We start from the raw sequence: 72,089 nt of genomic DNA on the forward strand, positions 1-72,089 counted from the left end.
AGTACAACCCATAGAAAGAAAAATAATAATATGCTAAGGAAACAACACTCAAAGACAAGTACAAAGAATGGGGAAATGTCAACAAGATTCACTACCGAGTTACCGTCTCGTAGTCTCAAATCATAAAAAAATAATAAGTCGTAATCTTTCCTTATATCACCGCGGGAGCCTTTACATTTAGTTTTAAAAATCATTTTCCAGAAATAGCATCCCATGTTTCAGCCCACCTTATCACACCGCATGGCTTCTAGTAGTTTCCCTACTAGCCACGCGTATCAAGACCACCTTATCTCACCGCATGTGTTTCAACACCTAGACCTTATACCACTGCATGCGTATCAATATCACAATGTGTCACAAATCACACCTCATGTTCCTAATATCACAATTTGCTAGATAAACCAAACAATAATAGAATTTCACAACAAGGAGCCCCACGACTCAACTACAATGTATATAAAGTTTCAACAATAAAAAAACAGGAAGAATAACTCAATAGAATGATATTTCACAACTTAACACTTTGCCTCAATAGGAATCACGACCTTTGCAACTCAATAACAATTTCAACAACAAGATATTCCAAGGAGTAGCAATTTCAAGTAAGAATTCAAAAGTTAAATAGTGAATACAGAATAAGGAAACAAGAATTTCAACTAAACAAGTAGAGAAATTAGCAAGTAAGAGATAGGACTAGTAGACATGCGAAATTAGACTAAATATGATGACTATAACATGTTAAAGTAACTCAATTAAAGCATGAAAAGAATCTAAATAGCTAAAAATCAGAAATTTCAACATTTAGCCCGTGTACACACTCGTCACCTTGCGTACACAGCTTTCACATATCACAATTATCACAACAATACCAAATCCTAAGGGATAATTCCCCCACACAATGTTAGACAAGTCACTTACTTCAAACCACACTAAATCAATCAATTAGAAGGGATTTTCCTCGATTTTCCAACTCCGAACGACTCAAATATAGCCAAAACAATCATATACGGTAAATATAACTATAGGAAACTAATTTGAACAATGAAATTACAATCTTTGCAAAGAATCGAAAAATCGGCCAAAAAACTAAACTTGCGCCAGTGTCTCGGAACTCGGCCAAAATTATAAAATTCAATCACCCATTCGATATCAAGTCCAACCTTACAATAATTACTCAAATCTAACCATAATTTGCCTTTCAAAACTCGAAAATTTAGCCTAAGGAGTTTCTACCATTTCCCCCCAATTTGCAACTCCAAAGAACTAATTAAATGAAAGAATTATCAATATATTCATGTAAATTAATCAAAACTGAGTTAGAATATCTAACCCAAAGTTCTCTATGAAAGTCCCTCGAAATTTCGCCTCAAACCGAGCTCTCTAAGTTCCAAAATGAATTATGCATCAAAACCCTCGAATCTCATATTTCTGCTCAGTGATACACACATCTGCGGCCTTTGTGCCGCTTCTGCGACACCGCACCCGCGGAAAGACCCTCACATGTGCGGATTTCACTTATGTCCAAGGAATTCGCTTATGCGGAAAAAGACTCGTAAGTGCGCATGCGCACATGCGACCATTATCGCTCCTGCGCTCATCTCCATCGCAGTAGCAAAGTCGCTTCTGCGGAACATTTCCCGCTCCTACTACCCCACCTGGCATGACCAGCTCCGTGTCTGCGACCAAATGATCTCTTTTGCGAGTCTTCACCTGCGGCCAATCCCTCCGCAGGTGCGGGGACACCAGAACAACCCAACTTCACCAGTCTCAAAAATCCAAACTTGTTTCGGATTCGATCCGAATCACACCCGAGGCCCCAGGGACCCCGCCTGAATATATCAACAAGTTTAAAAATACGTAACGGACCTACTCGAGGCCTAAAATCACATCAAAAAATGTAAATTCTATGAATCGCAACCCAAATTCAGGCCTATGAACTATGAACTCGTAAATTCTGAATCTGATGTCGATTCATACCAAGTCAACTTCGATTGACTTCAAAATTTGCACACAAGTCATAAATGATATTATGTACCTATTCCAACATCCGAAATTGGGATCTGACCCAGATATCAAGAAAGTCAACTCCCGGTCAAACTTTTCAAAATCTTCCAACTTTCTAACTTTCGCCAAATCACGCCGAAATGACTTACGAACCTTCAAATCTACATCCAGATATGCTACTAAGACCAAAATCACCATACAGAGCTATCAGAACCATCATAACTCTATTCCGGAGTCATCGTCACACAAGTCAAACTACGGTCAACTCTTACAACTTAAATCTCCAACTTACGGTTTATGTGTCTCATTTTACTATGAAACTCACCCGAAACCAAAACTAAACACCCCGACAAGTTATATAACCATAACATAACATAGAGGAAGCATAAATTAGATGATCAGGGCTAAAATACGCGAAACGACCGGTCGAGTCTTTACACTTTCTCACATTCATTACCTACACAATGACGATCATTTATCTCCCATACTAGTTAATATGATCTAGATAGGGTCATGTAAAATAGAATGGGGACGTATAGAAAATATTCACATAGAATAAACTTATTCACTTTCTCTACTGTCGAACTTCTTTAATATCATAATTTCTTTCAAGCATAAATTTTAATTTATCTTAGTATTAAGGTAAAATAATTCTTTCGTATTACTTGTAACTTATTCCCATGTCCTCTGATTAGCTTGGAAACTTATCAACGATAATCTCTACACTTTATGTCAATATTTATGTTTATTTCATTGTTTGTCTCACTCAAATTTTAACAAATAGTGCTATGGTATACTTTTTTATTCGCATATATATAATAAATTTAACCACAAAGTGATAATAAATTTCCAGCTAAATCGATACAAAAATAATTCAGTAAGTTTTAAAATTCTCAATACAACATCTGTGATTTTCAAAGACAGTATTCTGACTCAAATTCGGAGCAAGTTAATCCCTATGCAAGAAAAAAAGATAAAAATATATTCTAGCTAAATTCGCAATAAAAACAATCCTCAGCTAATTACACAAGAAATTAAATCCTCGGGTATTTCGCCATAGAAAAATTTAGGTGAAACCGCTTGTAACACCCCAGAAAATTTCGAAGTACTTAAGTGCTATTAAGAAAGTTGATGTATGCTAATTATATGTGTGTAAAGACGAGGACTATTACTACAATGGATATCAATTGGATATGATAATAAGTGTATGAGGCATATTATAAGTGATGTGGGGTCTAAGGAGAGCCTTAAGTCCAAGTCAAGTTGGAAATTTCATGATAGACTAATGTTTCAAATGGGTACGCACAAGACCAAATGTTTGGATGCTAATATATACAAATATATAAATAGTTATGTGATTAACAACCTATAAAATGAAAAATCTTCGAGTCTAGTTGCTAGCGCTTCAAACCGTTCGTCATTTGGATACTCCTACAAGAAGTTATGACCAAATTACCAAATGCGGTCCATTGTGCAACCCACATATTCATTCTTCTATCCATTGTGCGATCGCATACTTGAGTTCAGAGGATCCATTTTTCTATTTTCATAACCCGATCCCATTTTGATAAATAGGATTTGGGGCTTATTTTGGGGTAATTATCTGATGATTTTAGAGAGAAGTGAGAGTGTTCTGGAGAGAGAAAAAGGCTCAAGTCTTTTGTTCATCAAGATCTTGCCCAGGCTTTGAAATTCAACAAGGAAATATCACAAGTTCTTCATCCAAGAGATAAGGTTCCATACCCTAGTTTTCAATTTCAAATTTGGATAGAAGATGGTTGATTAGGAGTATGATTATTGGGTATGAGAGTATTATTTATACATGCATGCACCAATAAGGTTTGTGGGAAGATTGTTGAGCTTAAATAAGTAAAGATTGGGTTGTAGAATGAAGAAAATCTTGTAGAAGAACCTTGTATCTACATTTGCACACCTAGTGTTTGTTAAAATACTCGAATGAGCTGAAACCATGAGTACCTTACTAATTTGTGTTCAATTTTGTTATGTCTCAAAATAGATTGGGATTTCTAGAATTTCCGGAACATTGTAGTAATTAAAGAAACGCTAAAAGTGAGGTATGTTGGCTAAACTACTCTCTTAGAATTGAATTCCACGATGTTCCCTTAAGTTTCATGTATGGTTATCTCGCGTTCCTTATTCTATATTCCGAGATGTTCCCAATAAATTCGATTGTCCCGAATAAGCAAAGTATCGAGAATTATGTATTTAAAACGTGTTACGAATATTATTATCACATTATTTTATTCTTTGGGAATGTGTTCAAGAATGATATGTGTATTAATATGCTATGTCTTAGAGTCATGTTTCAAATGAAGGGTATGATGTCAAATTGTATGAGAAAATCTCAATATACTTAAGACTCTTAATTGCTCATATGTGTACCTAGAGTCTTGATTGGAAATGTCTTATTGTTGATAATCTATAAAGATGGTTAGATGTGAAATAAGTTAACTGGGAGTATAAAGTGTGACCAACGTGCCAAGAGTGAAAGTTATACTTGTGGATAATGGTTGTAATGACTCGGCCGGTCGTTTTGACTATTGCTATCCCGTTCCCCCATTTAGTACTCAAATTGTGAATTACAGTTGTTATTTGGCTTGCCGGGATAATTAGTTTGGGTTCGGTGAGGCTTTGAAATGATTTGGAGCCTTAGTACCAAGGTTTAGAATTTAAGTTGAAAAGGTTGACAGGATGTTAACTTATGAGTAACGACCCCAGAGAAATTTTGCTAAAGAAATTAAGGTGTGGTGGTGCTGAGGTGGATCGATTAGTACAAAGATTATAGTATGAAGACGAGGACTATTAATACAATGGATATGAATTGGATATGATAAAAAGTGTGATGTGGGGTCTAAGGAGTGCCTTAAGTCCAAGTCAAGCTAGAGATTTCATGATAGACTAATATTTCACATGGGTACGCACAAGACCAAATGTTTGGACGCGAATATCTACACATATATAAATAGTTATGTGATTAACAACCTATAAAATGAAAAATCTTTGAGTCTAGTTGCTAGCGCTTCAAACCGTTCGTCATTTGGACACTCCTAAGTGAAGTTATGACCAAATTACCAAAGGCGGTCCATTGCGCGACCGCATATCCATTTTGATGTCCATTGTGCGACCGCATACCTGAGTTCGGAGGGTCCATTTTTCTATTTTCATAATCCGATCCCATTTTGATAAATAGGATTTGGGGCTTATTTTGGGGCAATTATCTGATGATTTTAGAGAGAAGTGAGAGTGTTCTGGAGAGAGAAAGAGGCTCAAGTCTTTTGTTCACCAAGATCTTGCCCAAGCTTGAAATTCAACAAGGAAATCTCACAAGCTCTTCATCCAAGAGATAAAGTTCCATACCCTAGTTTTCAATTTCAAATTTGGATAGAAGAAGGTTGATTAGGAGTATGATTATTGGGTATGAGATTATTATTTATACATGCATGCACCAATAAGGTTTGTGGGAAGATTGTTGAGCTTAAATAAGTAAAGATTGGGTTGTAGAATGAAGAAAATCTTGTAGAAGAACCTTGTATCTAAATTTGCACACCTAGTGTTTGTTAAAATACTCGAATGAGCTGAAACCATGAGTACCTTACTAATTTGTGTTCAATTTTGTTATGTCTCAAAATAGATTGGGATTTCTAGAATTTCCGGAACATTGTAGTAATTAAAGGAACGCTAAAAGTGAGGTATGTTGGCTAAACTACTCTCTTAGAATTGAATTCCACGATGTTCCCTTAAGTTTCATGTATGGTTATCTCGCGTTCCTTATTCTATATTCCGAGATGTTCCCAATAAATTCGATTGTCCTGAATAAGCAAAGTATCGAGAATTATGTATTTAAAACGTGTTACGGATATTATTATCACATTATTTTATTCGTTGGGAATGTGTTCAAGAATGATATGTGTATTAATATGCTATGTCTTAGAGTCATGTTTCAAATGAAGGGTATGATGTCAAATTATGTGAGAAAATCTCAATATACTTAAGACTCTTAATTGCTCATATGTGTACCTAGAGTCTTGATTGGAAATGTCTTATTGTTGATAATCTATAAAGATGGTTAGAGGTGAAATAAGTTAACTGGGGGTATAAAGTGTGGCCAACGTGCCAAGAGTGAAAGTTATACTTGTGGCCAATGGTTGTAATGACTCGGCCGTTCGTTTGACTATTGTTATCCCGTTCCCCAATTTTCTGCTCAAATTGTTAATTACAGTTGTTATTTGGCTTGCCGGGGTAATTGGTTTGGGTTCGGTGAGGCTTTGAAATGATTTGGAGCCTTAGTTCCAAGGTTTAGAATTTAAGTTGAAAAGGTTAACCGGATGCTAACTTATGAGTAACGACCTCAGAGAAATTTTGCTAAAGAAATTAAGGTTTGGTGGTGCCGAGGTGGATCGATTAGTACAAAGTTTATAGTGTGAAGACGAGGACTATTAATATAATGGATATCAATTGGATATGATAATAAGTGTATGAGGCATATTATAAGTGATGTGGGGTCAAAGGAGAGCCTTAAGTCCAAGTCAAGTTGGAAATTTCATGATAGACTAATGTTTCAAATGGGTACGCACAAGACCAAATGTTTGGATGCTAATATATACATATATATAAATAGTTATGTGATTAACAACCTATAAAATGAAAAATCTTCGAGTCTAGTTTCTAGCGCTTCAAGCCGTTTGTCATTTGGACACTCCTACAAGACGTTATGATCAAATTACCAAAGGCGGTCCATTGTGCGGCCGCATATCCATTCTACTGTCCATTGTGCGACCGCATACCTGAGTTCGGAGGGTCCATTTTTCTATTTTCATAACCCGATCCCATTTTGATAAATAGGCTTTGGGGCTTATTTTGGGGCAATTATCTAATGATTTTATAGAGAAGTGAGAGTGTTCTAGAGAGAGATAGAAGCTCAAGTCTTTTGTTCATCAACATCTTGCCTAAGCTTTGAAATCCAACAAGGAAATCTCACAAGTTCTTTATCTAAGAGATAAGGTTCCATACCCTAGTTTTCAGTTTCAAATTTGGATAGAAGATGTTTGATTAGGAGTATGATTAATGGGTATGAGAGTATTATTTATACATGTATGCACCAATAAGGTTTGTGGAAAGATTGTTGAGCTTAAATAAGTAAAGATTGGGTTGTAGAATGAAGAAAATCTTGTAGAAGAACCTTGTATCTAAATTTGCACACCTAGTGTTTGTTAAAATACTCGAATGAGCTGAAACCATGAGTACCTTACTAATTTGTGTTCAATTTTGTTATGTCTCAAAATAGATTGGGATTTCTAGAATTTCCGGAACATTGTAGTAATTAAAGGAACGCTAAAAGTGAGGTATGTTGGCTAAACTACTCTCTTAGAATTGAATTCCACGATGTTCCCTTAAGTTTCATGTATGGTTATCTCGCGTTCCTTATTCTATATTCCGAGATGTTCCCAATAAATTCGATTGTCCTGAATAAGCAAAGTATCGAGAATTATGTATTTAAAACGTGTTACGGATATTATTATCACATTATTTTATTCGTTGGGAATGTGTTCAAGAATGATATGTGTATTAATATGCTATGTCTTAGAGTCATGTTTCAAATGAAGGGTATGATGTCAAATTATGTGAGAAAATCTCAATATACTTAAGACTCTTATTTGCTCATATGTGTAGCTAAAGTCTTGATTGGAAATATCTTATTGTTGATAATCTATAAAGATGATTAGAAGTGAAATAAGTGAACTGGGGGTATAAAGTGTGGCCAACGTGCCAAGAGTGAAAGTTATACTTGTGGCCAATGGTTGTAACAACCCAGCCGGTCGTTTTGACTATTGCAATCCCGTTCCCCCATTTACTCAAATTGTGAATTACAGTTGTTATTTGGCTTGCCGGGATAATTGGTTTGGGTTCGGTGAGGTTTTGAAATGATTTGGAGCCTTAGTTCTAAGGTTTAGATTTTAAGTTGAAAAGGTTGACCGGATGTTAACTTATGAGTAACGACCCCAGAGAAATTTTGCTAAAGAAATTAAGGTTTGGTGGTGCCGAGGTGGATCGATTAGTACAAAGATTGTGTTGAACAATGCACCGAAGTTTAAAGGAAACATTTGTCGGAAAATGGTCATTTCTGCGACCACTATGCAGTCGCATAATCACTATGCGGACCGCATAATGGTCGCAAAGTGGATCAGTATAGGGCATGATTTGAGAGAAATCTGCGGTGCACTATGCGACCACAGACCTGTTTTGCGGTGCATTATGCGATCACAGAATAAGTATGCAGACTGCATAATGACCGCAGAACAGGTCAGTAACGCCCAGCTTTGGAGGCCAAATTATGCGGCCGGTATGCGGACCGCATACCTGTTATGCAATCGTGAATGCGATCGCATAACTGCGTCGAAGCTTCTTTTCTTTCTAATTTTTGACCCAATCCAAGTTCGATTTATAGCCCTTGAAGCTTATTTTTGAGCCAAAATCTGATATTTTAGAGAGAGGTGAGAGCATTTTAGAGAGAGAAAGTGAAGACTTGGTCATTTATCCATCAATTCTTGTTTAAGGTTTGAAGATTTTACAAGGATCTTGCTAAGGCTTCAAAGAGGTAAGAATTTCTTTCCTCAATCCTTCAATTTCGGGTTCGGAATAAGAATGGGTGATTTATAGTATAATTCTTGGGTGTAAGAGTATCATGTATACATGCCAATAAGGTTGTGGAAGGATTGTTAAGTTCAAATGGGTAAGGATTGGGTTGAAAATGGTAGAAATCTTCATAGACATTAATTGAAGATTTGAGGGTCGAGTTTGTGTCGGATTTTGGTGAAATTTATATGGTTGGACTCGTGGTTGGATGGGCGTTAATATTTTGTAACTTTTGTCAGGTTCCAAGTCGTGGGCCCTACGGGTAATTTTTGAGTTAATTTAGGATTTTATTGGAAAACATTAGTATTTTCCTTATGGAATTAATTACAATAATTTGTAATGACCTAATCGAATTATTTGTGGCTAGATACGAGGCTTTCGGAGACCAATTCTCATGGAAAGGGCATAGCGGAATAAATAAATACACGGGTTGAGGTAAGTAACAGTTTTAAATCTGGTCCTGAGGGTATTAAGCCCCGGATTTTGGTATCATGTGATTATTTTTGAGGTGACGCACATGCTAGGTGATGAGTGTGTGGGCGTGCACCGAGGGGATTGTGACTTGGTCAGTCCCAGAAAACTGTGAAGTTGAATAATTTGTTGTTAGCTATATGCCCTCTGTGTTGATAAAATTTGACTGTAAATCATGTTAGAAATCATACTTAGGCTATGTGATAGTACTGTTGGGACCCACAGAGGTCGTGTACTGGTTGTATTTCCTGCTAAATGCTATATTTACTCAGTCTCAGTTTTTACTTGCATATTTTATCTCAGCCTCTGTTATTCATTCATGATTATTGAGAGCCCGAGAGACTAGAGAGATTTATGACTGAGGGAGGAATATGGCCTGATTGTGAGGATATTTTATGGATCGGGGCTGCCCGCCTGCAACAGACCTTATTGGCTTATTATTGCACGTGAGTTGGCCGTGCGGATCCAGATATTTACATTATGGCATGTGAGTTGTCCGTGCTTATAGAGCTTGGGCTGTAGGAGCCCCTCATGTGTCTGTACACCCCTAATGAGCGCGAGTACCCATTGAGTAAGGGCTGGGAGCCCAGGGAGTGATGAGAGCTGGGAGCCCAGTAAGCGATTGATGTCGTGAGAGGTTGTACTTGATTCTCACTTGTTGTTGCATTTAGTTGCTATCTGTCATTGTCGTGAAATATCTGAAACATTGTTGATATACGGATTACATGAACAAGAACTGTATACAAATTGATTTGACATTAAATTACTAGATTTGATAGCATGTCTATTCTTTGTTGGAATTACTGGAAATGAACCATAACCGTGTAGCTCATTACTATCTTCAGTTCCTTATTTATTATTTTTACTTGCTGAATTAGTTGTACTCATACTACACCCTGCACTTCGTGTGAAGATCCAGGTGTTCCCGGACATAGCGGGCGTTGATCATTTTGTGCAGTTGATTTTCATGAGATTTTGAGGTAGTTGTCATATTCCACATACCTTGTCTCTCCTTCTCTATATCTTTGTATATTGTATCTGGTCTCAAACTATTATAGACCGTATTTTCCAAACTTGTACTCATATTAGATGCTCATGTACTCAGTGACACCCGGTTTTGGGAGTGTTGTATCAGATTTTTGCTAGACTTTGGTATTGTATTAAACGTTACATTTATAAATTGAAAGGATATTATTGGTTATTGATGTTGTCGGCTTGCCTAGTATCGAGATAGGCGCCATCATGACAAGTTGGGTATCAGAGCCTAGGTTACATAGGTCTCATGAGTTATGAGCAAGTTTAGTAGAGTCTTGCGGATCAGTACAGAGACGTCTGTACTTATCTTCGAGAGGTTGCAGAACCCTTAGAAAAATTTCACTTTCTTGTATTCCGCCGTGCGAATCTGTTGATTATGGAAACTAAATTCCTACTATTCTATTCTCTCAGTGATGGTGAGGACACATACTACCGGATCGGACGGTCAGCCACCAGTTAGGGCTATGAGAGGTCGGGGCCGTGGTAGAGGCTGGGGTCGAGGTAGAGGTTGAGGTGTATCTCGTACCATAGATGGACCATCACCTGTAGTACCACCAGTTATTCCAGCTCAGGGGAAGATTCCAAATATAGTTGAGCCGACAGGATCAGCTCAGGCACCAGCTATTCTCATTGAGATTGCAGGCATTCATGAGACTTTGGCCTAGATATTGGCAGCCTGCACTGGTTTTGCTCAGGTGGTTTCGGCTCAGGACGCACCTGCCACTTCTCAGGCCGGGGGAGGTACTCACACCCCTATTGCCCGTACTCCAGACCAGGTAGTACAGGGACTTCAGATACTGGGGGCACTACCAGCCCAGCCGGTTGCAGCTGCTCAGGCCCCGATAGTTCTTGTTATGGCAGATGATGAGCAGAGGAGGCTTGAGAGATTTGAGAGGCTTCGACCTCCACCATTTAGCGGTACTAAGTTAGAGGATGCTTAGGATTTTCTGGATAGGTGTCAGCGGATGCTTCAGACAACGGGTATTCTGGAGACTAGTGGGGTCTCATTCACTACTTTTCAGTTTTCTGGGTCTGCACTCAGATGGTGGGAGACTTATGAGATACGTAGGCCTATTGGCGCAGCACACCTTACTTGGCATCAGTTCTCCATGGTCTTTTTGGAGAAGTTTATACCTCAGTCCCGCAGAGAAGAGCTGCCCAGACAGTTTGAGCAGCTTCGCCAGGGTGATATGTCCATGATGCGATACGAGATGAGATTTTCTGAGTTGACTCGTCACTTAGTATGGTTGGTTCCAACTGATAGGAAGAAGATTATGAGGTTCATTGATGGCCTCACATATCACCTGCGATTACTTATGACGAGGGAGAGTATTTGGTGCTACTTTTGATGAGGTAGTGGACATTGCTTGGCAGATAGAGATGGTTCGTAGCCAGGAACGTGGAGAGAGGGAGGTTAAGAGGGCTTGTGGTCCAGGTGATTATAACGGTGTTCCTTCAGGGGGTCAGTTTTACCGTGGTAGAGGTCGTTCTTACGGACACGCTCATACGGGTCGTCCAGTTCATCGTGGTGCATCAGCTAGCCACAGTTCTTAGAGTACTCACTCATGCCAGTCTTCATTCAGTGCACTACCAGCACAGAGTTCTCATCATGCCTCGTCCGCACAGGCTTTTGCAGGTTATTCCTCGGATTATCAGGAGCAGCAATTCTGTCAGAGGAGGGGTTGTTTCGAGTGCGGAGAATTTGGTCAGTTCAAGAGAGAGTGTCCTAGGCTATTGAGCGGGGCTCCATAACAGGGTAATTGCTTATTTGAAGTCCCAACTTATGGTTGGAAATGGGTGTTTGTCATACTTGGCTTTTGTGAGAGATGTTGATGCAGATACTCCTACTATTGATTCAGTACCGGTAGTGAGAGACTTCCCTGATGTATTTCCTATAGACCTGCCGGGTATGCCGCCCGATAGGGATATTGATTTCGGTATTGACTTGGTGTAGGGAAACCCATTTCTATTCCTCTGTATCTTATGACACCAGCTGAGTTAAGAGAATTGAAAGAGAAACTTCAGGAACTCCTTTAAAAGGGGTTTATTAGGCCTAGTGTGTCACCTTGGGGTGCACCAGTTCTCTTTGTGAAAAGGAAAGATGGTACTCTGAGGATGTGCAATTATTATAGGCAGTTGAACAAAGTGACAATCAAGAATAAATATCTTTTGCCGTGTATTGATGACTTATTTGACCAGCTTCAAGGAGCGAGGGTGTTCTCCAAAATTGATTTGAGATCTGGGTATCACCAGTTGAAAATTCATGATTCGGATATACTGAAGACGACATTCAGAACTCGTTATGGCCACTATTAATTTCTTGTGATGTCTAACCAATTCCCCAGCAATATTTATGCATTTGATGAATAGTGTATTTCAGCCATATCTTGACTCATTTATCGTGGTATTTATTGATGATATCCTGGTATACTCACGTAGCCAGGAGGAGCATGCACAACACTTGGGTATTGTATTACAGAGGTTGAGAGAGGAGAAACTTTATGCCAAATTCTCTAAGTGTGAGTTCTGGCTTAGTTCAGTGGCATTCTTGGGACATATAGTGTCCTGTGAAGGAATTAAGGTGGATTCGAAGAAAATAGAGGCAGTTCAGAGTTGGCCAAGGCCATCTTTAGTTACTGAGATTCGGAGTTTTCTCGGCTTGGCCGGTTATTATCGTCGCTTTATGGAAGGATTCTCGTCTATTGCATCGCCTATGACTAAATTGACCCAGAAAGGTGCTCCGTTCAGGTGGTCGGATGAGTGTGAAGAGAGCTTTCAGAAGCTCAAGACAGCTTTGACTACAGCCCTAGTGTTGGTGTTGCCTACAGGTTCAGGGTTGTATACTGTATACTGTGACGCATCACATATTGGTCTCAGTGCAGTACTTATGCAAGACTGTAGGGTGATTGCCTATGCGTCCAGACAGTTAAAGGTACATGAGAAGAATTATCCAGTCCACGATCTTGAGTTAGCAGCTATTGTTCATGCCTTAAAAATTTGGCGGCGTTACTTGTACGGTGTCCAGTGTGAGGTGTATACTAATCATCGGAGTCAACAACATTTGTTTAAACAGAAGGATCTTAACTTGCGGCAGCGAAGGTGGTTGGAGTTGCTAAAGGATTATGATATCACCATTCTCTATGATCCCAGAAAGGCCAATGTGGTGGCCGATGCCTTGAGTTGTAAAGCGGAGAGTTTGGGCAGCTTAGCATACTTACCGGTAGCAGAGAGGCCTTTAGCTTTGGATGTTCAGGCCTTGGCTAATCAGTTTGTTAGATTGGATGTTTCCGAGCCGAATCGAGTTTTGGCCTGTGTAGTTTCTCAGTCTTCTTTATATGATCGCATCAGAGAGCGCCAGTATGATTATCCACGTCTGCTTGTCCTTAAGGATACGGTCCAGCACGGTAATGCCAAGGAAGTCACTATTAGAGATGACGGTGTATTACTGATGCAGGGCAGGCAATGTGTGCCTAATGTAAATGGTTTGTGTGAGCTGATTCTCCAGGAAGCTCACAGTTCGCGGTACTCTATTCATCCAGGCACCGCGAAGATGTATAAGGATTTGAGACAAAACTATTGGTGGAGGCAGATAAAGAAAGATATAGTTGGGTTTGTATCTCAGTGTTTAAATTGTCAATAGGTAAAGTATGAGCACCAGAGACCGGGCAGATTGCTACAGAGACTTGAAATTTCAGAGTGGAAATGGGAGCGTATTACCATGGACTTCGTAGTTGGTCTCCCATGGACCTTGAGAAGGCTTGATGTTGTTTGGGTGATTGTAGATTGGCTAACCAAATTTGGGCATTTTATTCCAGTTGGTACTAATTATTCTTAGGAGCGGTTGGCTGGAATTTATATTCGCGAGATTGTTCACCTACAAACAATCGACCTCGAATACTGGGGGGGAATTAGCCCTTAAATATATCAAGTTCTGATGCAAGAAAGTTATTTCGCAACAACGGGGTTCCAATAGAAAGAAAGTTATAAGAGCCAAATGGTCAAAACGAACCATTCTCATGTAGTTGACCCGAACCTAGGCGTGAAACATGAACACATGTATAGTGACTTGAAAAGAAAGTTCTCCTCTTTACCAACATCTTATATCCAAGAAATATTCCTCTATTTGGAGATTTATTACGCAAACAGAATTAAGATAAATTAGACCATTACGCCTACGGGCTACATTATTTCGAGCTCGAATCATTCACTCGACTACTAAGCCTAGGGCTACTTTTATTTTGAGTTCGAGCAAGCACTCACTCGACCATTACGCCTACGACCTACATTATTTCAAGTTGCCGGTGTCCATTATTTCAGATCGGAGTACGCAGTTTACCTCACAGTTTTGGAGGACAATGCAGCAAAAATTGGGCACACAGGTTCAATTGAGTACATCATTTAACCTCAGACGGACAGATAATCTGAGGGAACTATTAAGATATTGGAGGATATGCTACGCGTTTGTGTCATTGATTTTGGGGGTTCTTGGGATCAATTTCTTCCACTCGCGGAGTTTGCTTACAATAATAGTTACCAGTCAACCATTCAGATGGCTCCGTATGAAGCTTTATATGGGAGACGGTGTCGGTCTCCGGTGGGTTAGTTTGAGCCTGGTGAGGTTAGACTATTGGGTACTGACTTGGTTCAGGATGCTTTGGAAAATGTCAAAGTAATTCAGAAACGGCTTCGCACGGCACAGTCTAGACAGAAGAGTTATGCCGACAGGATGGTTCGTGATGTTGTTCACATGGTTGGAGAGAAGGTTCTGCTCAAGATTTTACCCATGAAGAGTGTGTTGAGGTTCGGAAAAAGGGCAAGTTGAGCCCTCGGTATATAGGGCCTTTTGAGATACTTAAGAAAATTAGAGAAATGGCTTATGAACTTGCCTTGCCGCCCAGTCTATCAGGTGTTTATCAGTGTTCCATGTATCCATGCTCTGAAAGTATGTCGGGGATCCGTCTCATATTTTGGATTTTAGTACAGTGCAGCTGGACAGTAGTTTGACTTATGATGTGGAGCCGGTGGCCATTTTAGACCCGCAATCAAAGAATATAGCATTAGTGAAAGTGCAGTAGAGAGTTGGCCATGCGGATCCAGACATTTATATTATGGCACGTGAGTTGTCCGTGCTTATAGAGCTTGGGCTGTAGGAGCCCCTCATGTGTCTGTACACCCCTAATGAGCGCGAGTACCCATTGAGTGAGGGCTGGGAGCCCAGGAAGTGATGAGAGCTGGGAGCCCAGTAAGCGATTGATGTCGTGAGAGGTTGTACTTGATTCTCACTTGTTGTTGCATTTAGTTGCTATCTGTCATTGTCGTGAAATATCTGAAACATTGTTGATATACGGATTACATGAACAAGAACTGTATACAAATTGATTTGACATTAAATTACTAGATTTGATAGCATGTCTATTCTTTATTGGAATTACTGGAAATGAACCATAACCGTGTAGCTCATTACTATCTTCAGTTCCTTATTTATTATTTTTACTTGCTGAGTTAGTTGTACTCATACTACACCCTGCACTTCGTGTGAAGATCCAGGTGTTCCCGGACATAGCGGGCGTTGATCATTTCGTGCAGTTGATTTTCATGAGATTTTGAGGTAGTTGTCGTATTCCACATACCTTGTCTCTCCTTCTCTATATCTTTGTATATTGTATCTGGTCTCAAACTATTATAGACCGTATTTTCCAGACTTGTACTCATATTAGATTCTCATGTACTCAGTGACACCCGGTTTTGGGAGTGTTGTATCGGATTTTTGCTAGACTTTGATATTGTATTAAACGTTATGTTTTTAAATTGAAAGGAAATCGTGGGTTATTGATGTTGTCGGCTTGCCTAGTATCGATATATTCATCATCACGATAAGTTAGGATTTTGGGTCGTGACAATGGTGCCAATGAAATAAGATGATATGTGAAAAATTATGAAATGAGCTTTGATTCAACTATTCCGAATTGACTTCGAAAATAGATTTGCCTAAACGCTTATGTAATCAAGTCATGCCCAAATGTGACATTCTAACTCATGCTATGCTTTGTGAGTATTTTCAATGTGTTTTGCGTTCTTACATATTTGTGAGTGAAAATTGTGTATTGCCCTTTTTGTTTGGGGAAAAGTATATCAAGAATAAATGGTGTGCTACTTGTTTATGATTTTAACTTGCGCATCGATTGCCAATCATTTTACTCCATTCTTGGAAAGAAATCTATTGTGCTTAAATTCTTCATTTCTAATGAACTTAAAGTTATGATTTCTGGAATATTATATATGTTTATATTTGTGATGTTGATCCATGAAAGGAAAGAATCAAAGTGTGAAATCTGAAATACGACCATTGTGCCATGAATGAAGAATCATATTTATGGCCAAGAGAGCCAATGAAATAATGATGTTGAAAGTTGTTGAAAGTGCCAATAAGGTGATATACGGTATGAAAGGTTATGAGGTAAATGCATTTGTATTGTTGTTTTCTTTGTAGGCAAATCAATAATATTTTTGGGAGTATCGATAGTCACCAAGGAAGGGTAGGTTGAAAGAACCTGACCCCAAAACTACACATGCCGGTGTAGGAGTGGATTGTGATTATTTTCCTTATTTGGGATGGGATTTATGTGATAAAATTATTCCCCTTAATTGGGATGAGATGATTGATAGAAAATGATGATGTCGATCCACACGACATTGCGGTGAGATGGCCTAGCCGATCGGGTCGTGATCGGACACCGTGCCGCACACATGGTGGTGATTGTGCTGGAAATTGTAATTGTAATTATAATTGAAGTTGTGATTGTGGTTGATGTCTCGGATGAGACGTCCTAGCCGATCGGGTCGTGATCGGACTCCGTGCTAAAAGTACGGTGATATTGGTATTGCAAACAGTGGTATTGTGAAAAGTGTTATATCGGTGCTAAAGATCTCCCAACCAAAAATAATATTATTATCATATTTTGATTATCATTTCAAAGTGTTATCTTCATAATTTGGGAATTATTATGTTTTAACTTGGCAATTGAATATCATTGATTGTTGATTGTTATTTTTTCATGGTTTTCCATTTCTTACATTGGCATTCTATTTTGAAAGAGGACAATTAGCTTTACATACTAGTACTATTCCATATGTACTAACGTCCATTTGTCGGGGGCGCTGCATTTTTAATGGATGCACGTGATTCATCAGCATGCAGCTTTGGACTTCGTTAGCAGTCACTCTCTATTCAGCAGATTTTGGTGAGCCTTACTCAATTCCGGGCCTGATGTCATTTGAGTCGTACATTGTGTTTTGAGGTATAACCGAGGCCTTATTGTCGGCACTTCCTTACTACTCTTATGTTGTACTTAGAGGCTCCGTAGACAGGTTGTGGGGGGTAGTCGAATATTGGGAATTGAACTAGAAATATTGGTATTTGGCAAACATGTTTTTCATTATATTTATGAACTTGTAATATTTTGTAAATTATGAATAAAACTGCTAATGGAAATGAAATGGAGTTGTTAATGAAATCTTTTCAATGTTTGATTAATGGAGTACATCTCTCTTTATTCATGGATGAGTTTGGGTAGAAGAAAATCTAATAGGCTTGCTCGGTCGGGTTCACTCGGTTGAGCGTCGGTCGCACTCCCTGATTTTGGGGCGTGACATCGCTTCAAGATATTTCCAGGTAAATAAACACACATTTAAATCCCCAGGAATTTTTCCTAGGCAAATAAATCAATGGGTAAATCCCTATATAAGATTTTTCAAGTAATACCGCAATAGATAATCCCCAGGTAATTTTCCCGAGTTTATAAGTCCCCACATAAATCACCATAAAAATATTTGCATGTGAAACCCAAACAATAAATCCCCAAGTATTTTCCTAGGTATATAAATCCCCAGGTAATTCCTAGGAAATATTTCCCTAGTAAAACCGTAGATAAATAACCCCAGGTAATTCCCACAGAAAATTAAATCCCCACGTACATCCCCATGAAATAATCTGCAGCAAACTCCACACTAGGAAATTTTCTACTCACTCAGAAACGGAAAAATATATTTTTTTTACCTACGAATTCACCTACGGATAGAGGACTTGCCGATTATTTCCCCATGTAATTCTCCAGGTAATATGTCTGCGCCTAATGGGGCCAAAACTACTTGCGGATTTATCGGGGGAAATAAATTTTGCATGTCTAATATTTTACAATTTAAGAATTTTAAAGTTCGACAAGAATATCCGCAGGTAAATGTGAGAATTTTATCCCCCAGGTAATCCGCCAGTTTCTAGTAGTGCAGATTTCCTGATAAGGTATTATTTGTAAATTCAATGACTTCGATTCCAGAAATGTTGAAAATCGATAATGGTTTAGAACCTGTAAGTTGATTAGATTCTATTGCCAAAATATTTAGGTTTTGAAGTTTTCCAATCTCTTATGGGATGATTCCTTCAAGGAAATTGTGAGAAAGATCTAAAGTTATCAACATTGAGGCATTCGAGAAAAATGGAGGGATAGAACCAATAAGCTTGTTTCCACCTAAACTTAAAAACCTTAGATTTTCAATATTTCCAATCTCTTTTGGATCTGGCCGTTTAACAGATTGTATGTCAAATCCAAAGTTTTAAGCGTGGAAATATTAAAAAATAAAGAGGGGATGGAACCATCGAAACTATTATTCATTAGAGTTAGAACTTGAAGTTAGTGTAACACCCCGAGCCAAGAAGGAACCACCCCGCTGAAGTTGTTAAAATTAAGTTCAACAAATCTTAACCAACGCAAATGTGCCATTTCTTGAGGCAAATTGCCATATAAATTGTTGCTATGCAATTCAATAGAAACAAGAAATGTGAGATTTCCGAAATCAGGGGAATTCTACCTGTAAGAGTGATCACACCTAACTATGCCTCCTAAGAGGTCTAGCGGTCGTTGCAAATATAATTCGGTTTACAAGTCCGGAGTCAAATCCCATAGGGAAATAACGTACTAATTACAACCAATAGTTTTGCACGAATTCAAGTAATCAACCTTCAGAAATACTATATAACGATTGAGAGTTTACTAACTAAGACCAAAGTAATTAAAAATGTAGTAAACTATAACTAACAAAGCAAATGTTGTAGACAAGTTTTGAAAAAGTCTAAGGTTATGATTTTTCCTATTGTCGGAATCTTTCCCGCTATGTTTTTTTATAAATTCGACTAAATATTCTCTATCGATTGTGAGTACTTTGAGTGTCGTAGCTCTCTCTCGAGCAACTACTACGCTAGCTGGCACTAAATCACCGCTCACAATGATCGCACCAAGATTTTGTTATCTCTAATCTCACCTTTAAACTCTCTGTATTGATCTCTCAATTACGTTAGGAGTGGTGTTGTTCAACAACTACTAAAATGTGTACTCTCTCTCGAGCAATATACACACTAAATAGGTACAGTTAATTGTGAGCTCTTCGATTAACAATAATGAAAATGTAGTTGAACAAGTAGAGAAAAATCAAAGGCAAATCTATATTAAATGTAGCATAAAATCATCCTCTAATAGGTTCCATCAAATCTTAGATAAGAGAGTTTAGATACTCATAAATACAACAACAATCAACATAATGTTCTAAAATATTAAACTATAAAGTAAAGAGATAAAGGAAGGAAAACTCATTTGATTCTTGCTCCACAGTGCTTGGAAACCTTTTTATTCTCCAAAATCATTCCCAACCCTAGAATAACTCATTTGGGGAGTATTTATGTCAATCCCCTATCTAAATACGGATTTGGGTCTTTTAACCCGCAATTTTTAATTACCGTGCTATAGACCTCGCGAAGCCTGGTCTGTAGTATGGTCGACCTTGCTATAAACCTCGCGAAGCCTGGTCTGTAGTATGGTAGACCAGGCTATAGACTTCGCGAAGCCTGGTCTATAGCGCGGTCAACCTAGCTATAGACCTCGCGAAGCCTGGTCTGTAGCGCGGTCGACCTAGCTATAGACCTTGCGAAACCTGGTCTATAACACAATCAACCTGGCTATAGATCTCGCAAAGCCTGGTCTGTAGCACAGTTTGGGTACTTGATTCTTTTGGCTCTTTTCTTGCATTTTTTGTCCACGTTTTGTGCAACTTTCATTCTATGATTCATTCCGATGTTCTTACACATAAAACAACACAATTTAGCTCAATTATCGTACAATAACTCACTAAACAAACAAAATATAGGGCGAGTAATGTGCTAAAAGTATAGAATTTTGGCGTAACATCACCGCCCTGCACTTAAACGTTGCTCGTCCCCGAGTCAACTACTAATTCTTAGAGCACTTTTATTCCTTTCTTTAGCACATCTGAAGCACGCCATACCTATGACTATGGTCGATAGCAACAATTAAACTTTAGCATATGCCTTCAAATTTCCCTTTACTTTATGCCATACTTCATAAATTTATTCAACAAAGAGACAACATGTTTATAAAAATCCTAACCTCACAAACCGACTCAATATCACAATGTATTCATGGCTCAAACACTAATCATCATAGAGAAATCCAATAACGTCACCTATCCCTTGGGAAATCATGTGCCCTCACAACAAGAACAAGATAGTAAGTTGAATCCACACATTTCGAATCAAATACTCAAACAATGCCCTCACTCTCACAAAGAAGTCACATGCATGCATAAAGTACCATAGGCTTGCCCATTATGTAAACCTCTACTAATGAAGGCTTGATCGATCTAAAATTACTTAGGACTTTTTATGGTATTAATGTTGGCTTAAGGACGGGTAGGATAAATTTAGAATAGTAACTAACCCTCTTAAACACTTTAACACGTCACATAATAAACTTGAAGCACATTTTTTTGCTTTTCAACCCACCTGTATTTTCACAAACAATATCATCTCCAAAGTATTTCCTCTTTCTTTAAGTACTACTTTAATTCATACCCACTAGCAAGAATAAGATTACAATTTATTTTCTTTAAGTTTCCGCTAGTGGTGTATTAATTTACAAAACAAGTGCACCCTTCTTTATTTCATTGGTTCCACTTGAAAGCCACCCCGCACTTAGTCCTTACTTCTTCTAGCTCTTACTTCACAATTAAAGTGCTTTACGAGGTACAAGGATCAAAATAATGACAATTAAGAACAAATGGGTATAGGCTTGTAATGTGGTTGTCAAATAAAATTCTATAGGCTAAAATGGGTTGACTAGGGATAACTTTTATTTGTGGTAGGCATTAAGTTCAAAGAGATGAAAGAAATCGTAAAATCATTTTTTCAACCAAGCAAATCCTAAAATTTTGCTTAAACTCACATACCGGGCAAGTTCTAGACTCTAATGCAATGACACAGATTATACAATTTCTCACCACACATGGCACATGATTCACCAAGGATGGTTACATTCCTATTCTCAAACAATTGTAAGTATTCACAGAGCCACAAAATATTAAGCATCAAGCACAAAGTGACACAAGCCAAGAAAATGAGATATAGGCGTCAATATATATGTTATTACTCAATAAGGCATCATAACATTTTCAAACCATAGGGAAGGTACTACATATGCTAGAGCCTAAATATGCTACTATCAAACTAGTGAAACGCGCCTAGCAATTCTCATTTTTCCATTCTTTTATTCCCTAAATCCTATTCTAATCTAAATACAAAACAAAAACTATTACTCGGCTTTATATAGATATATATACAACTACATCCCATGGAAAAGAACCGCGACACAAAGAAAAATAACGAGGGATTATTACTATCTAAAATAATAAAAAACCCTATATATATATTTTAGACTTTAGTCCCTGAAGAAAACTGCCTAAGAGATCTATCGTAAGGAAAAGTCCAGTCATTTCAATTTTTAAAAAAAATAATAAATAAGGGGAAATACGAAAATAATAAAACAATTAAACACACGAGCTAGTTTATCTAATATTTACAAATACAAATGACAAAGAATACCTTCCACCCCACACTTAGTTCATACATTATCCCTAATGTATGTATAATTTCATAAACACAAAAACATGTAAGGTGGTAGAAAACACTCCCTGAATATTCATCGCCCTCATCTTCGAAGGCTCTATCTGCAGCTCTCCACTCTTCATCCTCTACTCCCTCCTCAGCTTCATCATCCTCATCCTTCTTGGACTGCTCTTCCTCGACCATGGAACATAATGGTGTGTTGACATCCTCATCATCTGGGAGTCGTTGGCCATCGCCAAGCCTAACTAGCTGTTGTACATGAGAATTGAGCAGGAAATGCTTTTCCAAGATGGACCTCTCCTCAGTAGTGGGCGGCCTCCCCCCAATCCTAAGCTGTAAATCCATCATCCCATATAGATGTGCCATAAAGCTGTCATCTCGAGCATTGCGCTCGGCACATGTAATTGTGGCCATGGAATTCACCTCTTTAACCCAAATGCTTGTGATGTCTGTTAGTCGGAGGGGTGGAGGAATGACTATATCAAAATCTCGCTCCTCCTCCACCTTTTGTTTTCTCTGGTACTGAGTCATCATATTGGCGAAGGACAATCTATCAATGCACTTTCTTGTTCTCACCTGGGCCATCTGGTAGCGCATTAAGTGGCCCACATTTACTTTATGGCCTATCATGAGGAAGTACAACACACATATCCTTTCACGGCTAATAAGAGTCTCATGATTGCATGGTAATAGTCGCGTGTTGATCAATTTTAGCCACACATGAGCTTCCGACTTCATTTTTTTCTTTGGAAATTTCCTATGGCGTTGGGTCTTCTTGTCACAAACCCAAGTAGCCACAGAATTGACACCACATAGAGTGTGTATCAATGCTTGATAAGTAGGACTGGTGATGAAGTTGTCCAAGGGTTTCTGTGGAACATCCGGAGCTCCCAAAAATTTGCATATAGTTGTTGCCGAAAACTCGATCAACCTTCCTATAATAGGCACCAGCTGCTCACGATCATTCGAATCAAAACTGGCATAAAACTCCTGAACAGGATTGACATTTATATCCCCGATATTTCTAAACACATATCTCAAGCCAAGATCATGAATACCTTTCCAAATTGATTGACACTTAGCTTGTTGACGCCGCTAATGAACAACTGACTCAGAATGTATATGTCTCGACCGACAAAGCTTGTACCAGTCCTTGGCAGAGGTGAGTATACTCTTAAGTTCAAACTCCCGATGTCTAGCCTACTGAGGGCATGAGGCTGCTATAGCTACAATTTCTTGCAACCCCTCACCTTGAGTTAAAGTGGCCTCCCATCCTTTCCTCTTTTTCGGTGGAGGTGCAGAGGAAGCCTTAGCTTTGGACGGAGTAGTGGCTTTGCCATTTCCTTTACTATTATCCTTCTTAGGGGGCATGTTCGTACCTACACAAGTGAGCATTAGACAGTCTTAGACGCATTGACTCACTTCAAAACATGGTCTTGCGATCCCATACTTAAGAGTTCATCACATGATGTTCAACAATTTTCGAGGCTACTCAAACTTCACCTCGTTCTTTTAGCATGAGAATCACACAATGACAAAATGATATCTACTACACTTAAAAAGCATATAGTTACTAGTGAGACACCCCACACTTAAAATTTCAAGTGGTGCACGGCGACATAGCACTAGTATTACAATCCCGGAGACTCGGGCTCCAATGGGGACAAAGAGTGCCTTTGAAGTATTTTGCCAAACACCTAGCATGCACTAGTGTTGTCAAAGTGGTGATATAGATAAGGGATTGTCTCACCCTCATCAAATAGGCTTGGGGATTTCATTTTATCACCATTGTACACAACAACAATGCCAATCCTATGGGGTTTATGGGATTAGGGCGAGCAAGCATATTGTTGCAATGAAGATATACACACAAGTTGTTGAATTTTCATTACTTAAATTTTGACAAAGAAAAGAGTTATAAACATACCTTAGATGCTTAGGAGGAGGCAGTATTCTACATTTGATGTCCCAAGTGAATGAAGGAGTGGGGTGAAGGAATGTTTTTAATGAATTTTGTGTGTAAGAGTGAGAGAGATAAGGCGGCAATGGGGTTGTGTTTTTAGGTGATTATGCGTTTGTGTTGTGTTATACTAGGAATAAGTTACAAGAAATAAAATAAAAAATTACAACATTACTTACCTAGCGACGCAATATCCCTAGCGATATAAATACATGGCAAGGCGAGGTGTTTAGCGAGCAAGGGATTGGGTGACGTGAAGTCTGCCGCGAGCTTTACCATGCTATAACCCTCGCTGGGTGAGCTCCAGAGTGAGATAAATGTCTAGCGATGCTACCTTTTCCGCGAGATTGACCTCACTTTAATCCTCGCTGGGCGAGCTCTATAGCACGCTGAAGACCTGGCGACGCACGGCCTAACGCTATGTTAAAGGTTGGCGACGCGAGGTTGAAGGCTGGGTCGTTGTTCATTAGGCTGGGCAACACGAGGTATGCAACATTATTTGAAGCGTTCATATTTAATTTTTATGTCATTTTGTGAACTACTCCAAGCGCCATGACTTTCCATCGTGCTTTATTACCTGTTCAAGCACCACGATTAGCTAAAAACTTGTTAGTGCATAAAAATAAAACAAACAAATATTTCTAGATAAACTAAAATAAACTACGAATTGGGTTGCCTCCCAGAAGTGCCTAATTTAAAGTCATTGCATGACGAGTACAACATTACAATGGAATACCTCTCACGAAGCTCCTGATTTAACATCGCGACATGTTCACTTGACATTTGAGGCTCCTACAAATGAGTAACCGATACAACCGTTTCCTCATCCATGCCAAGATAATGTTTTAATCTTAGCCCATTGACTTTAAACCTATTCGTTCCATCATCGGATTCAATTTCTACAGCTCCATTTGAGAGTACTTGCACAACTCTAAATAGTCCCGACCACCTAGATTTCAGCTTACCCGAAAATAATTTCAATCTTGAATTATACAACAACACGACATCTCCAGGTTTGAAAATCCTCTCTTGAATATGCATATCGTGAATCATCTTCATCCTTTCTTTATACAACCTAGTACTTTCAAAAGCATGGTAACGGAATTCGTCAAGTTCATGAAGCTCTGTGACCCTACTCGTACTAGCGGCCTCCATGATAAGATTTAATTGCCTTAAATCCGAAAAAGATTTATACTCTAACTCCACTGGTAAGTGACACGCCTTTCTAAATACCAATATATACGGTGACATACCAATCGGAGTTTTGAATGCAGTACGGTAGGCCCATAGTTCATCATCCAATTTTCTCGCCCAGTCAGTCCTAGTAGAATTTACAGTTTTGTTCAAAACACTCTTGATTTCTCTGTTTGACACCTCAACTTGACTACTTGTTTGTGGGTGATACGGAGTGGCAACCTTATGGCGTTCACCAAATTTTTCCAGCAACTTTGTGAAGGCTCGGTTGCAAAAGTGAGTTCCTCCATTACTGATGATCACTCTTGGAGTTCCAAATCGGGTGAAGATATTTTTCTTAGGAAACCAATAAATCCCTTTGCATCATTTATTGGGAGTGCTACAACTTCTACCCATTTCAAAACATAGTCCACCACTACTAGTATATACTTGTTGTTGTATGAGCTAACAAATGGTCACATAAAGTCGATTCCCTATACATCAAAAACTTATACCTCTTGAATTGGGTTAATGGGCATCTCATGTCGATGAAAAATATTACCCGTCCTTTGATACTCATCACATCTCTTTACCCAATAGTGTGCATCTCTAAACAATGTTGGCCAATAAAATCCTAACTCCAGCACGTTAGCAGATGTCCTTACTCCTTGAAAATGGCCTCCATAAGGTGAAGCATGACATGCTTGCAAAACAGAATTATGGTCTATGTCGGGAATACATCTCCGGATCATGTTATCAATACAAATCCTAAACAAATATGGTTCATCCTAGAAATACATGTGACAATCACGAAAGAACTTTTTCTTCTTCACAGAAGATAAGTCATAGTGAACAATACCGCTTGCCAGGTAGTTTGTAATGTCTTCATACCATGGTGCTTCCTCAAGGCTCGTGGCTAACAATAGTTAATCTGGGAAAGTCTTCATTATATCTTCCACCTCAACCTTCATTTCACCTCCTTCAAGCCTGTACAAGTGATCGACAACTTGGTTCTCCATTCCTTTCGGTCACGGATTTCCAAGTCGAACTCTTGAAATAGTAGGACCCATCTAATTAGGGGTGACTTTGACTCTTTATTATCAATTACGTACCTGAGAGCAACATGGTCAGTATAAATAATTACCTTCGAGACTATCAAGTAGGATCGGAATTTGTCAAATGCGAACACCACGGCTAGCATCTATTTTTCTGGCACTGTGTAATTCAGTTGAGCACCATTCAATGTTCTACTTTCATAGTAGATTTGGTGCATGATTTTATCTTTTCTCTAGCCAAGTAATGCTCCTACAACATGGTCACTTGCATCACATATCAGCTCAAATGGTTGCTCCTAGTCGGGTGAAACTATGATAGGTGTAGACACTAACCTCTTATTCAATCCCTCAAAAGCTACCCTACAGTCATCATAAAACACAAAAGGGTGATATTTTTCAAGCAATTTACACAAAGGGTTAGCGATCTTGGAAAAATCTTTTATAAAATGCCTGTAGAAACCGCTGTGACCAAGAAAACTTCTTATTGCCTTGACATAAGTGGGTGGAGGCAGCTTCTCTATTACATCGACCTTAGCACGGTCCACCTCAATGCCCTTACCTGACACTAGGTGTCCCAAGACTATACCTTTCTATACTATGAAATGATATTTTTCCAAATTTAGCACCAGATTAGTCTCCATACATCTCTGCAACACTCTTTTCAGATTTCTAAGGCAATCATCAAAAGAGTTTCTCACCATTGAGAAATTATCCATGAAAACCTCCACTATGTCCTCTACCATATCTGTAAAGATGGCCATCATGCACTTTGGAATGTGGTAGGTGCATTGCATATGCGAACATCATTCTTCAAAAAGCGTAAATGCCATATGGACAGGTGAATGACGTTTTCTCTCTATCCTCTAGGGCATTAGATATCTGATTGTACCCCGAGTATCCATCCAAGAAGTAAAAATGGGACCTCCCTGCCAATCTATCTATCATCTGATCAATGAATGGCAAGGGGAAATGATCTTTTCTGGTGGCTTTCTTCAATCTTCTGTAGTCCATGAAAATTTGCCATCCCGTGACTATTCTTGTTGAGATTAACTCATTATTCTTGTTTTGCACAACAATCATCCCATCTTTCTTTGGCACACACTGAACTAGGCTAACCCAGTTGCTATCTGAGATGGAAAAAATAATTCCCACATCTAACCACTTGATCACTTCCTTCTTTACAACTTCCTCCATATTAGGGTTCAACCTTCTTTGATGTTCTCTGGAAGGTTGGTGCCCATCTTTCAGTAGAATGTTATGCAGACAGAAGACCGGGATGATACCCTTAATGTCTGAAATGGTCCAACCAATTGCATTCTTTCACTCTTTCAACACCTGCAAAAGTTGTTCTACATGCACATCTAACAAACCAGATGAGATAATAACAGGTAAAATCGAGTTAGGTCCCAAGAAAGCATACCTAAGGTGAGATGGTAGTGGTTTCAGCTACAATTGTAGTAGTGCTTCGATCGAAGGCTTGGCTGGAGGGGTCTTTCTTTCTTCCGATTGTAAAGGCTCGAATTCGAGCTCTCTTTTCCAGTACCCTTGCCCTTGAAGATCCAACACCCATTCTGCCAAGTCCTCACCATTTACTTCTTCTAAATTCATAAGGCAGGGCTGTTAGAGGGTCTTTTTGCATTAAGTACCTCATCATCTTACTCCATTATTATATCCACCATGTCTAACAAAGAGCAATTTGCAAAGTCACTGGGTCACCGTATAGAATTTTGCACATTAAATGTTATTTTTTTAATTATTCATTCTCATCTTTAGCTCCCTCATTTCACAATCAATTAGAGCTCTTCCTGTGGCCAAGAACAACCTTCCCAAAATTATGGGAATCTCCACATCAACCTTGCAGTCCAGAATGATAAAATCTGCTGGAAACACGAATTTTTTAACTTGCACAAGTACATCATCAAATATACCTGATAGCCTTTTCACCGTTCGGTCAGCTAGCTGCAGTAACATCGATGTGGGCCTTGCTCTTCCAATGCCTAACATTTTATAAATAGACAATGGCATCGGATTTATACTTTCTCCCAAATCACACAGTGCTTTGACAAATGCATAGCTACCTATGGTGCATGGAATTGTTAAGCTTCCAGGGTCGGATAACTTCTCAGCTATAGATCTTCACACAACAACACTACAGGTATATGTCACTGTGACAATTGCCAAGTCTTGGAAGTCGAACTTACGAGACATTAAGTGCTTATCATTTTTGCATAACTGAGCATCTCCCTCAAAGCATCGATTAAAGGAATGTTTACCTGAATTTGCTTCAGCATTTCCATGAACTTTTATACTACTCATCCTTCTGCTATTTGTCCAACCTCTGCGGGAAGGGTGTTAGAGGTCGCTTCTTTTGTGTTGCTTGAGTTAGATCCTGCTCAGGCACATTTTCTAAAACCTTCTCTTGCACTTTCTCAGTCTCCTCCTCAAACTCTTTTTCCTTGTTTATTTCCTCTTGGGCTGGTTGCACTCTTACTTCTGTTAGTCTAATGGAATAATCTAACTCAATTGGCACAGACACATGTGTTTCAGGTGATCGGATCTCACGAGCAATTTCTTGCTCTAAATCAAGCTCTCTACCATTTCTCAAGCTCACCGCCATAAGCGGCTTCAGGCCCTGCTCTTTTGGATTGACATGTATGTCCGCAGGTAACGTCCCTTGAGGACAATTGTTAAGGGCCATGGATAATTGCCCTAGTTGAATCTCAATTCCATCGATAGCCGAGTCGTGTGACACTACCTTTTCTTGCATTTGGTGGACCTTTTCTTCTATTTTCCCACTGGCCCTAATGAGTTGTTGCAACATTCTTTTGATTTTAGATAACCCATCATCCTGCCTCACTGTCTATTGTTGTTGATGTTGTTGATAAGTTAGTTGTTGATTTTGATGGTTGTATCCTTGTTGCCTTTTGTAAGGTACTACTTGACTTTGTGGTCGCATAGCTCCAGGATTGTTGGTGTTATTGTATTGTTGTTTTGCTGGTCTATACTGCTGATTTTGCTGCCCCCAATTTTGACCACCTTGTCTTTGTCCTCCATAGTTGCCCACATAGTTCATATTCTCTTGATAGTTCTGGTTGTCACTTTCACCACTCCACGAACACATGTATGGTTGGTTAATGCATGGTGTACATAATCTCCCATTAGTCGTGTCAACTATGTGTACCTGCTTCTGGACTGATTCATCAATCTTCTTGGTGAGGATACTCATTTGCGTCATCAGAGTGGCCATATTTTTGGCTATGGAATTGTTCGGGCCCAATGTTACTGAGTGAACTAGTGGGTGATGTTGGAGTCTCTTGTCATCCATTCTGAGTTTTGAGCCATTTTATCTATGTCACGATCCAAAATCCTACCACAGGTGTCCTGATGGCACCTAGTCTCTAAGACTAGGTAAGCCGATTACAATTATATTTCAAGCCTTTTCTTTTACCAACAACGGAAATAATTAAAATTATAACAACCTCCCAAGACTGGTAGTACTGAGTCACAAACTCTAACTGAATACGTAGAATGCTTACGAGGACCGAATATACAGTACCGTTTGATTAAAAATTAATAATACAATGAAATGAACAGACTCCAAGGGAGTGCGACGACCAAGCAGATCTACCTTAAATACTTGTTATCCCACTCTAACTATGTCCGAGTCCGATACCTCCAATACCTGGCTCTGCACAAAAATGTACAGAAGTGTCGTATGAGTACACCACGGTTGGTACTCAGTAGGTATCAAGACTAGCCTCAGTGGAGTAGAGACGAGGTACAGACCAAGACACTCACTAGTCTAATAACTTGTGCGATATAGTATACAAAATAATAGGAAACAAATAACAATAAGGGCAACTTAAAACAACCAGTGATGTGCACAGTAAGACAATAAAATGACCATTAATATCGCTCAACAATTGATAAATACAATTACACCCAGTTAAATTAAGTTTTTCAATTAAATATCTTTCACACATAATTCTTACGAATAAAGCACTTTTTCAAATATAATTTCTTCAAATAAATATCTTTCGAATATAAAATTCTTTCAATAAATCTCTTATGATATAATTTTCTCAAATAAATATATTTCAAATACAATTATTTCATATAATTCTTTTTTAATAAAAATCCTTCCAAATAAATATTTTGAATATAATTCTTTCAATTAAAAAGGTCACCATGTGATACCTCATTTCATAGTCATAAAAATACGGTTCTCAGCCCATTTTCATATTTTTCGTAAATACGGTTCTCAGCCCATTTTTTATATTTCCACGGTATTTCGTGCCCATAGTCAAATCATATTATTTCCCCAGCACCTCGTGCCCTCTTTTCATATCACAACTGCACGTACAATTCACGTGCCAAATATCATTATCATTTAACCACAGCACCTTGTGCCCACATTTTATATCACAACTGCTTGGACAATTCACGTGCCAATATCTTCATTATTTACTCACGGCACCTCGTGCCCACATTTTATTTTATAATCCGCCTGGCAATAGCCATAGGCTCCCCAATTTCAACATAAATCAGATTATTATCAATTTACCAACAACAAAATCAATTGCACAAGGCATAAAAATAAACATAAGAAAATCATAACATCACATGAAAATCACCAACACCACAACTCCACATCATCACATATCGTCCCTGACAATAGCCACTCTTATCGCTCCACCCATACAATATCAATAGCTACCCTTATCGATCCTATTGCCACCCTTATCGCTTCGCCCATATAATATTCCAGCAAACACAACAACATTGAAATGCCACCCTTATACCCACATAATATCAACGGTAAAATGCCACCCTTATCTCCTCAAAATAATAACTCACACAATACAACAATTTACATGGAAAATTATCACATCAACATAACAAACAATCAATTCACATTACAGTTTGCCTAATGGCCACAACAAATTTCAAGAATATAACAAAATCAATTAATTTCACAATCAATAGCCCAAGGCCCACACAATGTATATATAAAACCTCAAAAACAATCAACAAAGATAGAAAACTAACCAACTTAGGTCACACTTTCATTAATTCAGATTTAGATAGTTATATTAACACCTCTTCTTAAGTTCATTTAATTAATCATTTGCATAGGAAAACTTCATATTGAATTTAATTTCCAAGAAATATTAAACCAACAATTCTCACGAAATTTCATAAATATTTCAAGTAACAATCACATCAATTTGTCATATAATAACAAATTCAACAACAATGATTTAGGCATGGCAAACAGCTGATTTAATAATTATCCACAATTACTCAATTTACTACACAATAATGCCTAAGACTTTAATCCAATAAAATTTGTATATATAAGCCCGAGTACGTACTCGTCACCTCACATACACGGCTTTTCACATTTCACAAAATGGCACATAATACTCAATGCATAAGGGGTATTTATCCCACTCGAGGTTAAGCAAGACACTTACCGTTTAGAAGTTATGCCGATATTCCAAAATCGCCTTCTTGCTTGAATTGGCTTCCGAACCACTCAAATCTATTAATTTCAATTGTATAACTTTATTAAAATTTATCGAAAATAATTCTGGATAATAAAACGTCGACTTAAAAAATTATTCCAAAAAGTCAACAAAAGTTAATGCGGGGCCCACTTCTCGGAACTAGACAAATTTTTACGAAATCCGAACACCCATTCCGATACGAGTTCAACCATACCAATTTTATCGAATTCCAATAACAAATCGACCTCCAAATCTTAAATTTGTGGTTTATCAAATTTCTACATTTTTTCTCAAATTTTCATCTCAAAGAACTAATTAAATGATCAAATCAGTGATATATTCATGTAAAATAACCAAATACGAGTTGGAATAACCTACCCTGATGAATTTCTTGAAAAACCCACGAAAAGGCGTCTCAAACCGAGCTCCCAAATTCGAAAAATGAAATCATAACCTAAAACTCGGATATATAGTACATCCTTTGAACTTCCAATGTGCGGTCCACACAAAAATGGCGTGGCCGCACATCCCCAGCTCCTGCGGTCGCACAAAAATAGTGCGGCCGTACTTCACAACCTTCTCCTCTACCAGGCTTCAGGAAATTAACCATAAGTTTCTCAACTGATGTCTGAATTATGATATCTTTACCTTTTTGGAAACTAGACACGAAGGGCTACAACTTTCATTTTTAAATCAGCTCACAATTATTTGTAGATCAAAAGATATAAGCTTACAAAGTCGGACCAGCAAATCTGCAGAGCCCCCTGTAGTGCGGCCGCGGACAGAATTGTGCGGTCTGCGCCCCTCTTCCGAAGTCCGCACATTTTTGTGTGGTCCGTACCTCTCCTTCGCGTCAACACCCCAAAATGCGCGGTCTGCACCCCCAAAAGTGCCAGAATAATATTAGAGTGCTGAAATGCCCGCACTCGCTCAAAACTCACCCCGAGACTCATCCAGAATCTCTCGAACACAAACCATAGATGAATATCAATCATTAAACATGCTACGGACTTGCTCGCGCACTCAAAACACTGAAAAGAGGTCGTCTTGACCCGATATTGACCATGGTCAAACTCCCAAATTTCGTAACTTTACTAATCTCTCAACCAATGATCCAAAAATACACCCAAGCCCCTCAGGACCTCAACCGAATATACCAACACATTCCAATATACAATACGAACTTAGTGGAGTCTTCAAATCTCGTCAAATAACGTCAAAATTACGAATCGCGCCTCGAATCGAATTATGGGTTTTCGAATCTCCCAACTTCTATGTTTTGCGCCAAAACTTATCAAATCAATCCGGAATGACTTTAAATTTTTCACACAAGTCATAAATGACATAATGTAGCTATTCAAAGTTTCAGAGTCGGATTCCGGCCCCAATATCAAAAAGTCAACTCCCCGGTCAACTCTTTTCTTTTAAGCTTCTTAAATAAGAATTATTCTTTTAATTAAATTCCGAATCTTCCGAAAATTAAACTCGACCACACCCGCGGGTCATAATACTTATTACAAAATTTCTCGAGACCTTAAGTCACTGAACGGGGCATCAATTCTTAAAACGACAAGTCGGGTCGTTATATTCTCCACCTCGTAAACAAACGTTCGTCCTCGAACGTTCTAAGAATTATTCTGAGGTTACCAAATTGATGATTTTACTTTTACAAAAATACTCACGGTTGATCCCACATTACCACATTTGAAATAAGCCCGATAACACCATCTCAATTGAGATTATTTCTTTTATCTATATTTGTAAATTTTAAGGCCAATTTCTTACACTCCAAACGTTTTCAAAAGGCCTAATTTTTCACATCAACGCACGGTATTAGTCTCAACTGGCTATAGCCACTCGTGCCTACAGACACATCAACTTTCTTTATAGTGTTGAAGTACTTCGAACTTATTTCGGGGTGTTACATTCTTCATCGCTTAAGATCATTCGCCCCCAAACACATAACATAACTTATCTCTTCTTTTGAAAATCTCAATCCCCCAAATTTTACTAATTCCCAAATTTTCCAGAACTTTCAGCAGAGTCTCCCCTGTACTTGGGCCTATCCACCTGCCAGAGTAACACCAATACAACTCCTAACAACTCATCCACAACCCAACAAAATACCATAAGGTATATATCAATAACACTAATCTCAGCATTACAAGCACTGCATTATTATAATGATATCAGGACATGAAACACATCATATGTATGCCCGTTACCACATCCCTGGTCTTAAAAGTTGTTCATAATTAATTCCAACATCATCAATAAATCTCATATTAACCACCACCTCATTTCGAATTTTTACAACACTGACAACACAATGTGAGACATGAATACCTCGTAACTATTTGCCCGACTTAATGAGTCACATTTAACGCCACCTGGACGCTCACCTCGTAGGCTAAAACTCAATGCTTACAGCACGAAAATGGCTGAATATGCACATAAAATATACACGAATTATCAAATAGGCCTAACAGGCATGACTCCCTATTAATATTATTGTACAAATTAAATTTCACACGGGGAGAATTTTAAACTCATAAATATTTCACCACAAGGACCTCGTCCTTATATAACTTTCACCGTGGCTTGTAGCCAGTTTAAATATTTCATATTATATAAAAATGTGAGGATCTCATCCGCAACTCCGAATCACAAGTATTTTGCACATTGTGCCAACTGAAATTTCAATTTCCTTTCTTTCTTCTTTTCAATATATTTCATAAACAGTTTTCATAACACATAATGAACCTTCGTACCGGTAGGGCATATAATTTAGAAAAATTGGAATCAATTCTTCCAAGACACATTAAGAAATTCCTTATTCCCATTCAGTAATTAAAAATAATTAACTAAGTTGAAATATAATAAGCGCGGAATATTATAAAACTGTATTAGTTACTGCCATCCGGATCTGGAGTGACAATTCACAAGCATTCTAGAATTTACTACAAATAATAGTTTGAAAGAAATACAACTGTATGAATGAAAGAAAATAGTAGGGCATAAAAGATAGACGGGGACTTCAAGGTCTGTGAATGCCGACAGATCTACCTTGAGTCTCCGGACAGCGGACCAATAACAAAAATCTTGATCAACCTGAGCCGGTATCAAAATCTGCACAGAAAATGTAGAGTGCAGCATCAGTACAACCGACCCCATGTACTGGTAAGTGTCGAGCCTAACCTCGATGAAGTAGTGACGAGGCTAAGGCAAGGCACCTACAAATCAACCTGTACAATTTAATAGTGTATATACAAATAACATAAATGAAGAACTAAACAGAAATTGTCGGGAGGGGAACATACTGAGGGGAATACAAGATAAAGAATTACAACAGAATGATCACCGGAGCAATCAATATACCATGAATCAATAGGAATAGTGAATACAGTAAGGAAAAATGCATGGCATCACCCTTAGTGCTTTTACTCTCAATCTCACCATAAAATTAATAGAAACGACACGGCATCACCCTTCGTGCATTAACTCTCATATCATGGCACAACATCACCCTTCGTGCATTAACACTCACAATATGGCACGGCATAACCCTTCGTGCATTTACACTCACAATATGGAACGACATCACCCTTCGTACATTAACACTCACAATATGACACGACATCACTCTTCGTGCATTAACACTTACAATATGGCACAACATCACCTTTCGTGCATTAACACTCTCCCTTACCATAATGCAATGCATAAATAAAAACAGGGAGATAGAATAATAAGTACAAACCTTACTTAAATATTTGGTTCCATAATATCAATCTCAACTTTGAAATAAGAACTCAATTATCACCAAAAAATCCGTAAATATGATAAAAACGATAAATTGAACAACACTAGTATAACACGTAGCAATTTGGCATAAGAAAGAGACAATGTAAGAAAAACAGAGAAACATGAAAAAGAGGTAAATTGACGGCGCATAAGTACTCGTCACCTCACATATACGCCGCTCACATGGATTTCACTTAACAAGTAATCTAAGGTTCCTAATTCCCTCAAGTCAGGGTTAGACACAACACTTAGCTTGCTCCGAAGGCCACTTAATTCTCAATCACAGCCTTTCCTATGGAATTCACCTCCAAGCCACTTGTATCTATTCAAAAATGACTCAATAATATCAAATATTGCTAAACGAATCAATTATATTGCATAAATTAAATTTCTCAAATTTTCCCCAAGAAGTTGAAAAATCGACCCCGGTCCCGCTTGGTCAAAACCCGAGGTTCGGACCAAAATCCATTTAACTATTCACCCTCGAGCCCGAATATATAATTGGTTTTGGAATCCAACCTCAAATTGAGGTCTAAATCCCCAAATTTTTGAAATTCCTAGTTTCTACCCTAACCCCTAATTCTACCATGAAAGCTCTAGATTTTAGGTTGATAATTCAAGAAATGTAATGGGTAATTGAAAGAAAATAATTTTGAATCACTTAAAAATACTTTGGGGAAGAAAATGACTCTTGAAAATCGCCTCTACCTGTTTGGTTCTTGAATAATGTTGAAGAAATGGCTTAAGCCCGCGTTTGATTCTGTTTTATGCACTGGGCGACAATGTGCATCGCGTTCGCGAGGCCACTACTGCGTTCGCGAAGGGTACCGACTGCCAAACCTTCGTGTTCGCGAGAAACTGCTCGCGTTCACGATGGTTACTCCCACATGGCCTTCGCATTCACGAGGCATTGCTCGCATTCGCGATGAAGGAACGACTGACTCCCCTTCCCCAATGCCTAACACTACGCGTTCGCGATAGGCTTATCACGTTCGCGAAGGGTAACGCCCCCATTGCTTCACGTTCGCGACCAAGCCTTCGCGTTTGCGAAGAAGAAATCCCTGCCTCATCAGTTTACTCTTCGCGTTTGCGAGAGTACCTTCGCGAACGCTAAGAAGGATATGCCAGACACCAGAATCTGCAGAAAACCAGATTTTTCCCAAGTCTAAAACATCCCGTGGCCTATCTGAAACTCATCCGAGCCCTCGGGGCTCCAAACCAAACATGCATACAAGTCTAAAAACATCATATGAACTTGCTCGCGTGATCAAATCTCCAAAATAACACCTAGAACTATGCATTTAGCACCAAATCAAATACAATTCTCAAGAACACATTAAAATTTCTTTTTTCTCAACTGGACGTCCGAATCACGTCAAATCAACTCCGTTTCTCACCAAATTCACATACATGTCTTAAATATCATAATGAACCTACACCGGGGTCTGGAACTAAAATACGGACCCGATACTAATAATGCCAGATATCAATCAAATCTTAGAAGCAAATAATTTTCAGACTTTTAATTTTCATCAAAAATTCATAACTCAAGCTAGGGCCTCCGAATTCGATTCCGGGCATATGCCCAGGTCCCATAATTCGATACGAACCTACCGGGACCGACGAAACACGGTTCCGTGCCCGTTTACCAAAAATATTGACCGAAGTCAACTAGAATTAAATTTTAAGGCAAAAATTCTTATTTTTATTAGTTTTCAACATAAAAGATTTCTGGAAACCTGCCCGGACTGTACACGCAAATCAAGGAGGGTAAAACTAAGATTTTTTAACGCTTAAGAAAGAAGATTCGAGTTCTAAAATATAAGATGACCTTTTGGGTCATCACAAATAAATGGCAGACACATGCTCACCCATAAGGGGAGCATAATAGGAGGACTCACCTCAATATTCAAAACCGAATCAAATTAAGGGGAAAATATCCTTTTATAACAAAATCAAGATCGTACCTGTAAAGTCACCATATGGTGTATTGGACTCAGCCAAATCATAGCGATTATATCGATGGGTCGGGTCTCCACCTCTTAGGCGCCCACTACCCGTCTATTCTCCACCTCTAGCTGATTGTGCACGTGGAGTATCAACTAGAATAAAGCTTGTAGTTGGAGTGTTCTTATGAAATCCACCCCTCCCAAGTCTGGGACAATCTCTCATGATGTACCTAGTATTACCACACTCATAACAACCTCTCTGAGGTCGCGGTTGCTCAAACTGAGTCTGTGCCGGATAATTAAAATAAGCATTATAAAAATCCCGTGCAGGTAGTGCATTTTAAGAACTTACTGGAGCACTCCGAGTAATCTGATGTGCGGACTGAGCTGGCCAACTGCACGAGCCCCCGTTATAATAGGTCCTAGCTGAAGAGTAAAATCCATTGAACCCTCCAGATCTTCGAGACCTTTTGGCCTCCTTAGACTCCCTTTCCTCGCCTAAAACACCCTCAATCTTCCTTGCAATCTCTACTACTTTTTGAAATGGAGTATCAGTATGCAACTCTCGAGCCATGCATATTTTAATATCATAATCGATCCCCTCAATGAATCTGCAGACCCGTTCTCTGATTGTAGGAACTAAGATAGGTGCATGACGGGCTAGCTCACTGAACCTGGTAGCATATTCTGACACTGTCATTGTGCCTTGACGCAACCGTTCAAGCTCTGTGCACCACGCATCTCTGAGAGTCTGTAGAATAAACTCTTTCAAGAATATTTCAGAAAATTAAACCCAAGTTGGTGGTGTGGCATCAGCTGGTCTGTCTTCTTCATAGATTTGCCACCACCGATGCGCTGTGCCTGATAGTTGAAATGTAGTAAAGGAAACTCCGTTCACCTCCACAATACCCATGGTGCGGAGAATACGGTGACAATTTTCTAGAAATCCTTGGGCATCCTCTGTAGCTGTGCCACTGAAAGTAGGTGGACTATACCTCTTAAACCTTTCAAGTCTCTTTTGTTCTTCTTCTGATTCATCGGACCTGACCTCAGGCTGAACCGAAATAATAGGATGTACCGGTATTGCACCCGGAATCTGACCAACGTGAACCTACTGCTCTGGAGTTGTGGTAGGAGTCTGAGCTACTCCCCCAATCTGCGAAATATTTGGTGCAACAGAGATCAATCTCGCCTGCGTTAATGTAACAAACATACTCAGGAACTGTGTTAAGGTCTCCTGAAGTCCGGGGGTAACAACAGGTGTTTCTGGTACTTGTCCCCCAACTGGAGCTACTGGTGGCTCCTCAACTGTTGTTCTGACATGTGCTCTAGTCGCAACACGTGCCCTTCCTAGACCTCTATCTTGTCCTCTACCTCGGCCCTGACCTCTTGCAATCCTAGAAGTATGTGCGAATGCCTGCTCAGCTAACCCGGTAGAACGTGTACTCACCATCTGTGAGAGAATAGAAAAACAAAGACTCAAATTCTAAATTTAACAAATTCCGCACGACAGGAATGAAAGAAGTGGAAATTTTTTAACCGTTCTGTATCCTCTCGAAGATAAGTACAGACGTCTCCGTACCGATTCGCAAGACTCTACTAGACTCGTTCGTGACTCGTAGAACCTATGAACCTAGAGCTTTGATACCAACTTATCACGACCCAAAATCCCACCACAGGCATTGTGATAAAACCTAGTCTCTAAGACTAGGTAAGCCGATTACAATTACATTTCAAGCCATTATTGTTTTTGTTTTTTTACCAACATCGAAAATAATTACAATTATAACAACCTCCCAAGACTGGTAGTACTGAGTCACAAACTTTAACTGAATACGTAGAATGATCACGAGGATCGAATATAAAGTACCGTTTGATTAAAATATAACAGTACAATGAAATGAAAAGACTCCAATAGACTGCGACGACCAAGCAGATCTACCTTGAATCCTTGTGATTCCACTCTAACTCTGTCCGAGTCCGATACCTCCAATACCTAGCTCTGCACAAAAATGTGCAGAAGTGTCGTATGAGTACACCACGGTCGGTAGCCAGTAGGTATCAAGGCTAACCTCAGTGGAGTAGAGACGAGGTACAGTCAAAACACTCACTAGTCTAATAACCTGTGCAATATAGTATACAAAATAATAGGAAACAAATAACAATAAGGTCAACATAAAACAATCAGTGATGTGCATAGTAAGACAATAAAATCACCATTAATATCGCCCAAAATTGACAAATACAATTACACCTAGTTAAATCAAGTTCTTCAATTAAATATCTTTCACACATAATTCTTACGAATAAAACTCATTTGCAAATATAATTTCTTCAAATAAATATCTCGAATATAAAATTCTTTCAATAAATCTCTTCTAATATAATTTCCTCAAATAAATATATTTTAAATATAATTTTTTCATATAATTCTTTTTGAATAAAAATCCTTCCAAATAAATATTTTGAATATAATTCTTTCAATTAAAAAGGTCACCATGTGATACCTCATTTCATAGTCATAAAAATACGGTTCTCAGCCCATTTTCATATTTTTCGTAAATACGGTTCTCAGCCCATTTTTTTTTATATTTCCACGGTATTTCGTGCCCATAGTCAAATCATATTATTTCCCCAGCACCTCGTGCTCTCTTTTCATATCACAACTGCACGTACAATTCACGTGCCAAATATCATTATCATTTAATCACAACACCTCGTGCCCACATTTTATATCACAACTGCATGGACAATTCACGTGCCAATATCTTTATTATTTACTCACGGCACCTCGTGCCCATATTTTATTTTATAATCCGCCTAGCAATAGCCATAGGCTCCCTAATTTCAACATAAATCAGATTATTATCAATTTACCAACAACAAAATCAATTGCACAAGGCATAAAAATAAACATAAGAAAATCACAACATCACATGAAAATCACCAACACCACAACTCCACATCATCACATATCGTCCCTGACAATAGCCACTCTTATCGCTCCACCCATACAATATCAATAGCCACCCTTATCGATCATATTGCCACCCTTATCGCTCTTATAGCCACCCTTATCGCTTCGCCCATATAATATTCCAGCAAACACAACAACAGTGAAATGCCACCCTTATACCCACATAATATCAACAGTAAAATGCCACCCTCATCTCCTCAAAATAATAACTCACACAATACAATAATTTACATGGAAAATTATCACAGCAACATAACAAACAATCAATTCACATTACAGTTTGCCTAATGGCCACAACAAATTTCAAGAATATAACAAAATAAATTAATTTCACAATCAATAGCCCAAGGCCCACACAATGTATATATAAAACCTCAAAAACAATCAACAAAGATAGAAAACTAACCAACTTAGGTCACACTTTCATTAATTCAGATTTAGATAGTTATATTAACACCTCTTCTTAAGTTCATTTAATTAATCATTTGCATAGGAAAACTTCATATTGAATTTAATTTCCAAGAAATATTAAACCAACAATTCTCACGAAATTTCATAAATATTTCAAGTAACAATCACATCAATTTGTCATATAAAAATAAATTCAACAACAAGGATTTAGGCATGGCAAACAGCTGATTTAATAATTATCCACAATTACTCAATTTACTACACAATAATACCTAAGACTTTAATCCAATAAAATTTTCACATATAAGCCCGAGTACGTACTCGTCACCTAGCATACACGGCTTTTCACATTTCACAAATGGTACATAATACTCAATGCCTAAGGGGTATTTCCCCCACTCGAGGTTAAGCAAGTCACTTACCTTTTAGAAATTATGCTGATATTCCAAAATCGCCTTCTTGCTTGAATTGGCTTCTCGACCGCTCAAATCTATTCAAATCAGTTGTATAATTTCATTAAAATTTATCGGAAATAATTTCGGATAATAAAACGTCGACTTAAAAATGTATTGCAAAAAGTGAACACAGGGCCCGCTTCTCGGAACCCGATAAAATTTTCATGAAATCTGAACACCCATTCCAATATGAGTTCAACCATACCAATTTTATCTAATTCCAATAACAAATCAATCTCCAAATCTTAAATTTGTGGTTTATGAAGTTTCTACAATTTTTCCCAAATTTTAATCTCAAAGTACTAATTAAATGATGAAATCAGTGATATATTCATGTATAATAACCAAATCTGAGTTAAAATCACTTACCCTGATGAATTTCATAAAAATAACACGAAAAAGCGTCTCAAACCGAGCTCCAAAAGTCCAAAACTGAAATGATAACCTAAACCTCGGATATATAGTACATCCTCTGAACTTCCAATGTGCGGTCCGCACAAAAAATGGCACGGCCGCACATCACCAGCTCCTGCGGTCGCACGAAATTGGTGCGGCCGCACTTCACAGCCTTCTCCTCTACCAGACTTCAAAAAATTGGCCATAACTTTCCTTACAGATGTTCGAATTATGATATCGTTACCTTTCTGGAAACTAGACACGAAGGCTACAACTTTCGTTTTTTAATCAGCTTAAACTTATTTATAAATCAAAAGATATAAGCTTACGAAGTCAAACCAGCGAATCTGCAGAGCCCTGTAGAGTGCGGCCGCGGACAGAATTGTGTGGTCCGCGCCCCTCCTCCGAGGTCCGCACATTTCTGCTGCGGTCCGCACATTTTTGTGCGGTCCACACCTCTCCTTAGCCTCGGCACCCCAAAATGCGCGGTCCGCGCCCCCTAAAGTGCCAGAACAATATTAGAGTGCCAAAATGCCCGAACTCGCTCAAAACTCACCCTGAGACTCATCCGGAACCTCCCAGACACAAACCATATATGAATTTCAATCATTAAACACGCTACGGATCTGCTCGCGCACTCAAAATACTAAAAAGAGGTCGTCTTGACCCGATATTGACCATGGACAAACTCTCAAATTTCTTAACTTTACTGATCTCTCAACCAACGATCCAAACAAAAACCCAAGCCCCTCGAGACCTCAACCAAATATACCAACACATCCCAAAATACAATACGAACTTAGTGGAGGCTTCAAATCTCGTCAAATAATATCAAAATTATGAATCGCGCCTCGAATCGAATTATGAGTTTTCGAATCTCCCAAATTCTATGTTTTGCACCAAAACGTATCAAATCAATCCAGAATGATTTCAAATTTTGCACACAAGTCATAAATGATTTAATGTAGGTATTCAAATTTTTAGAATCGGATTTCGGCCTCAATATCTAAAAGTCAACTCCCCGGTCAACTCTTTTCTTTTAAACTTCTTAAATAAGAATTGTTCTATTAATTAAATTCTGAATCTTCTGAAAATTAAACTCGACCGCACCCGCGGGTCATAATACTTATTACAAAGTTTCTCGAGACCTCAAGTCACTGCGGGGCATTAATTCTTAAAATGACAAGTCGGGTCGTTACAATCTAGTAGGACCTTAAACTCTCTAAATGACTTGCTAAAAACTATTCCACCTGCTAAAGCATCAACATTGGCCTTCAAACTATCCGCCAATCCCATGTAAAATCGCTGTTCCAACATCTAATCTGGAATGCCATGATGTGGACACTTAACCAGCATACCTTTGAACCTCTCCCACGTTTCTTGTAATGTTTCTGTTGGTTTCTGCCTGAAGCTCAATATTTCATCAACTTGCTTGCCGGTCTTATTGGGTGGGTAGAACTTATTCAAAAACTTCTTGACTAATTCTTCCCAAGTGGTGATGAAATTTATGGGGAGCGAATTAAACCAAGTCTAGGCTTCTCCTGTCACATAGAATGGAAACAACAACAGTCTTATTGCTTTCGGTGTCACATTCTGTTGCCATTGTGTGACACAAATTGACAGAAAAGTTTTCAGATGTTGTTGTGGATCTTCAATGTAAGACCCGAAGAACAGTCCCTTGTTTTGCAGCAGATGTAGCATGTTGTTTGTGATTTGAAATGACTCCGCTTGTATTTGAGGGACTGCAATTGCAGTTGCCAAATTTTCAATGGTGGGTTGTGCCCAACCATACAAAGCTACTTTTGGCACAAGAGGTGTCACACCCTAATTGTTCGCACTACAAGAAAATCACTTATTACATGAGAATTTTGCTAGGGATTATACAGGAAAATTTGCAGAAAACTTAGTTTCCTGCGAATTTTTCTTCCGAAAATATTCCGATGGAAAAACCTTCGTATGTAATTATTACCTGCGAAATTTAAGAATCCCCAGGTAAATCTCTTGGGGATTTTGAATCCTCATGTAAATTATCTGGGATTTTAAATTCGCATGTAGATTACTTGTAAGGTTTTCCATAGGAAATTCTAAATATTCGCATGAAATTTTTGGTAAAAAGTTAATGAAACGTAGGAGTTTTCTTGCAGAGTTTGATAGAAAAATATTTGCAACTTGTAAGTAAATCCCCATGGAAATTCCAAAGTGCATGTGTTAAACTTTTTAGACGAAAAATCTAAAAATGAAAATTACTATCATAGTATATTTATATACTTTTATTAAATCAACTCTTCACTATTGCACCAACTATATTATTTTTACTCTTTACTAATATTACTAGGTATGTGTAAACCCACCCCATTGAACCAACTATATTATGTTTTTAATCAGAACTAATATTTAGTAGGTAAGAATTACATCGCTAATCGTAATAAAGTATACATGATTAAGTTATTTTAATAATTGTCAGATTTAATTAAGAGATGATGTTAGAAAGTAGAATCATAAGATCATTGGATCAATACTGACAATCTCAAACTATATCATTTTATACATACTATAATTGGATTTTATCTATTTAAATACATGAGAAAAAATGGCATACACAAGATAAAAAGTTAATAAAAATAAGTTACATTTTTATAGATGTAACATAATTTTTCTCTACTTAGAAATTAAACTTAAATACTTTTCAATCATTTAGTATATTTTCTCATGATATTAGCTGAAATATGTTAAATGTAATCGTATCTAAGCTTTATCAATTATGTCCTTTAGATCAACCATATTAAATTTAAATTCTTAAACTAATTAGCTTTTTGATAATTAATTTTTTATTATAACAAACTTTGTTATGCTTAATGTCTTATATGCTCAAGCCAATCATATATACATCATTAAGTTTTATATAGGATCAGTATTTTTACATTTACCTACACATAAATCGATAAAATATATTAGATAAAATCAATTACTATGGATATTTTTTACATATCAAATTTTCGTAACTTTCAAAAAATATATATAATTATTAAATTAAAAATAACATCTTAAAATGTCAAATAATATTTTTAAAAGTATTTAAAGAATTTCAAAGTTAAATATGTAGTTATAAAATTCACAGGTAAATTCTCAAGTATTATATATCCAATTAAAATAACAACAATAAAATTTCTACCTAAATCCTAAGAACAAATACCCAATAATAATTGTATCATGAAATACTCAAGTAAATTCTCAAGAAACAATCTTCGCCTAAAACCACACAAATGATCTCTAGTTATTTTTAACTAATAAAATTTCTAGTTAAATCCCGAGTTATATCAATAAATTTCTAGAATAAATTACAATAATAAAATCCCCATGTAATTCCCCCAAATAAGTAAATCCCAAGAAAAAAATAACTCTAACTAAATTCACATCAACCAAATCTCTAGGTAATTCCCCAAGTAAAAATATTTCCACGTAAATCCGCGAGAAAATATCCCTAACTAAAACCGCAGTAATAACATCCCCATGTAATTCCCCAGCTAAGAGAATTCCCTGGTAAATCTCCAAGAAACAATCCCCAGCTAAATCCGCAGCAACAATATCCCCAGGTAATTTTTCAAATAACCAAATGCCTAGGTAGATCCCCAAGAAAATATCCCTAGCTAAATTCGCGTGTAGAGTTACCTAGGGATTTTCCTTTAGATTAACATATGATTTTCCCCCATTTTCTTTGTTTGTTTACCTGCGAATTTTCTTACAGAAATGTATTTACCGGTTTATTTCTTCGGGTAATATTTTGGCGCATAATGGCGCCAAAATTACCTACAGGTTTTCCTAGGAAAATATTTTTCAAAGGTAAAATTTTTTAAATTTAGGAATTTTAATATTTTTCATGAAAATTCGCAGGTATTATCTGTAAATCAAAACACCAGGTAAAATCCCCATGTAATTAACATTTCTTGTAGTGTTTCGGGTCATTCACATTGTTTCGATTGTTTTGATTATCCAAAGCTTCACTCATGTCTAGTTCAATTTGTTCTCTTGGGTGATGCTGCTGTTTATCCTTCTTGTTTGCATAATTTAATGCCTTGAAAGCTTTATCAGTATTCGGTAATGCTTCAAATAATTCACCAGTTCTTGAAGAGTTTCTAGACATATACATATAACACACAAGACCACAAACGTTAGAATTTCAATGTAATGAATAAAAATAGAGAAAATTGACTAAAATAAGAATCCTATCAATTCTTATAGTGTTAATTAGTAACACTGTTGCTTTCCTCGGTGATGGTAGGCTATAATATCTTATTTTAGTCGCTTATTGTACTCTAATTCACTGTACTTTTTTTATATTGAGCTTTAATTAGACGTATTTTGCATTTATTGTGTGTTTTGTGACCCGTAGAAGTGATTGTGAGCTATGTAGATATTGTAGCATGAATTAATGCTATTTTGGCATTGTTAAGTCTGAGTAAAAGCCCAAGTATTTAGTAGGGATCGAGTTCGAGGATCAACAGATGATAGTGGACCGAAACGAAGAATCGAGTAGGCATATTGCATAGTGTCCAGTAAAATGTATATAACTTTTCGCTCGGAACTCCATTTGGACTCCACAATATATCGTTAGAAAGATATTTAAAAGGCTACAACTTTCATGTTTTATAATTTCCCAAATTCCTAACTTATAGAACCCAGGTGCGCGACCAAGTACACGATCGCGCACTTGGGGCAGAATGGTATGCAAAGTGCGCGACCAGGTTCGCGGTCGCACATGTCCTGTCCAGAAAAAGTCTTATTTCGCTAAGAAAAGGGTATTTTTATCTTTTTTCATTTTGGGGGCGGATTTAATACCCCAAAAAACCATTTCTGACACTTTTGACATACCTTAGACCTAGGAAAGCTTAGGAGAAGAAGGAAAAGCAAGAGCGCAAGGATTTCATCCTTCCTTCCTCACTCAAATCCGGGTTTGGATTGTATTTATGTTTTCTTCTATTTTTATTTCATTTGTGACGAACTCCTCCATGTTTATAGAGTAGAACCTTTTGGGTTTTGATGAATTTGGTGTATTGATGGTTGTTGTGGATTATAACTCTATATTTATGTATTTGAATCGTTTTTGGAAGATTTAATTGTTTCATCTATGTTCACTTATTTTTGTAATCGAAAGAGGCATAACTTATGATATATTTACACTATGTTGTTGGTTGAGTTCATAGATTCTTCTAAGTAATCGAAAGAGGCTAGTTGAATCCTTGATTAAACCGAGTTAGGAGGATAATCGAAAGAGATTCTCCTAAAGACCAATCCATTACGAATTCTTGCATATCTTCACCAAGCTTAAATTGGTTCATATTGTGAGTTTGAAACTTAATCGAGAGAGGAGTTTCTACTAAATATTTGCACTGATAATTAAGTGAATTCGAGAGACTCACTTAAATATTAAAAGTGAATTATCTAGAGTTAGATCCCGAATAATTATCTTGCACCTATTCTATCAACCCATATTTTCTCCCGTTGATAACTTCCTTGCTTACCTTTATTGTGATTGTCATTAGTCAATAGTTTAGGTTCTTATTTAGTTTCAATTTTTAATTGTATAAATCTCCATTGTTGATCCTCCTGGATAGCAATCGAGATACGAACTATGAAAATACTATTTAAATCCAATCTTCGTGGAGACGATAATTATACTATACTATCTTTGACTAGCGAACACAATTTAAGTGTGTGTTTTGCGCTCGTTAAATTTTGGCGCAGTTGCCGGGGATTGGCAATCAATGGTGTTTGAAGTAGTTTACAGTGCTAATTCACGAATTAGCTTTTTATTTTTTTTATTTTACTTTTAGTTTGTTTGGTTAACTTATCTTCATGATTTTTTTTGTTGAAGAAATCTTGAAGAGCATATTCTTGATATTGAACTCTAAATGTTGTAAAGATGACATACAACCAGCCTAAGAAAATGGTTGAAGAGTTAGCAGTTGAACACTATCAGCGGTCTGCTATGTGTTTTAAATGCGGTGGAAATCATCTATGGGTTGATTGTCAATAATGTAGGTATTCTTCCTATGGTTCATCTTTTGAACACTCTCATTTTGCCTCTAGTCCGTACATGTATGAGGATTCATATGGGTACAATTCTGACTCTGGTTGGGATGAATACCCTTATTATGACTAAAATTAATGCGGAGTGAGACAACCGCCTCAAAATGAGAATGGTAGTTTAGAAGATCATATATACAAGTTCATAAATAAGGTGGAAGAGAGGTTTATACAAGATGATGAAGTCATTAACAACCTAACAATGCATGTGAGTCAAATAAGAAGTACACTTTCAGAAAGCTCATTGCATTATGATGACGAATATATGGAAGAGATACCGTATGAAATTGAGCCTACCCGAGATGATGAACATCTACAGAGAGAATTTTCCACTCAACAAGAGAACTCTTGTTCAACTGAGATGATTGAAGATGAGGCATGGGTTGATTGTGCATCAATAAAAGAAGAGTTCAAATTTCCATCCACCTATCCAGAACCACAATTTGTATTAGAAGAGAATGAAGAACAAATGGTCTTGGACATACCATAGGAACACTCACATGACCCTTCTTCTTCATTATCTTATTCTAACATTGATCATGTAGATTTTATTTTTGGGGATTTACAGGAATATGCAGGGATTGATCTAGTAAATAAATACAGAAACAAGTTAAGGATAATCCTACAAGAACAATCCTCCGCTAAAACTAAGGCCAAGAAAGAAAGAAAAGATCGGGTCTTTAAAAATTCCCTAAAGGAATTTGGCCCGATGATCTCCATAAAGAATCTCGAGGAGCGAAATCGAAAATTACATTCAAAATTAGGGGTGGAGTTCACAAGTTCTCGGAAAAGAAAAAAGTCCAGGGGAGTTTTTTTTACCTCTTGATTTTTATTTTTGTGTCATGGGGACATGCCACAATTTAAAGTGTGGGGTGGGGATGTAAATATGCAATTAACTGTTATTTTCGTTTCTTGTGTGTGTTTTCGTTTCTTTTGATTGAAAATTTTAAAGTCGAATATATATATAATTTTCTTTAGGTAGTATAATAAATTCCCCTTGATTGTTCTTTGTGTCGCGGTTCTTTTTTAAGGGTTTTATTTGAACAGGGTGTAGTTAGTTTTTATTTTAGGAGTAGGAAACCTTGTCCTGTGATTTTAAATGAAAGTAATATTTTTGACTGTATTATGCCTTGAGAATAATAAGTGCTTTAGGTGTGACGCTTAGGCTCAGTTTTTTACTCTTGTATAAGCACCTTAAATTGTACGATCTTAACATTGCTTAACTACTTTGATTAGAGTGTCTTGATGAGTCCGATACTGAGTGAGTTATGTGACATGTGTGTGCGCAGTTTCGTGTATTCTGTGCATTGCGTTTGATGCCTAGAACTTGCCCCGTGTGTTTGCAAAGCGAAATAGTAATTTTATTCCGTCTTGGAAGTGATATAGACATTTTTTTGTTGAGCTAGATATATGTGTTTACCCACCAAATTGTTATGTATCTTAGTTAACCCCCTTTGAGCCTATAATCTTGTTTCTTTGGCAACCACGCTACAAGTCTTGCCCATTTATTTTAATTGACCATCTATTTGAACCATTTATCTCTCGTGAGCACTTGAAATTATATGAACTTTGTAAAAGTTGAAGTGTGGGGTGGTTGGTTTGGCTTTTGAGTGGAACTATTGAAATAAGGAGAAAGGTGCACTATTTTGAAAAAGAAAGAGCCACTTGAATTGAAAAAGAAAGAAAAACAAATAAGTGTATGATTGTGAAAAATATTCCTTGATAGTGGGTACTTGATGCAATTATGCAATAATTGTGAAAAATATTCCTTGATAGTAGTTACTTGATGTAATTATGCTTAAAGAAGTAGGGAGTTGATATATACTGATCTGAAGGTGGAGTTATGGTTTGACATAAGTGTGGGGTTTTGAACAGTCAATTGTATACATTAAAGTGCTTAGAGATATGTAGTCAATATATCCAAATGTATTCTACCCGTTCCGAAATCTACATTACAACCAATTAAAGTCCTACTTGATCCTTGACTGAATAAGCTCAATTAGTAGGGTAGTACACTACGGGCAAGCTTATGGTACATCTTTTGTTGCACATGAATGTTGTTCTAAGAGTGAGTGATTTCTTCCTATCTTGAGTTCCTAATTATTCTTAAACCTTATTGTTTGTGGAACTACTCTCTATTCTTGTGTGAGGGCAATTAATGAAGGAATGGTAATGTCATTGACCTCTGTGTTAGAGTAAGCGAGCAAGTTGTGAAAAATGTGCGGTGTTGTTGAGCCAACTCTTCAGGCGAGGATGTTACGGTCTTGTGCTTAATCTTTTCTAATATTATTGGTGTGATGAGTTAGGAGAGTTGTTTATAAAGGTCATGTAAATATGACGTGTAGTTTTATTGCTCGAGGACGAGCAATGGTTTAAGTGTGGGATGTTGATGGTAGGCTATAATCCCGTATTTTAGTCGCTTATTGCACTCTAATTCATTGTACTTTACTTATATTGAGCTTTAATTAGGCGTGCTTTGCACTTATTGTGTGTTTTATGTCCTGTAGGAGTGATTCCGAGGTATATAGATATTGTGGCATGAATTAATGCTATTTTGGAGTTTTGATGTTTGAGTAAAATCCCAATGATTAAGTATAAAATGAGTTCGGGGATCAACGGATGATAGTGGAATAAAACGAAGAATCGAGCAGGCATATTGCATAGTGTCCAGTAAAATGTACATAACGTTTTACTCGGAACTCCATTTGGGCTTCATAATATATCATTGGAAAGGTATTTAAAAGTGATAAAACTTTCATGTTGGACACTTTTCCAAATTCTCAACTTATACAACTCAGGTGTGCGACCAAGTACACGAACGCGCACTGGGCGTGCACTTGGGCAGAATGGTGTGCAAAGTGCATGACCAGGTGTGCGGTCGTGCATGTCCTGTCCAGGAAGAGTCCTATTTCGTTAAGAAAAAGGTATTTTTGTTTGTTTTCATTTTGGGGACGGATTTAATACCCCCAAAACACTATGTTTAACACATTTTTGACATACCTTAGACCTAGGGAAGCTTAGGAGAAGAAGGAGAAGCTAGAGCACAAGGATTTCTTCCTTCCTTCCTCACTCAAATCTGGGTTTGGATTGTATTTATTTTTTCCTCTATTTTTATTTATTTGTGAAGAACTCCTCCATGTTTATGGAGTAGAACCTTTTGAATTTTGATAGATTTGGTGTATTGATGGTTGTTGTGGATTATAACTCTATGTTTATGTATTTGAATCGATTTTAGAAGATTTAATTGTAGCATATATGTTCATTTGTTCTTGTAATCGAAAGAGGCATAACTTATGATATATTTGCACTATGTTGTTGGTTGAGTTCATAGATTCTTCTAAGTAATCGAAAGAGGCTATGAATCCTTGATTAAATCGAGTTAGGAGGATAATCGAAAGAGGTTCTCCTAAAGACCAATCCATTACGAATTCTTGCATATCTTCACCGAGTTTAAATTGGTTCATATTGTGAGGTTGAAACTTAATCGAGAGAGGATTTTCTACTAAATATTTGTACTGATATTTAAGTGAATTCGAGAGACTCACTTGAACATTAAAAGTGAATTATCTAGAGTTAGATCCCGAACAATTATCTTACACCTATCCTATCAACCCATATTTTCTCCCATTGATAACTTTCCTGCTTACCTTTGTTGTGATTGTCATTAGTCAATAGTTTAGGTTCTTATTTAGTTTCAATTCTTAATTTTATAAATATCCATTGCTGATCCTCTTGGATAGCAATCGAGTTACGAACTACGAGAATACTATTTAAATCTATTCCCTGTGGAGACGATAATTATACTATACTATCTTTGACTAGCGAATACAATTTAAGTGTGTACTTTGCGCTCGTCACCCGGCAATGATGCCAAAATTTGATCACACCCAACTATGCCTCCTAAGAGGTCTAGCGGTCGTTGCAAATATAATCTGGTTTACAAATCCGGAGCCGAATCCCATAGGGGAATAACGTACTAATTACAACCAATAGTTTTGCACGAATTCAAGTAATCAACCTTCAAAAATATTATATAACTATTTGAGAGTTTACTAACTAAGATCAAAGTAATTAAAAATGCAATAATTTATAACTAACAAAGCAAATGGGTTAGACAAGATTTAGAAAAGTTTAAGGTTATGATTTTCCCTATTGTCGGAATCTTTCCCGCTACGTTTCCTACAAATTCGCCTAAATATTCTCTACTGATCGTGAATACTTTGAGTATCGTAACTCTCTCTCGAGCAATTACTAAATTTTACTAGACGTATTCTCTCGAACTACGGTAGCTCACACTAAGTAACCGCTCAGGACGATCGCACCAAGATTTTGTTATCTCTAATCCCGCCTTTAAAACCTTCGTATTAATATCTTAACTACATTAGGAGTGGTGTTGTTCAACAACTGCCTAAATATGTGCTCTCTCGAGCAATATACACACTAAATAGGCACAATTAATTGAGAACTCTTCAATTAACAACAATGAAAATGTGGTTGAACAAGTAGAGAAAAATCAAAGGAAAATCTATATTAAATGTAGTAGAAAATCATCCTCCAATAGGTTCCATCAAATCTTAGATAAGAGAGTTTAGCTACTCATAAATACAACAACAATTAGCATAATGTTCAAAAAGATTAAACTACAAAGTAAAGAGATAAAGGAAGGGAAAACTCGTTTGATTCTTGCTTCACAGTGCTTGGCAGCCTTTTTCTTCTCCAAAATCATGCCCAACCCTAGAATAACTCATTTGGAGAGTATTTATGTCAATCCCTCATCCAAATCCGGGTGGTCTTTTAACTCGCGACTTTTAATTACCGTGCTATAGACCTCACGAAGCCTGGTCTGTAGCGCGGTCGACCTGGCTATAGACCTCACGAAGCCTGGTCTATAGCGCAGTCGACCAGGCTATAGACCTCGCGAAGCCTGGTCTATAGCGCAGTCAACCTGGCTATAGACCTCGTAAAGCCTGGTCTATAGTGCGGTTGACCTGGCTATAGACGTCGCGAAGCCTGGTCTATAGCACGGTCAACCTAGCTATAGACCTCGCAAAGCCTGGTTTGTAGCACGGTTTGGGTACGTGATGCTTTTGGCTCTTTTCTTGTGTTTTTTGTCCACGTTTTGTGCAACTTTCATTCTATGATTCATTCCGATGTTCCTACACTAAACAACACAATTTAGCGCAATTGTCGCACAATAACTCACTAAACCAACAAAATATATGGCGAGTAATGTGCTAAAAATATAACATTTTTGGCCTAACATCAAAGAGCCATGTTGTAAATATTCAATGACCTCACTCTTATGTGGCGAGAACCACAACTGATTCCAACCCAATGGCGGACAGAAGTAGCTGGAGATCAGCTTTCATCCAAGAGTCGAAAGGGGTCAGAAATTTGGGATTTAAAGGAAAAAAGAGCTGCTTGATCAGTGGTAGTGTTGGTGTGGGTCATGGCTAAACTAGCCATTACATAGTGAAGCAACAAGAGTGCTAAGAGAAAAGAGTTGAAAGTTTTCTCCATAATTGCATAAATTAGTAGTAACATGGCATGGCTAATAACGATGTGGTTTTGAAACTTTAAATAGTGGTAAGATCTCCTTATTTTCACAATTGTTAATTTACAATTCTTTATAACTTTTACCTGTGTCAAAGATGTTTCTATGATGAAATTTTATTGTGAGAAATAAAGGACACATTAATTTATTGTCTGTTATCATTTAAATCTTCAGTTACATTGTTCCCTAACTTGTCTTCTTCATGTGCAAACTTAATTAATTCCACTACCTTATAATCATTTTGATATCCAAGTGATGAAGCCACTCGTTTTAGAGAAATTTTCCAAGTTATGTGATGCATAAAGATGAGCAAGTGGTGACAACCAAATCAACCAATTCTTGCAACCATAAATATGATGGCAAAATTATGTAGGATTTGCATCAGGTATTCGCTTTTACATGTGTTATTTAAAATCTGTCCAATTTCTTAAATGTATTCACATTTTTGCCGAAGACGACAACTTCAGACAAAACTTGCTTTGCTAGAAGTGGTAGGTCAGTCTTTGAGACAGGCAGGGCGGCCAATGCCACTTTGTGGCACAAGATGGGCAAGTTAGGTAATAATCACAGTTTTTGTAAAAGTCAATTTTGCGCATTTGTAAGCCAATGCCCCCGCTATGACAAGAAAGAAAATGATTCTTAGTGTTATACGTTAGTAAAGTTGGAAAAAATGTTCAAATGGCAGACCAAGAAAAGAAATACAAGTACTAGTGTTTGACTTAGAAAGGAGTCCTCCACTAGTTTCTATAACCAAATGTAAGGCATATGCTCATTTGGAAGGAAGGACTAATATTGAACCTCAATATTGATACATCAAGAATGAATTGAATATAGAAATAATGCCAACATAGAAAGTGACAATATCCTGTTGCTAGATCCAGGATCTTGCATCATATTCTCATGGAACCCCAATGTTTGTTTTCTTTGAGTATTTTGTTAGTAGATAGTTTGCATGTAAGTATGTGTTCTGGAAGGAGACAATATTTTGAGTATTTTATTAGTAGTAAATATCATGAAAATATCTCAAGTAATAAAATTCTTGCATAAAATTGTGAGGTTATTAGCGAAAGATTGAGATCTAGTTAAGCAAAATTAGAGCACTGAAGTATATGTCATCTGCAACCTAACGTTTCTTTTACCATCTGATATTCAGAACTCCTTAACACGAATACAGATCTGCAATCTATTGTTGCCATAATGCTGGATTTATTAATTTTAATTTATTGTACCATAGTCATCAAACTATTTTTTGTAATGTAAGAGTCACTCAACTTTACCCCAGGATCATGAAAGTCGCTAAAATATTTTTTGTGAACCAAACGCACTCAAATCGCCTAAGTATCATACATAAATGTCTCATTTGTTTCTTCTTAGTGTCCCTCTTCAGTGACTTTTTATTACAAAAAAAAATAGTTTAGTGACTTTCGGGTACAATGACTTTTTCCATACAAGAATACTTGAATATATACTGCATATACTAAAGGGGCCGCGTACGATAGGGTGACTTTACTATTGTGCGCACTTAACCGGAAATGGCACGAGGAAGGCCAAAAAAAATTGAAACCAGAACAACGACGATAGATCAAGCGGCGGAGAAGACAGTGAAGGGCTTGGGAAAGACTGCGATTTCACCGAATCAAGGGACACCGACAGAGGTCGTGGAACAATGGCCGCCTCTGATGAATCGGAATATGACTGCGAAAACTCCTACAGCTACGCTGACGAGTGAAGGTCCTATGTGCTACGGTGAAATCTGTTAACAATACGACGATTGCTACTGCCGCAATTGAAATTGGGACTCAACCTAAGAAACTGGGATCGAGCACAGGTGATGATGCTAAAATTCAAGCAGGGAAAGTGGATGGGGAAACTCTAGCTGCTCCAGCAATACAAGCAGCTACGAAATGGACCAATCTATTCACAAACAATCGTTTAGCAGCTAAAGGTATGACTCTAAGCTTTGTCGCTCCGACTATAAAAGATGGGAAGTAAATTGTTGAATTGGATCGAGAGGATGTGGAAAGAGAAACAAATAAATGGAAGATGGCTTTGATATTGTATGTGATTGGGGACTCTCCTACCATTGGGGCTCTAGAGAGGTTTATAGCATCTCAATAGAATTTTGCTGCCAAGCCAAAAGTCTATTACCATAACGATGGGTACTTCATTGTCCGATTCAATAGCATGGATGATAGGAATGAGGTATTATTTTCAGGGCCTCACTTGATTAATAACAAACCAATAATAGTGAAGAAGTGGGCTACTAATTTTGACTTCAGTACAGAGGTTATGCAAACTGTGCCCTTGTGGATCAAACTACCTAACCTCCCTTTGAATTGCTGGAGCATGAGTTCATTGAGTAGAATTGGAAGTTGCCTGGGAATTCCCCTATACGCAGATAAATGTACCTCTTGTGTTGCTCGTGTATCATATGCTCGGTTGTTGGTTGAAATGGATATCATAAGGGGTCTTCCAGATTCAGTAACAGTGCCGGATCCTAATGGGCAAGCTTTTGAACAAGCAATTGAGTATGACTGGGTGCCAGCATACTGCTCTATTTGTTTGCAGGTAGGACATAAATGTCAGGAACGCAAACAGCCTGTTGCTCAACCCAAGCAGCCTGTTGATCAAATCAAGCAAGGATTTAAACAAAATAATATAAGAAGGAAACAAGAATGGGTTAGGCAGGGGCCTAAATAGGCTGTTACAAAGCATGTGGTGGACAAGCTGATGCCTTAGAAGACTCAGCAATAGAAGCAGCAGAATGTAGGAGAGACTGGTCAACAGGAAGTAATTGTACCTGCAAGTCCCAGGGGGTCCGAATCTAGGGGAGATCCTTGGATAGAAGCTAGAGGAAGATCAACTTCAAAGACAACTCAGATTGAAATCCCAGGGACAAAACATGTTAATGTTACTAATGTTTTTACACCCTGAGCAACTAGTGGTTGCTAGCAGTTAACTTCTATTATTGTTGAAGGAGGACAGATGGGGCAATGTAGCTATGGTGGCACAGTAGGTGATCCTAATATTCCTATCTTATATTAATGAAGATTGTTACATGGAATGTTCGAGGTTTGAACAAGGTGTACAAGCAGAAGGAGTTGAGGTTGTTTATAAGGGAAAATAATATAGTGTTAATTGCTATTTTAGAACATAGAGTTAAAGAAAATAAAGCTGGTCAGGTAATAAAGAAGGTAGCTGTTGGATGGGATTGGAGAGTAAACTACTCCTATTGTGCTAAAGGAAGAATTTGGCTCTTGTGGGATTCTAGTAGAATTGATTGCTCTGTGATGAGAATAGGCACTCAGATTCATAGTGAAATCAAAATTTCTTGTGTGAGTACTCCTATTTTTCTTACAGCTCTAATGGCCTTCACACGCTGGGAGATAGAAGAAGCCTTTGGGAGGACTTGCTGGAGTTACAGAGGGTGCAACAATGGCCTTGGTTAATCATGGGTGATTTTAATGCAATATTGGATGTAGAGGATAGACAGAATGGAACTCCTGTGCAAGAGATAGAGATAAGGGATTTTAAAATTTTCTTATGGGATGCTGGATTAGCAGAGATGAAATCTATTGGAAGAAAGCTTACTTGGACAAATGGTGCTATCTTTAGCAAAATAGATAGGGCCCTAGTGAATAGTGTTTGGATGATGGGACTATCACAACTGGAGGTACATGTTATGGACCCCGGGATGTCTGATCATTCTCCTTTATGTGTTATATTTGACGTGGATGAGTATAGAGGACCTAGACCTTTCAAGTTCCTAAATCATCTTGCAGAGCATAGTGATTTTGTACCCACTGTTGAGGCAACATGGAATGAACCAATGAACAGGAAAGGCATGGCTGGTATTTGGCAAAAACTGAAAAACTTGAAGCAAGGTTTAAAGCTATTAAATACAAGAGAATTTGGTGGAATTGAAGTCAAGATGCAGACTGTAAGACAACAAATAATTTAGATCCAAATGTAAATGAGGGACCCTATACAGTATGCAGAAAATGCTGACACTGAAAAGGAGCTTAAAGTACAATTAGAAAAATGGTCTTTGGTTGAGGAAATTATTCTGAGACAAAAATCAAGAGTGAAATGGCTGCAACTAGGGGACTCTAACTCTGCATATTTCCATGCTAGTATGAAGAGTAGAATTGCCCAGAACAGGATAAGGAGTTTGTTTACTTCAGATGGTGTTATGGTCCAAACTCATGATTTGATTGAGAAAGAGGCTTTGAAGTTTTACAAACAACTACTAGGTTCTGCTGCTGATAGTTTACCTGCAATAAATCCTATAGTTATGAGAATGGGGCTTGTATTTGAAAGGGATGCTCAACTTTTGCTCATTAAGCCAGTAACAAATAATGAAGTCTGGTATGCACTGAATGAGATTGAAGACGCCAAAGCTCCAGGATGTGATGGGTATAATGCCCTATTCTTCAAAAAAGCATGGAATGTTATAGGACAAGATGTTACTGATGCGGTGAAAGAGTTTTTCTCCACAGGTACCATGTATAAGGCCATAAATTGTACCTTTGTTACACTTATATCTAAAGTGCAGAACCCCTCTAAAATCACTGGATATAGACCTATCTCTTGTTGTACTTTATTGTAAAATTATCTCAAAGGTCTTAACTAAGAGGCTCCAAAAGGCGATAAATACACTAATTGATAAAAGCCAAACAGCCTTTGTGCTAGGAAGGATTATTAGTGATAACATAAAGGATATGGTAGGAAAGGACTATCTCCAAGATGTATGATGAAGATTGACATGAGAAAAGCCTACGATTCAGTAGAATGGTGCTTCTTAGAGCAAGTTTTGGTCTCCCTACAGTTTCCTGCTATTTTTGTCAAGTGGATAATGAATTGTGTCAAGACTGTATCTTACTCTATTCTTATTAATGGCAAACCTTTTGCGCCCTTTTCAGCAAAGAAAGGTTTGAGACAAGGAGATCCTATGTCTCCATTTTTATTTTTGTTAGTTATGGAATACTTGGCGAGGTTGCTGAAGACTCTCCAAGACAATCCAGATTTCAATTATCACCCCAAATGTGCCAGAATGAGGATTGTGCCGTTGGGTTTTGCAGATGATTTGCTTCTTTTCTGTAGGGGTGATAGTATTTCAGTACAGATGTTATATGAGTTGTTCCTGGCATTTTCTCAATCCTCTGGGCTAGTGGCAAACATTGATAAAAGATTCATCTATTTTCGAGGGGTCGAGCCACATATACAACAACAGATTCTATAGAGACTTGGCTTCTCAAAAGGTGATTTGCCTTTCAGGTATCTTGGAGTCCCTCTTAGTTCTAAGAGGATTTTTGCGGTACAATGTTATCCTTTACTGGACAAAATGCTTGGTCGAATTTCTTCTTGGACTTCAAAATTCTTATCATATGCTGGTAGATTGCAGTTGATCAAAAGTGTATTGTTTTCAATCCAGATTTTTTGGTCTCAAGTGTTTGTGCTGCCTAAAAAAGTGCTTCACTTTATAGAGTTTGTGTGTAGAAGGTTCTTATGGACATGAACCGCTGAAATGTCAAAGAAAGCTCTTTTGGTCTGGGATAAGCTATGTTGCCCCAAAGCTGGTGGTGGTATGAATATATTGAACATTCACATCTGGAATAAAGTAGTTGTTTGTAAGCTTTTGTGGAACATATGTAGGAAAAAGGACACCTTGTGGGTCCAATGGATACATAGTTACTATAGGAAGTCAGGAACTATGTGGGGTATACAACCTAAACAAGTTTCTTGGATGGTATGCAAAATTCTTAAGGCTAGAAAGTATATGGAAGAAGCAGGGTACCAGAAGGATGATATACAACAGTTGAATACTTTCTCTATTAAGGCAATATACAGAAAGCTAACTGGTGACTGTCAAAAGGTTGAGTGGAGAAGTATGATATGTAATAACCAAGCATCTCCAAGATGGATATTTGTGCTTTACTTGACACTACATGGAAGGCTCCTAACCAGTGATAGACTGACTCGGTGGTATTGCTTGGACAGTATGGTATGTCCTTTGTGTGGAGAGGCAAATGAGAGTATTGATCATATTTTCTTTGTTTGTGCTTTCTCTTCAGAAGTCTGGAAAAGGCTATTGGCATGGCAAGGTGTTCAGAGACAAGTTATGGGATGGTAATCTGAGAAAGAGTGGGCTATAGCATATGTGAATGGGATGAATGTAGCTGCTGATTTGTATAGAATGGTTATGGCAGGTGCGGCGTACTAAGTATGGATTGAACGTAACCAAAGAATTTTTCAGCAAAAGACTAGAGGCATTGAGGTTATCATTAGAGCAATCACCCAAGAAGTGCATTGCCGAGGGATTTTGAAGCCCAGATTTGCTAAGAAACTTGATGAACCTAATTTCTATACTTAAGGAGTAATGTTAATGAGTGTATTGGGGGTTATGGGAAGTTCTGACAGTTAGAGGTAGAGCAACCCTGAGACCATTTGTCTAGGAGGTGCTTGTTTTGTTATATGATTTGTAAATATTCATTTGGTAAATAAAATTATTTACTTACCAAAAAACAAATACTTGAATTATTTTTGGTGCAATAATAAAAATTGAGTGATCATACATGAAATTAACCCTCCGTTTATATCATTAAGATCGTTAACGTTGTTTTTCCAATTATTTTGTTTAGATCTTAATTATTATCCTTTTTAAAATTGTGATCTTACAACATTTATTTTAAGAGGAAATATTAAGATTTGTCGCAACTAGAATTTCTAAAATTAAATTTAGCAAACATTTTCTACAAACGAGATTTTGAAGCAGAAGTTTTTAAGAACTTGCTAAACATGCAAGAAGTTAAATCTTGACCTTCTTTAGCAGCACTACATCTTTCATGTTAGTCCTTCTTGCGGAAAATTCATCACTTTCATGATCGATGCCACACAGTCAAAAGTTATTACCGACTCTGAGGGTGAATAACTCACTCTTTGCTTCAAGCTAAGATCCTTATTGTAACATTTCATCATTAAGCTTTGTCCTAATAAATATTTACATCAACATGATCCCGTAACTATCGACATCACATTTTGTTGAAATCAATCCCTCAATATTCAAACCATTTTAAAATGTACTTAACATTTATTGGCGGAAAAAAGAAAGGAAATCAATATTAAAAGCAAACAAAGAGATGTACTTGGTGCAATATAACCCAATGTTGCTAAGGTTTTAGGGTATATATGTAACGACCCGGCCGGTCGTTTTGAGAATTTAAGTCCCGTTCGGCGGCATAAAGTCTTGAACAGCTTCGTATTATGTGTATTGACTTGCGTGCGTGGTCGAATTCAGTTACCGGATGATTTAGAGTCAAATTAGAAGAAGGATTCAAGTTTTGGAAGCTTAAGCGGTAAGAGTTGATCGGAATTTGACTTTTGAGTAAACTGCTCCAGAATGGGTTTTGCATGATTTCAAAAGCTTCGTATAGTGAATTTGGACTTAGGCGTGCGTTCGGATTTGGATTTGGAGGTCCGTAGGGTAATTTAGAGCATTTCGGCGAAAGTTAGAAAAGTTGAAGTTTTGAAGGTTGAGAGGTTTGACCAATAGTTGACTTTGGCGATATCGGGGTCGGAATGCGATTCCGAGAGTTGGAACAACTCCGTTATGTTATTTGGGACTTGCCTGCAAATTTGACATCATTCCGAGTTGGTTTTATAGGTTTCGGCGCGAGTTTAAGAAGTTGGAAGATTTGAAAGTTCATAAGTTCGATTCATGGTGCGATTTGTAGGTTCGACGTTGTTTGGTGTGATTTGAGACCTCGAGCGAGACCGTGTTAGATTATGGAACTTGTTGCTATGCTTGGACGGGATCCCGGGGGGCCCGGGTGTGTTTCAGACGAGTTTCGGATGTTCATTATTTTGAACAGGTCTGGTTCTGGTATTTTCGCACCTACGACACTTTGGAGCGCAGGTGCGGCTCCGCTTCTGCGTGAGCCTGGTCGCTTTTGCGGTCATAGTAGCCTGGAGGCTCGCTTGCTTCTGCGGAAAGAAGCTCGCTTCTGCACTTCCTTTGGCGCTTCTGCAGGGCCGCTGGTGCGGCTTTAATTCCGCAGATGTGGATCTAGGCCTGGCTAGCTGAGTTTGTAGATGCGAACGATTTTTTGTAAATGCAAGAGCGCAAATGCGCTTCTTTGTCCGCAAATGCGGAACTCCTGGGCAGAATCATATAAGTTAATGGTTTGGCCATTTTCTTCATATTTTGAGTTTTAGGCTTCGGTTTTGGGAGCTTCTTTGTGGGTTATTCAAGCAAAACGATTGGGTAAATGTTCTTCACCTAGAATTTAATATATTCCATGATCTTATCTTCATTTTTACCATTTAATTTGTAATTTGAGTTGAAGAAAATGGTAGTTTTTGAAGAAAATTTTCAAAATGAAAAATCCTGATTTGAGGGACGAAATGGTATCGAAATTTGATAATTTTAATATGGTTGAACACATATTGGAATGGGAGTTCGGGTTTTATGAAATTTGTTGGGTTCAAGGTGCGGGCCCGAGGTCGATTTTTAGATTTTGATAAAGATTGAGTCTTTATGATCCGGAATAGTTTCTTATGAGTTTTATTTGTGCTTTGAAGTTATTTTGGTTAGATTTGAGCCGTCCGAAGGTCATTTCGTTCGAGAAATTCATTTTAGAGTATCAGTTTGTCTTCTGTGAGGTAAGTATCTTGTCAAACTTCGTATGGGGGAACTACCATTTAGGATTTGAGTCTTCTATGCTAATTGTAGTCTGTGTACTCGAGGTGACGAGTACGTGCCCGGACTTATTTGTGAAAAATTGCCATTTTATGGATTCTTAGGTCCCTGTATTCATTGAATATGCAGTTGTTCTTGTTATGATTACGTTCCTTAATTACTAGTTTCACCATTACCTTCTTAATTAGAATCAATTGTGTCATGATCCACTCTTATTGTTACTTGATTCATGTATTCCTTAATTGAAACTGTTATCTCTTCCATTGCCATGCTATATTTTCCATAACTGTCTATCTTTATTTGAAGTTGTAGTTATTTCTTTTGTAAATGTTCCCTCTTAATTGAGGTTATGGTGATCTTCTCGCTGCCTACCTTTATTTGAATTGGTTGTATCTCTCCCACAGTTGTCCAAACTTAAAAGAAGCTTAGAAATCTTATGCCTTAATGGACTTGCCCTTATTTGGAATTATTTGACTCGTGTTAGTTCTTGGTTGTTGAACCGTACATTGTGGGACTATTGTTACATGTTATTCTCTTCCCTGTTGAGATGTTCTTATTACGCCTAGTATTCCTTATCATGGTTATTCCTTGTGAACTAGTTCTACCATTTCTTGTGATCGAAGGTTCTTGAGATGATTTACTTACCATACTCTGTATTATTGTCATTGTTGTTGTTGTACTTATTGTGGTGATACATGAAGTTTCTGCCGTACGGTTGTTGTTATTGTGATGCACGAGGTTTCTGCCGTACGAGTGTTATTGGGTTGCACGAGGTTTCTGCCGTGCTATTGTAACTATTGATATTTGCACATGCGGCGTGACAAGGTGGGATATATATATGTGGGTTGCGCATATGGCGAGACAAGGTGGGAACATTATTATGCACGTGTGGCGAGACAAGGCGGGCATTTATTTTACTATTACACACGTGGCGAGACAAGATGGGTTGTGTCAGGGATTGATCTTTGATGACTTGTGATGGCCTGGGGGCATTCTTGATGTTGATGTTTGTGTAGTGGTACACTTACCTGTGTGAGTTTTATCTTGTGGAAAGTTGTGAGAAAACATTCTACGTGTTATCTATTTCCTTTCCTATACTTACTAGCTAGCATGAACCATGTTAGGACATTTGCACAAGCATACACGTAGTTGAGCACTCTTATCAGTTAAGAGGTTTTCTTGATATTGTTGAGTATATATGCGCACCCTTGTTACTTTCCTTCTATATGAGAATGACTCTATTTGGCACGTGAATCGTCAGTGCGGTTATGAAGTGTAATGAGGGCATAGGATGCCCAGTGTTAGGGTTCAAGTATTGGGACCCGTGAGTTGTGAATAGTATGAGGTTCGGTACCTCATGGAGTTTATTAACTAAAACCTGGTGTGAAAGTGATTGTTTTCATCTAGCTGCTACCTCCCCTTCTTATAATTGTGTTCATCGGATTTAGGCTGTATTTTTCGTTCGTTCTTCTATGTCATTACTATGGTGTTCCGCTGATAGTTGTTGTTTTCCTTCCCTATTGCAATTGTCGTATTAATGCCACTTCGTGTAGTCTTCATGTAGATATCATACTCTGTTGTTTCTATACTTATACTTGTTCAGGTTATTTAGTCAAGTAGGTGTCTTGACTGTTGCTCGTCACTACTCCACTGAGGTTAGTCTTGATACTTGCTGGGTACTGCCGTGGTGTACTCATACTACACTTCTGTACATTTGTTTGCAGATCCAGGTATTTCGAAGTCAGTTGATCATTAGTTAGTTGTGCGGACTGTTGATGTGGAGACTCAAGGTAAACTTGTTGCTGCGTTCATAGGCTTCGGAGTCACATTCTGATTTGTATTCATATTGTTACTTTATTTCAAACAGTTGTATTTAGAAAATTGTAGCAAACTCTGTAGAGCTTATGACTTGTACTACCGGTTTTGGGAATTGTAAATTTTATAGAGATTTCCATTTCAAAAAATTGTTAGATATTATTTAATTATTATTGTTATTCAGTAAATGTTAGGCTTACCTAGTCCTTAAGAATAGGTGCCATCACGATACCCAACAAAGGAAAAAATGGGTCGTGACAAGTTGGTATTAGAGCTCTAGGTTCATAGGTGCTACAAGTCATAAGCGAATTTAGTAGAGTCTTGTGGTTCGGTACGAAGACGTCTGTACTTATCATCGAGAGGCTACGAAACTATTAGGACAGTTTCACTTATTTCATTCCTATCGTGCGAGTTCATTGGTCTTGAAGTTTGAACTTTTATTATTACATTCTCTCACAGATGGTGAGGACACGAGCTGCAGTTGCTGATGGCGTTACCCCCAAAGCAGATGTCGCTAGGGGCAGAGGCAATGGCCGACGAGGAGCACGTACCGCAGCTAGGGCACCTACCAGAGCATCAGTTAAGGAGCCGCCAGTAGTCCCAGTTGGGGGGTAGGTACCGGAGGCGTCTGCTGTTACCCCCGGACCTCAGAAGACCTTAGCACAGTTCCTGAGCATGTTTGGTGCATTGGCTCAAGCGGGGTTGATTCCGGTTGCACCAGCTATTTCACAGACTGGGGGAGGAGCTCAGACTCCCGCCGCCCACACTCTAGAGCAGCGGGTTCATATTGGTCAGGTTCCAGGTGTCATGGCGACACATCATGTGGTCCCAATTCAGCCCGTGATTAGGGCATCAACATCTAAAGAAGAACAGCTTAGACTTAAGAGGTACAAGAAGTACCACCCTCATACTTTCAGTGGATTGGCGACAGATGGTGCACATGGTTTCCTGGAGGAATGTCACCGCATTCTTCCTACTATAGGTATTGTGGATACGAGTGGGGTTGGTTTTACTATGTTCTAACTTAAGGGAGCGGCTTATCAGTGGTGGCGGGCGTATGAGTTGGGTAGCCCGGCCGAGTCAGCTTCACTTTCATGGGTGCAGTTTTCAGAGATGTTCCTGAGAGAGTTTGTACCTCAGTCCTTTCGAGATGCATGGCACGTAGAGTTTGAGAAGCTGCGTCATGGCACTATTTCATTGTCAGAATATGCCGTGATATTCAGTGATTTGGCCAAGCATGCACCTTCTTTGGTCGCTACAGTTAGAGAGCGTGTCCGTAGATTCATTGAGGGGCTCAGGCATGATATTCGATTTAGCATGGCTAGGGAGTTGGAGTCGGATGTTTCGTTTCAGCAGGTGGTAGGGATCGCTTGCCGAGTGGAGGGAATGTGGAATCAAGAGAGATAGGACAGGTGGGGCCGTGAGAGAGAGGACATGCAAGGTCAGGAGAGAGAGGATAGGAAGGCGAGGAGGCCTCGTAGGCCGGAGAGATCTACTGGTCCTTATTTTGGAGGTAGGGTATGACATGATAGAGATTTAGTGAGTCAGCCAGTTCAGTTCAGTTTGCACTTCAGTCTTCGTACAGTGTTTCAGGTACTCATGGGTCTCAGAGTACCCGTACCGCATATTTCCCACAACCACGTCAGCAGAGAGGTTGCTTCGAGTATGGAGATATCAGCCACATGGTCAGAGATTATCCCAGACTCTGGACAGATGTGTCACAGCGGGGTATTCAGGCGAGTAGAGGGCTCCCAAGAGGGGGAGACCCGGCCCGTTGATGTGTTTCATATAGTAAGCTTGAGGCTGCTGCGCTAGATGATGCCATACAGGTACGCTTTTGATTTGTTACAGAGAGGCATCATTCGTATTTTGTTTCAGTTCTGCTTATCGGGGTGAGTCCCCTATTTGTTGCTCCACCTATGGGTGAGTTCATGACTTAGTATTTTGTATATGTGCTTGCCCCTGTTAGGAGATTCTATGAGTGATAGCCGTGTCTATTGTTGTTTTAATTCATTATTGAAAATTGCGAGAGTAGAAGTGAATTCATGTTGTCTATTATGGCAGGTTTGATGTGATTCCTGAGTAATTTGGTTACGATTTGTGATTTGATACTCTACCGGGGTGAGAGTTCAATAAGTGTTGTGATTTTATAGGCAGAATTGACTTAGTGGAAGATTTCAATTGGTATATGTATTCGGCTTGTGATTCAGAGTTGAGGGTGAGACCATCGTAATTCTATGTGATTTGATATGTTTGAGCCGGGCTACGTGCCGTGGTGGAAGTTATATCAGGATGAGATCCTTATGATTTGTTCATATATTTTGATTCTTCCTTTTTAAATTGATTCGGAGTATGGTACTGATAGAGAGTTGTGCATGTCGGGCTTGTTTGATATTTCTCTTATGTGTTTCTTTTTGCATATTCAGTCATTTTCGTTCTGTGCTTCTTGAGTTTTAGCTTGCGGGGTGTGTGCCTGGTGGTGTTAGTTGTGACTTATTGATTCGGGTGTATAGTTAAGAGGTCTTCATATTTCTTGCATCGTTGTCAGTGTTGTGGAGATTTGAAATGGGTTGCTAACGGATATGAGGCTAATTGCCGGTGCTGGTTTAATTTCGGGCAACTATTGTGATCAGAAATGTTATTATAGGCCTATGTGTGGTGTGCCATGTTGGGTGGTCGTAACTTGTGGGTGTAGGCATGAGTTGTTGCAGCTCGTTGAGACTGATACTAGGTATGGATTTAGAATCGGGTCTTTTGGAGATGAACGGAAGGTGAAAATTTTGACTCTAAGGCTTATCAGTATTGGTCAAAAGGATAAATTACAAATGAGATGGTGTCATCAGGCTTATGTGGATTGGGGTGACGTGGGGTCACCTGCGGGTGTATGCTGGAAATGTGCATTCAATGATCTGAAGACATCGAGTCGACTCTTGGCACGTTCGAGGACGAACGTTTGTTTAAGAGGGGAAGGATGTAACGACCCGGCCGATCGTTTTGAGAATTTAAGTCTCGTTCGGCGACATAAGGTCTTGAGCATCTTCATATTATGTGTATTGACTTGCGTGCATGGTCGAGTTCAGTTACCGTATGATTCAGAGTCAAATCGGAAAAATGATTTAAGTTTTGGAAGCTTAAGCGGTAAGAGTTGACCGAAATTTGAATTTTGAGTAAACGACTCCAGAATGGGTTTTGGATGATTTCAACAGCTTTGTATGGTGAATTTGGACTTAGGCGTGCGTCCAGATTTAGATTTGGAGGTCCGTAGGGTAATTTGGAGCAATTCGGCGAAAGTTGAAAAAGTTGAAGTTTTAAAGGTTGAGAGGTTTGATCAATAGTTGACTTTGAAGATATCGGGGTCGAAATATGAATCCGAGAGTTGGAACAGCTCCGTTATGTTATTTGGGACTTGCCTGCAAAATTTGACGTCATTCCGGGTTGGTTTGATAGGTTTCGGCGCGAGTTTTAGAAGTTGGAAGATTTGAAAGTTCATAAGTTCGATTCATGGTGCGATTTGTAGGTTCGGCATTGTTTGGTGTGATTTGAGACCTCGACCGAGTCTATGTTAGATTATGGAACTTGTTAGTATGCTTGGACGAGGTCCCGGGGACCCCAGGTGTGTTTCAGACGAGTTTCAGATGTTCTTCATGGTTTTGAACATGTCTGGTTCTGGTATTTTCGCACCTGCAACACTTTGGAGCGCAGGTGCGGCTCCGCTTCTGCGTGAGCCTGGTCGCTGCTGCGGTCATAGTGGCCTGGAGGCTCGCTCACTTCTGCTGAGGCCGGCACGCAGGTGCGATGGCCGCTTTTGCGGTCCAGCGATCGCATCTGCGAAGAAGCTCGCTTCTGCGCTTCCTTTGGCGCTTATGCGGGGCCGTTGGTGCGGCTTTAATTTCGCAGATGCGGATCCAGGCTTGGCTAGCTGATTTCGTAGATGCGGATGATTTCTCACAAATTCGAGAGCGCAGATGCGCTTTCTTGTCCGCAAATGCGGAAGTACTGGGCAGAATCTTGTAAGTCGAGGGTTTGGCCATTTTCTTCATATTTTGAGTTTGACTTCGGTTTTGGGAGCTTCTTTGTGGGTTTTCCAAGCAAAATGATTGAGTTAGTGTTCTTCACCTAGAATTTAATATATTCCATGATTTTATCGTCATTTTTATTATTTAATTTGTGTTTTGAGTTGAGAAAAATGATGGTTTTTGAAAAACGTTTTCAAAATGAAAAATTATGATTTGAGGGAGGAAATGGTATTAGAATTTGATAATTTTAGTACGGTTGAACTCATATTGGATGGGTGTTTGGGTTTTATGAAATTTGTCTGGTTCCGAGGTGCAGGCCCGGGGGTCGACTTTTGGGTAGATTTTTAGATTTTGATAAAGATTGAGTCTTTATGATACAAAATAGTTTCTTATCAGTTTTATTTGTGCTTTGAAGTTATTTTGGTTAGATTTGAGCCATCCGGAGGTCATTTCGCCTGAGAAGTTCATTTTAGAGTATCGGTTTGTCTTCTTTGAGGTAAGTATCTTTAACTTCGTGTGGGGGAACTACCCTTTAGGATTTGAGTCTTCTATGCTAATTGTAGTCCGTGTACTCGAGGTGACGAGTACGTGCCTGGACTTATTTGTGAAAAATTGGCCTTTTAGGGATTCGTAGGTCATTGTATTCATTGAATATGCAGTTGTTCTTATTATGATTACGTTCCTTAATTACTAGTTTCACCATTATCTGCTTAGTTAGAATCAATTGCGTCATGATCCACTCTTATTGTTACTTGATTCATATGTGCCTTAATTGAAACGGTTATCTCTTCCATTGCCATGTTATCTTTTTCCTAACTGCTTATCTTTATTTGAAGTTGTAGTTATCCCTTTGTAAATTTCCCCCGTAATTGAGGTTATGGTGATCTTCTCACTGCCTACCTTTATTTGAATTGGTTGTATCTCTCCCGCAATTGTCCAAACTTAAAAGAAGCATAGAAATCTTATGCCTTGGTGGACTTGCCCTTAATTGAAATTATTTGACTCGTGTTAGTTCTTGGTTGTTGAACCGTACATTGTGGGACTATTGTTATATATTATTTTCTTCCATGTTGAGTTGTTCTTATTACGCCTAGTATTCCTTATCATGGTTATTCCTTGTGAACTAGTTCTTTTGTTTCTTGTGATCGAAGGTTCTTGAGATGATTTACTTACCGTACTCTATATTATTGTCATTGTTGTTGTTGTACTTGTCGTGGTGATGTACGAGGTTTCTGCCGTACGGTTATTGTTATTGTGATGCACGAGGTTTCTACCGTGCGGTTGTTATTGTGATGCACGAGGTTTCTGTCGTGCGAGTGTTATTGGGTTGCACGGGGTTTCTACCATGCTATTATTACTATTGATATTTGCACATGCGACGTGACAAGGCGGGATATATATATATATATATATATATATATATATATATATATATATATATATATATATATATATGTGTGTGTGTGTGTGTGTGTGTGTGTGTGTGTATGTGGCCAGACAAAGTGGGAATATTATTATACACGGGTGGTAAGATAAGGCGGGCATTTATTTTACTATTGCACATGTGGCGAGACAAAGTGGGTTGTATCAGGGATTGATCTGTGATGACTTGTGATGGCCTGGGGGCATTCTTGTTGTTGATGTTTGTGTACTGGTACACTTACCTGTGTGAGTTTTATCTTGTGGAAAGTTGTGAGAAAATATTCTACGAGCTGTCCATTTTCTTTCCTATACTTACTAGCTGGCATGAACCATCTTAGGACACTTGCACAAGCATACACGTAGTTGAGCACTCTTATCGGTTAAGAGGTTTTCTTGATATTACTGAGTATAGATGCACACCCTTGTTACTTGCCTTCTATGTGAGAATGACTCTATTTGGCACGTGAGTCGTCAGTGCGGTTATGAAGTGTAATGAGGGCACATGATGCCCAGTATTAGGGTTCAGGTATTGGGACCCGTGAGTTGTGAATAGTATGAGGTTCGATACCTCGTGGAGTTTATTGACTAAAACCTAGTGTGATATTGGTTGTTTTCATCTAGCTACTACATTCCCTTCTTTTAATTGTGTTCATCGGATTTAGGTTGTGTTTTCCGTTCGTTCTTCTATGTCATTCCTATGGTGTTCCGCTGATAGTTGTTGTTTTCCTTCCCTATTGCAATTACTGTATTAATTGCCACTTCGCGTAGTCTTTATGTAGATATCATACTCTGTTGTTTTTATACTTATACTTGTTCAGGTTATTTAGTCAGGTAGGTGTCTTGACTGTTGCTCGTCACTACTCCACTGAGGTTAGTCTTGATACTTGCTGGGTACTGCCGTGGTGTACTCATACTACACTTCTGTACATTTTTGTGCAGATCCAGGTATTTCGAAGTCAGTTGATCATTAGTTAGTTGTGCGGACTGTTGTTGTGGATACTCAAGGTAAACGTGCTGGTGCATTCGTAGGCTTCGGAGTCATATTCTGATTTGTATTCATATTATTACTTTATTTTAAACAGTTGTATTTAGAAAACTGTAGCAAACTCTCTAGAGCTTATGACTTGTACTACCGGTTTTGGAAATTATAAATTTTATACATATTTTCATTTCAAAAAATTGTTAGATGTTATTTAATTATTATTGTTATTCAGTAAATGTTAGGCTTACCTAGTCGCTAATACTAAGTGCTATCATGATACCCAACGGAGGAAAAATTAGGTCGTGACAGTATCACTCTCATCTTCACCAAGTTGTTTTGAAATACCCAATATTATTGCTTTTGTTAGACTAGTTTAGTCGTTTGTTTACGTGCTTACTATGACATCTTGGAACGATGGATAGTGGGACGATGGTTGTTCTTTTTTTGAGCTTCCTTTGGATAATTGTGGAAAAAATCACTCGTGACAACATTGTTAATATATATTCTGACAACAAGTTATGTGCACCAACTCAAACTTACATACATATGGAATATGTATAATATTTGCAGCTGTCAAAAAGGTCATTTTGAAGGTTGTCCTTATATGTCTTACCCTTCCCGGAGCCCTTATTATGACGGGTCTACTTTTTTTTTGCGATGTTGATAGGAGCTATGAAATGAAGGATGTCAAGCAACCTTGGAAGAATGAAATTTTTTAAGAAATGGATGACACGGATACTAAACTTTGCTTGATGGAGACAAAAAAGATCAACCATATTTAGGAAAGTTGAAGGAGAATCTGCAAAATAATGAGATAGCCAAGAAGTGACAAATAATTCTTACGAGTTTACATGGCTATCTAAAATAAATGGCAAGAAGTGCAAAATGAAACATTTAGTCTGACTCACTTGGATCTGTGCCACCACCACAAGAACATAATCTTAAACTCAAATTGCAGATAAAAGAATTCAAGTTGGTTTACATCATTCCGCGACAATAAATGTGGCGCAATATGGAAAGCCCCCCTGTTTTCCTTAAATTCATGTCGATTTTGTGATTTTAAATTTGTGTTAAGTTTCTTTTAGTATTTCTAGTCATTCTACTAATTTCATCTCATTTGAAATTGAATTGCACAGATTGAGGGGATTGGAAGGCATAAAAAATGCATAGGAAGACACTGAAGTTACTGCCAAACATCTCTCCCGTTGTCTCAAATTCCTTTAAAACGCGGCCCAGGCAACATGAACGCGAAGAAGAAAGGAAGATTGGTGCCTGTGGTCATTTGAGCTTTGCGAACACGAAGCGTGGAACGCGAACGCGAACGCGAACGCGATAGAGTTGGTTAGCTGGTCATCGCAAACGCGACAAGGAGTTCGCGAATGCGAAAAGGAAATGATGGGGCAGAAACAGTTGGCCTTCGCGAACGCGACGAGGATGTCGCGAACGCGATGAAGGATTTGACGCAGTTGGGTTTTGGCCTTCGCGAACGCGAAACAATGGTCGCGAATGCGAAGAAGGCCTATCTGGGCAGAATTAAAAGTCCCAAAAATGGGGGTTTGAGTTTATAACTCAAAATCAAATTTGGAGCTCGGTAGAAGGCGATTTTTGGAGAGATTCTTGCGTGGGTATTTGGGGTAAGTGATTCTTATCCAGTTTTGATTAATTTTCATGATTATATCTTTGAATCCATCATTTA

The 72,089-nt window shown here is 38.2% G+C and overlaps 1 protein-coding gene and 1 non-coding gene across 2 annotated transcripts; one reads left to right on the forward strand and one right to left on the reverse strand.

Moving 5' to 3' along the window:
• Positions 1-28,069: 28,069 nt before the first annotated feature.
• LOC138902181 (uncharacterized) lies at positions 28,070-29,141 on the reverse strand. Its single transcript, XM_070190020.1, has 2 exons — positions 28,657-29,141; positions 28,070-28,454 (listed from the first exon to the last, which is right to left on the reverse strand). Exons 1-2 carry the CDS (start codon positions 29,139-29,141, stop codon positions 28,070-28,072), a joined length of 870 nt encoding a protein of 289 aa, XP_070046121.1.
• A 14,008-nt stretch (positions 29,142-43,149) lies between these two features.
• LOC117274610 (small nucleolar RNA R71) lies at positions 43,150-43,256 on the forward strand. Its single transcript, XR_004504744.1, has one exon. It is a non-coding gene; the product is annotated as a small nucleolar RNA R71 (small nucleolar RNA).
• Positions 43,257-72,089: the final 28,833 nt, after the last annotated feature.

Source organism: Nicotiana tomentosiformis, chromosome 12, assembly GCF_000390325.3.
Source record: "Nicotiana tomentosiformis chromosome 12, ASM39032v3, whole genome shotgun sequence".
NCBI classification, from domain to species: Eukaryota; Viridiplantae; Streptophyta; class Magnoliopsida; order Solanales; family Solanaceae; genus Nicotiana; species Nicotiana tomentosiformis.

Excerpts from the sequence above, each read along its gene's own strand:
- LOC138902181 (XM_070190020.1), bottom strand. The coding sequence starts at position 29,141 with ATGTTGCAACAACTCATTAGGGCCAGTGGGAAAATAGAAGAAAAGGTC. Across the intron at positions 28,455-28,656 it reads CTAACACCCTTCCCGCAGAG|ATCTATAGCTGAGAAGTTAT; the intron begins GTTGGACAAATA and ends TGTTGTGTGAAG.